The sequence below is a fragment of the Callithrix jacchus genome, chromosome 5, assembly GCF_049354715.1.
Source record: "Callithrix jacchus isolate 240 chromosome 5, calJac240_pri, whole genome shotgun sequence".
Taxonomy (NCBI): Eukaryota; Metazoa; Chordata; class Mammalia; order Primates; family Cebidae; genus Callithrix; species Callithrix jacchus.
The window spans coordinates 156,724,794-156,796,882 of record NC_133506.1 but is presented as its reverse complement, the minus strand read 5'-3'; the positions used below and the strand labels follow the sequence as shown (position 1 = coordinate 156,796,882).

Genomic DNA, 72,089 nt, shown 5'->3' with positions numbered 1-72,089 from the left:
TTGTCATTTTATTTTATTGATCTCTATTCACATGTACGTATGTACACACATATACATATTTGTATACAAAAATTTCACTCATGTCTTTATAATCTGCTTTGATAATAAAGGAGTTATGAAAACATTGTGAGTGGTCTGACTCTATTTTCAATATCTGACCACTAACAGCTTTCAAGCCCCACTCCTCTTCCTTTCTCACCTCACATCTAGACGAGCTGAGAGAAAACGCCACACACATGCCCTTTCTTGATATTGGTGGGAAACTCAAACCACAGAAACCCACATTTATGTGCAAGCCCCTCACACTGACTGAGAACTCTCCTATAAAAGCCTAAGTCAGTCCTTCTCCTTCTGATCTCTCAAGCAACATTGGAACCTGCCTGGGAGCCCGTCCTGCTCTCTACAGAAAGCATTATAAAGACAGTAATCAATCTTTAGACTTTCTTCACAAATGCGTGGCATCATCAGTCTCGATATTCAGTCCAAATCTGAGGAGTGGACTTGATCCTCCCCCTTTACAGAAAAACTACAAATCAAAAGAGAAAATAAAAATAATCACAGAAATTAATTTCCATTCTCCTCATCATTCTCATCATGATGCTGGCCTGAGAAAGCAGCACATAGTAGAAGAAAGTTGCTAAACAGAAATGCATTGATTACCTTTTATCCTTCTGCTCGTAATTGCCATTAAATCTAAGGGTAACAGATTTTATGATTTTATCTCTACTTCATTTTGAATAAAATAAAAATAGCACTTAAGCAAAATAAGTCTTTTCTAAGCCACAGGGAATATATTACTATGGTAACATGATCCCAACAGAAATAGCCACACTGATCTTGACGTAGTCACAGGATTACTTTTCTCTCGATCAGCATATAGATAAGATGTGCAAAGACTTTAAGCAGAAAACCTAAGCTGTAATTTCACACAACCGCGTAATGAGGTTCTGTAAAATTTTATCCTCGAAGTCATCGTGCAGAAGAATCCAAAACTCCTGTTTGGACAGTGCATGGTCAGAAGGGTACAAAGCCACAGCTGCTTTTTCAAGGCACACCAGCAGAACTGAAACTAAGATACTCCATACTTTTAACTTGGTAGCAACTCCGTGTGTCTTCTGGCAGCCAAACACAAACAATCAAACAACAGAAGCAACAACAAAATATTTTGCAACTTTCTAGAGAAAATACTAAAAGGAATTTTTAAAATTCAATTTAAGGCTGGGTATAGTGACTCACACCCATAATCCCAGCACTGTGGGAGGCCAAGGCAGGTGGATCACTTAAGGCCAGGAGTTTGAGATATGGAAAGTTATTGTGTGTCATTCTTACACATATGAATAATATTTCAGATATGTCTTTTTGTTTGTTTGTTTTAATTTATGTAGGTTCCACTTTGAAGGCTTTTTTTTTTTGAGATGGAGTTTCGTTCTTGTTACCCAGGCTGGAGTGCAATGGCATGATCTCGGCTCACCGCAACCTCCGCCTCCTGGGTTCAGGCAATTCTCCTGCCTCAGCCTCCTGAGTAGCTGGGACTACAGGCACACGCCACCATGCCCAGCTAATTTTTTGTATTTTTAGTAGAGACGGGGTTTCACGATGTTGACCAGGATGGTCTCGATCTCTTGACCTCATGATCCACCTGCCTCGGCCTCCCAAAGTGCTGGGATTACAGGCTTGAGCCACCGCGCCTGGCCTGAAGGCTTTTATCTGTTTAGCCTCTTCATATCGCCAAAGCTCTAAATGTACAACCCTCTCAGGAAAATTATTCGGTGAAAACTTTGTCTTTTGGTGACCTGCACTTTCTCCTCTCCAGCAATCTCTATCTCTCATCATCTCCCCACAGTTGATTTTCTGAATAGTTTGAGCAGGTGCCTCTACATGGTTTTCTCCCCACAAAGTTGCCTTAATCCTATAACTTAGTGTTTTCCTTCATCTACCTGCTTTGCAATTTAAACCACAGTTTTGCACACAGCCCACTTTATCTTCAATAAAAAATAACTCTGGATGTTTGTATGGTTATTTTTGGTGCTATCGTATGACAGTTTCTTGCGGTCAATCATTATTCCTATAAGGACAGAAAAGTAGGTATTGCTTAGTGGCTTTTAGGGGTCTAACGACATAAATCAATACAGATTTGGTAATTTTGATAGTAATGCTCACTTCTATCAACTTTGACAAGATATGAGATTTATTTCATTTGGACATTTAACTTAAAATCTCTGTCCTCCTTCAAAAATAAGTCTTAAAACATGTCTGAGGGATTGAAAGGACAGATATTATTAGATGATTGCTCAGCTAAGGAAATTGAGGCAAGGGGTAGTCAAGCTATTTCCCAATGATCTCACAGCTAATGACTGAAAAGTTCAGGGGTCAGCCCATGCCCTTTGACTGCCAAAGTAGCAGCCTCTTTAAAATATACAGCACTAAGCCGGATGCGGTGGCTCACACCTGTAATCCCAGAACTTTGGGAGGCTGAGGCAGGCAGATCACCTGAGGGCAAGAGTTCGATACCAGCCTGGACAATATGGCGAAACCCCATCTTTAAATAAATAAATCAATTAATTAAATAAAATATCCAGCACTGCCTCTCTCTCTCGGCTTCATGTCTTTCATTGTTAGTTTTTTTAAGTCTTTTTACTTTTGCTGAGATCCAAACTTCTCTTTAAATATTAACGGGAATGTGAAAGTATCTGTGAAAGAATGATCAAATAGAAAGGTTATAGAGAAAAATAAGGATAAAATAATCTTTGCTAAGGGAAAGACCCCAAGGTACAAATTTTACAAGTACAAGCTACTTGTAAAGTACCTTATTGTACCTTGTTGTACAAGGTTTGCTCAGGGTTTTTTCTAGCTTTTTCTAGCAGAATCTGATCTCAAGCAGAAAGACCATCAACTCATTTTAACCTTAAAAAATAAGCAGTTCTTAAGAGATTAAAGTTACAACTGCTTTCAGGAAAGGTGTACCCTAACAGATGAATGCTTTTTTAAATGTCTTCCATACAGTGGAATTTCAGCCATCATCAAGTAGTTGGAAGATGTTAGAAGGATGAAGAAGAGTGTCTCTGCTGGTCTCTGAGAACTGACACAGCAGGAATATTTCAACCCAGGCTTTTATGCTTTCTGTGTTGTAGACCTGTTGGCTTGGATGAACACCATTCAGTAGGGTAATCCAAACACTGTCCATCTCACTTTCACGCGTTTCAATTGTGTGAAGTCATAAAACACTACTTGACTCGAAAAACCAATCCTACCAATTATGTAATCTAATTGCTTTATTTTGAATTAACCTTAAAAAACACAGTCTTGACAACCAGTGGTGTAGACAATTCCTATACCAATACATTAGAGTCCAAATTATTAAAAAACATGTTCTTCCCTATGTAAGTATGAAGTCCCTATAATTTTTAAGGTTTAAACGATAGTATACATCCATTAATCCTACAGCATTTGTGATGTCTTTAATTTTACTTTTACATATGTCATCAATTCTAAATATTGTGATTAATAGTGCTTTAATTAATTGTCTTTTAAGCTGTTTAAGAAAAGGAATAAGCAGTATTTTACAAACACCTACAATTTCCATTTCAGCGCTTTCCACTCTTACTGGTAGGTCCAGATTTCCTGTTACAATTTTGCTGAGCCTGAAGAATTTCCTTTAGTCACTAATGATGCATTCTCTCAGTTTTTATTTATTTTTGGTTCATCTAATTTTTAGAAGAATGTTTTCTATACATAGAAAATTCTAGGTTGACTTTTTTTTTCTCTTGTCAGCAGTTATTATAGCTGTTACAAGAGCCACTGACATGTTCACTATGGAATTTATTAGTGATAAATCCTACATAATTAGTTATTTACTCCATCTTTTCATATCAAATTCTCTCTAGTATAGGCTATTTAATTTTTCTGATTTCCAATGGCCTTTTTCAGTTTTCTACATCAGGACACGGACATGGAAAAATTAAATTAGTATACTTGGTGACATGGTTAATTTTTCCAGCACTCAGATTTAAAGTGTGTGCACTAGTTTTGGTTTTCGTAAGGGCAGAGAATGAAGTACCTTACCTTTTTCTCCCCATGGCAATTTAGATCAAAACAAGGTAAACTGGATCTTTATGTCTTTTTGAGTGTGGTTGATATTCAAATTGAAAGACTACTGAGTTCAATTCTTCAAATTGTCTTCACAACTGACTCTGCTTTTTTTTTTTTTTTTTTCTTATTTTTTATTGCATTTTAGGTTTTGGGGTACATGTGCAGAGCATGCAATACAGTTGCATAGGTACACACATGGCAGTGTGTTCTGTTTGCTTTCACCCCTTCACCCACATTTGGCGTTTCTCCCCAGGCTATCCCTCCCCACCTCCCCCTCCCACTGGCCCTCCCCTTTTCCCCCCAATAGACCCCAGTGTTTAGTACTCCCCTCTCTGTGTCCATGTGTTCTCATTTTTCATCACCCGCCTATGAGTGAGAATATGTGGTGTTTCATTTTCTGTTCTTGTGTCAGTTTGCTGAGGATGATGTTCTCCAGATTCATCCATGTCCCTACTAACGACACGAACTCATCATTTCTGATTGCTGCATAATATTCCATGGTGTATATGTGCCACATTTTCCCAATCCAGTCTATCATCAATGGGCATTTGGGTTGATTCCAGGTCTTTGCTATTGTAAACAGTGCTGCAATAAACATTCGTGTGCATGTGTCCTTATAGTAGAATGATTTATAGTCCTTTGGGTATATACCCAGTAATGGGATTGCTGGGTCAAATGGAATTTCTATTTCTAAGGCCTTGAGGAATCGCCACACTGTCTTCCACAATGGTTGAACTAATTTACACTCCCACCAACAGTGTAAAAGTGTTCCTTTTTCTCCACATCCTCTCCAGCATCTGTTGTCTCCAGATTTTTTAATGATCGCCATTCTAATTGGCGCTGACTCTGCTTTTAAATCAACTAAAACTTAAAAAGCAACTTCCGGCCACTTTTGCATGAATACCTATTTCACAGCAAAAAGTCACACCTCTGTAAGTTCCTCGAGCAGCACACACCAGGTCAGGGCCTTGAAAAGCCTGTAAATGCCATTGCAGTATCGCTATTATTTTCTCTGATAAATTACAGAGTACAAACGCCCCACAGTTTAAAGCTAGGGAAATATATTTATAATTTTCATGACATCAATTTATATAATAGTTCCAAGAACGTCCACAAATCCTAATCAAGATAAATACGAAGAGATCCATATCTCAGCACACCATAGACAAATTGCCCAAACCAGAGATACAAAAGAAAAAAAAAATCCGTAGAAAAAAACATACATTGTATCCAAAGGAAAATGACAGGAGAGTCAACTTTTATCAGAAACATTGCAAGCCAGAAAATAAAAGAAATAACTTATAATAACTGCCGAAAAGAAAAAGTCAATCTAGAATTTTCTATAAATAGAAAATATTCTTCTAAAAATTAGATGAAACAAAAATAAGTAAAAGCTGAGATAATGTGTCATTAGAAACTCTCTTTATAAGAAACGCTAAAGGAAATTCTTCAAGCTGAGTAAAATGGTAACAGGAAGTCTGGATTTACTAGAAGGACTGGAAAGCACAGAAACGGTAAGCAGTAGGTGTTCATAAATATTACTTACCCGTTTTCTTAAATAGTTTCAGTGATAAACACTATCAATCAGTATTTTGAGTTCACAGTTGCAAAAAGAAGTTGCAACCACTAGAGGTCAGACATTTAAATCTGCAATATGATGCTTCATATTATTAAACGCTAAAACCATCCAGTTTAGAATTCTGAATCTCAATTTTCAAAGTATTTTCTAAATTTTTTTAAATTACTTAAAGTCCTTTCCTATCTAAGAGCTCAAACCATGCCCTGTCTTGGTGGATATGTTTTACCCTGCGTTTAATTTGAACACAAAATCCCAAAGGAAAATGTAATCCGGGAATACAGAAAGATGAAACACCATTAACACGGTGATTTTCTGATGATTTTCAAAAAGTAAGTTAACTATTTGATGTATATCACTTGGTAGATTTTAAAGTACTTTCACATCCATGATCTGCTTTAACCACAGGCTAGTGGACTCGAAAGCATTTCTAGGTCTACCAGGAGTTTCAGGGTTTGAACACCATTTCCCAGTGGACACAAATATTTTGAGTCTCCTGTCATCAAGTGAGAGTCTATGTGCTCTCTTCTCCTTTTTGGGTTGACATTTGGTGGCTTCAACCATTAGCCTATGTGGCAGTAGATGGCTACGGGCACTCCGACATCAGCTCATAATAGACCATGCATATTCTGCATTGTCTGCTGGATTACTGAGCTGTCATATATCTAACTCCTCTGAGGCCACTGTGTCGGAGAAGCCACATGCAGGTGCTCTGGCTGAGAGTCCCCGTGGGGCTCATCCTTGCCAATTTGGGGACACATGAGTGAATAAGCCATGTTGGCAGTGGATCTTGCACTCCGAGGTGTCCTAGTTGACCATTGCAGTTATTGAAATCACCCCAGCCATTCTGATCTTCCCAGCTGAAGCCACAGACATCATGGAATGGTATGGCTACCTTATAAGTAATTCCCATTCTGCACTATCTGAATCCTTGACCAAGTGATACTGTAAGTGGATTAAGTTGGTTGCTACTTTATGGCACTAAGTGTGGAGTGATGTGCCAGGCAGCAATAGGTGACTGGAACATCCAGGGAAATTAACTGAGCTCCCCCACCTTCTTTTCTGCTTTGTCAAAGCTGAAATGTGTAAAATGTGGGTCAACCTGGGCAAATGAACTACTTATCTCAATTACTCTGGCTATTAATCTTGTAAGAGAAGAGAGAAAAAAACTATAAAAAATTATTGCCACTTGGTAAAAATACATCTTGATAGATGTTTAAATGCAACTGAAAAATTGACCTATCTGCTTCTAAATAGAGGTTCCCCAAATAATCTCTCATGCTGAAGAATCATTAATTCACCACCTTGTGGTTTTATACTGCTTAGATATAAAGTCAGCTTCTCATTTCAGCAGAACTATCAACTCACATCCAAGTTGATGATTTCTCTAGCACACTGCACTTTGTGTATGAATTTCAAACAGTGCAAGTATCCATCTGAGCCATTATGATGAATAGGCTACTGTTGTTATTATTCAACTAACATCTGCATACTTGTATTTGTCTTACTTAAAGTAAAAATAATTTGTGAAACGTAAAAAATGTACAACTCTGGGTTCATGGGTTCCTATAAAACCTAAAAGCAGACTAAAAAAAAATTGAAGATTCTTTTTTCATTTAAAGACCAAAGCATCCATAACAACTCCAGGCCTTTTTTTCTGAATAAGAACCATAGAATTAGTTTCTGTGTTCACTGGAATCCTTTCTTTTCTACCCTTCACCCCAACCTCTACCCTTTAACATGCTCTAGTGGGATCCCTTTTTTTGTTGTTCATTATATACTGAGAAGCTAAGACAGCCAAACCCCTGTTCAGGTCCTACATGGCCTGAAATCCTGTAACTCATGTAATTTCACTTTAACTTATCTAATCCCGCTTTTTCTACAAGTATATGTCCTTAAGAACAATAATAAGGGTATAAAGAGTGTCGCACATTTGTTAGCATCAAAAGAAGAGCAGGTCTTTTCCATTTTTCCCCGCAGTACTAACACAGTATCCCGAGATTGGTTTGTATATAGGACAATATAAGTGAATAAACACCTTCATCAGACGCATGCATCATAGAGAGGAAAGCAGAAAACCTCATGATATATGGGGAGAACAAGAAAAAAATCTGTAATTGCAACAATATTCAATTTCTGCAATTGGAAATTTATCACATAAGATCATTATTCGGTGAAGTGGAGAAACAAAGTTTATTTTAGAAGGAAGTATATATTCAATGCGTTTGAGAATAGCTGAAAGATTATGATTGAAAAATGAGGAATAACTCTACTTTAGTTGGCACCTTTCCTGGGAAGAAATCCGAAAAGCTTTTCAGATGTAGAGAGGAAGCATATATAGACCATGTACTACAAACACTGGAAATAGACGAAGGGATTTTGAGGACAGTGTTGGACATAGACAAATCATCAGGGAAGATATGTCAGCAGAGAAATGGAGGTTTAAGCATCGGACCTGAGAGTATTTCTATTTCAGAGGGAAAGGATCCAAGGAAAGTGATAAACGGTTGATTACAAATTATGGAGTTATCATAATTTAAACCATTCTTTCAAAAGACCAAATGCTCCAGATGGGATGCTGAAATTTCAGTACTATGAAAGATGGATGGCTACAGAGTGCTTTTAATTGCAACAATTATCCATCCCTTCATCTTACAGTCTAATCTGGAAGAATATTAAAAGTTATTTGTGGGCAGGAGACAGATGATGAGTGGGGTCTTAATTATCTCTTAAACAAAATCATCCAGAACCAAATGAGAGAGAGAAGACGCAAGGCGTAATGTCAACAGCATCAGGGGCTGAGAAGTAAGGGCTATACAAATGCAAGAGGGAACCAAAGAATGAAATCACACTGCAGAAGTGATTATTTCCAATCATTTGAAGTACAAAAATTCAGTCATCATTTCTAAGCACATGTCACTATTTTATGTCAGAAACAAAAAACCTCAGAAATTCAGATTTAAAAAATGAAGCTATTCATGTCTCGGCCACATACAGGGAAAAACAGGACTAGATTCTTCAACTTTTATCTAGATTTGGCATCGCTTATTGTGGCCAATATTTATCAGCTTTAAAATATTTTATGTAAGAGTGCTTTATTAATTTTCAGTCGTTTGTCATTTTGAAACACAGGTAAAATGTCTAAGATTTTTATATCAGTTTTATTTTGATTATTAATTTAGTCAAAATATAATAGATGGTATCCGTGCTTCTAGAAACATTGTATACTATACTTTCGCCACTAGATGTCTCCAGAGAAATACAAGTAAATACTGCTAATAAAGATACTGTTAATAAGCACCGAGTTTTAAAATTGCAAAAGTACCCAGTTCCATTATGGTGAAATAGGTTACAGTGACTAATGATTTAATATGAGAGTGGACCTGACACTTGATAGGCTTTTAAAAGATGTGACAGCTTAAAGTTCTACAGAGAAAATGGCATATTACTTGCATTTATTTCAGAAAGCCTTTTGTCTTACTTCTAAATAACTTAACATTAAAGAAACATCACCCCATGTTGGTTCGGGCCGCAGTTAGTCATCTCTTTGTCTGTATACGATTTCATTATTTTAGATATGTTAGGCCGGAGTATGCTTGGAAGATTTATGGAGTATTTAGAGGAAATCCACTGGAAGTATTACATCAAAAGATGTCGTGAGAGAGCCCAGTTCTTGTAGACTAGACAGTGTGTCCGGCCACAAGTATCTGACCCTATGTATTTCTTCTTTGGCTTCTTCACGTAGTTCATTGATATTCAGTTTAATTTGGGCTGTATACATATTTTAAAAAGGAAAAAAATCATGAAATCTAATTTTTGTTTAATTTGAATTCCTACTACTGTAGGCTTAGTTCAGCCTAACCTAGTCTTTTTTTTTTTTTTTTTTTTTTTTTGAGACCGAGTTTCGCTCTTGTTACCCAGGCTGAGTGCAATGTCGTGATCTCGGCTCACCACAACCTCCGCCTCCTGGGTTCAGGCAATTCTCCTGCCTCAGCCTCCTGAGTAACCTAGTCATTTTAAGAAAACAGTTTCACTAGCTCAAAAGAAACAAAGACCACTGGGTCTTTGCCAGAACTTCAATTTATAGGGCTGTTAACCTAGCTGTCAAGGAAGCCTGGGACCCTCACTAGCCAAGATAGTGGGATACCAGAGCCCTACCCCCAAGAAAGTGGGGCACTAACTTCAAGACCTTATTATGTTTTACAAGTAAGTTGTAAACTACATGCAGTTTACAAATAGGACAGAAAAAAAGCAAAGTGATATTAAAGAAACATTTTCACGATCCGTGACCTATATGTTAAAAAGCGGGGGTTTAGAAATAATTTGGCATCATAATAGCTACTCTGGATCGGGCAAAACCAAAGAAATTTTTGCTTAAAAAAAAATCTGCATTTGGCTTGAATATCCAGGTTTGTTGAATCCATAGTCTGTGTCCTGGACAGTACAGGGCAAGTTTAAGGTTAGTTGCATGCTGGTGACAGTAAGCGTGATATTACAATGACTGCATAGTCTCCAGAGGCTACAAGCCTTGTTACAAAGATCCACTAGATAATTTGCAAACTGCCAATAAATTAGCATCCTGATAGCTAGAAACAAATGACCCTATCTTTCAGTCACATTATTTTTCTTCAGTTACATAATAAACCATTTATTTTTCATTAATTACTTATATTTCTGGGTCAAATTTTATAACCCTGAAAGTCAGACTTAATTATCATCATTTCAATTTTCCTCTCATCTCCTAGGAAAATTACATGACCAACCCCAGGGTCAGTGTCTTTTTCTGATGCAGAAGAATAAGGGCCCTGTGTGGAGAAAGACAGAGTAAGGGGTGGGGGGAAAGGAGAGAGAGAAAATTTGACCCTTGATAAATGCTCTGAAAGGGAAGAATTATGTTCTTTCCAAGATTTTCCATATCTTCTCTGAAACTTAAACTACTCTTTCTTCCATTCTTTTTCTTACAACTGTTTCCTTCCCTCATCCTACTCGAAACTTCCTGAGACTTCCTCCCACTATTAGGCACATAATATCACCCTTCTGGTCTCACCTTAGATTTTTAAGTTCCAGTGTTATGATCTTTTTATATTTACTCTAATTTTTCCTTCTCTTGGGATATTCCCCATCCTCTAAATTTCCGGGTAGTTTGCATGCACACCTGGCTCACATTTTCAAGATATTTCTTGATGTCACCACTAATCCTAACCGTAAATGCTGAGGGCTGGTATTTGTTGATTTCCATGGGACTTATACAAGTTCCAGAAATGATGCTCAAAATGGATAGACCTACAATGTCTATTACCTGTGAAAACAAAGATTTAAGATCTCTATTTTAATTGTATGGGCATATATAATGCTTTCCACAAAAATAGCATAAATCTGTCTCACTTGTCAGAAGGGAGCAGTAGTCTTGTGAAATATGACTACATTTCCATCTTCACTACTCATTTCTTGCAATTATTTATCAACTGCAAGAGTCAGGATGAATGGAAGCCATTAATTCTAGTGGATAAAACCGGTTGCAAGGAACGACTAGGTCAAAATTGTTTTTGAAAATAATCAATAAAATTTTAATTCATTCCATGCAATGTTAAGAAAGCAGGCAACATGGCAGGAAATTTTGATTCTTCCTTCACCTCTTATATTCACAATCAGGCCTATCAGTTATCATTCTGGACTGTATTTAAAACTATATATTTTTTACCCTTGATACTTACTACACAAATCTGTACGTAGTTAGTATATATGTACTACCTCATCCTTCACCTCCAGTCAAACCCTGTTGGATTTGAGCAGAGTTCAGTTTCATTACAGAAAGGCTCGTAAGTAGTTACAGCAGTCTAAAGATGAAAAATGTGGCATGAGTAGCAGTGAGCATACCAGTAAAGAGTGAACAGCTTTTTAGGATGGTGACCTTGGAGATGCTGAATACTTTGAGTTTTATTCATTCCTCTGCAATTTCAAAATTCTATTGTTATGTTTTAAAAGGTAAGTAATCTATATTATAAAGTCTAACTAGGCTAGAGTTGAAGACTTTTATATACCTATGTTACCCTGAATGTCCTAACAGCTAATTTAATAATATTAAGTAGAACTCATTTTCATAAAATAGTTTATCCATCCTAATGAATAAGCCATTCCTGATCACATACCATTCACACAACATGAGAGTAATAGAAAGCTACAATATAAAGCAGAAGATGACATCATAAATATGAAGTCAGAATGATTCTATTCAGAGAAATGTAAATGATGGACTAATACTCTTCTTCTGACAAAGGACCAGGGACAGGATATAATTTAACTCTTATGCTAGCTCCTCTCCAGCTCTTCTTTTGAATTGCCTCTTCATTTTCTCTACGTTAATCCCAAGATTTTCATGCTGAAGTGACCTCTCAATTATATTTCAGCATTTGCTGTTTCACCGTGTGGTTTCTTAATAGACTAAGCAGCAAATTGTAGAATATTTTACTATCCCAAGGCAAAGCCTCTTAGTGAGTTTAAGCATAACTTAGGATACTGAGAATCCGCTCCTGCCCAATCCAGTTCCCTTAAAGACCTTTCCATTGGATCAAGAGGGAGAATCCAGACAAAGTTTCCCTATCTCACCACTGGAAAAAGACTACTGATACGACATTACAGAGGGAGCATTTTGTAACAAGATGTATTGAAATTACACTTTACGATGACGCGCAGCTTGTTATTCAAGGAAACTGATTGTGGTTACCATGCCAGTTCATTGTTTACTTCTGACATTCAGATTTCCTTTATCCAACATTTTATATGTGTGTGGAGTGGTAAGAATGCCCATTTTCTTGGCTAGGGATTGCATAGTGTAACATTGAAAGGCTTTAGTTAGTCTTGATAAAATCAGAAGAATCACCTTGGCAATGCCCATTTCCTAATATGTATTCAATTATTCTAGTTATCTTTAGATTCCTAACAATTGCTTCCAATAGTGGCTGCTGCTCACAGTGGTTATTAGTAGATGTGCTGTGTAGAGGTGTTCAACATCACGTGAAGTATGCAATGCAAAACAGTAAAGCACAAACGTTTGTCCTTTCTGCTTTATTTCAAGAGTTAGAGAAATTTTTCAGAGTACGTTTATGTTAACTCTGTATGTTCCTTGATATTTGAAAAAAGAAAGGAAATGAGAGGTAGTACTCTTATTTTTGTAGGATAGCAAGGAAAATGTGGACTCTCCTACATGATTCTTCAGCAAGTTAAATTCTTGTTTCATATCTTACACAAGTTTTAAATCTAACCAGAGTTTGTTTTTAATCAACAGCCTTTATTCCCTTGTGATTGTAAGACTTGCATCTACCTTTGTTTTCTGGTAAAAATAACAAAAATAATCTTTCAGTTCTGATGTGAACTGCATAAGACCTAACAATAATCTTGAGCACACAGACATTATACATTCTATCTGAAAAGGACTGCAGAATCTCTTAAAACTCAACAAAAGAATTTTTCATAAAACCCTCTAAGATACAAAAGAATAAAACTGAGACATAAACATGCAATGAGTCAGATGTTCATATGATTAAAAACAAGTACATTCTTTATAATGAAAAGGAAAAGTAGCTCGATGTGTTTCTTAAATATAACTAACTGAAACAAATCTCAGCTGGCAACTTGAAGTTGCTGATGTTTCTTGGAAAGAGTTCACATTCTCAGGTTGATGCAGTGTTCCCTCCCACAACTCTGACATGTATATAAACTCTGAGCTCTGCAAAGCCCACTGCCAGTTCTCTTCGTGGACTAACTGCAACGGAGAGGCTCAAGATGATTCCCTTCTTACCCACGTTTTCTCTACTATTGCTGTTTGTTGTTAACCCTGCAAACACCAATGGTCATTATGACAAGATCTTGGCTCATAGTCGTATCAGGGGCCGGGATCAAGGGTAAGTCAGTGCTTTGGTTTTATAAACCATTTTTCTTGTTCTTTAGCTTGTTATATGTTCAAGTATACATAAAGTTTCTCATATATGCCTGAGGTTTTTTTTCTCTAATTATTATGAAGTAATGGGAAAGAAAGGAAAGTGTGAGTATTCTGATTTATCTATGCACTTTAAGCTTTAAGGCTTAATTACTGTCTAAATAACTTGAATATAATTGTTTTTTATGAAATACTCTGTAATTTTAATCTAAATAGCAAAATTTAATTTGGTATTTTTTATTATTTAATTTATTTGTGTTTTTATTTTCTTCCATCTGAAATTGGGTTTTCAAAATTAAAAAATCCATTGTTAGGGACTATCATTATGTAAACAGCGTTGAAATATCTCACATGATGTTAGAGAAAATTTATTTAAATTACCTATGAAGGTTAAATACTGGGTAATGTAACTAGTTCTCTGAACTCTTTGAAGAATTTAAGTTACTTTTAAATTCTGAATTCTGTAAAATTTGCAAAAGCAATTTATATTTTATAGAACTAATGCAACTACAACTAAGCATTTTAAAAATTACATGTGATTTTGTAACTTATCCAAACATTTATAATTTTTTAAGTGGATCTTGGCACTTCTTCCTGTGCCTCACAGGGATTTTCATGATGTTCAAAAGCTTCTCTGACTTACAGTGAAATAAGATATTTATCCCTTTAAGAAGGGAAGGAGAACTGTAAAATTGTGACAGAGGGTGTTCTAATCTGTTGTTCCATTCAAAAAGATAAATTCTCCTTTATGCAACCATATTGTTTAAAAGTTAACATTAGCACTCATTTACTTCTGTGATTACTTACCTAGAAAATTACACAGTATAGTGTCTGTGTACATAGTAAATCTTGTCTCGTTTGCTCTCTGATCTCTCATTGTTCCAGAGAGCCCTGAAGTTATGGCCGTCCTCCAAATCAGCACATGTTTGGTTTAAAAAGGGTCACTAGATTAACCACTATTAAAAGCAATAAGGTACATAGAAATACAGTTATATTACTACTGTCTGAATATTCCTATTTGGTTAGCTTTTTGAAACACTTGTATTTTGCTCTCAGAAATGTATAATTTTTTTTCTGTCTCCCCCCCAAACTCCTACAGACTTTACCTTTTTCAATTCAGAAGGATTGGGTCAAAAATTAGATTTGTACAAGGCTGGAATCGTATCTCTGCATATCAAATCCACATCTTCTATCATCTGATCTGTAGATATGAAAAAACAGTCATTATTAGGACATTAACTTTTTTCCTTTCTCTCTATCCTCCAGCCCAAATGTCTGTGCCCTTCAACAGATTTTGGGTACCAAAAAGAAATATTTCAGCACTTGTAGGAACTGGTATCAAGGTGCCATCTGTGGAAAGAAAGCGTAAGTCCTGCTTTTTTTCATACATGTCAGTTCCAAAAACATTATGATGTATATGCCTTCCCTTGGATGTACACTCCATTCTTCTTGAAAATACTGCCCCAAATTGTGGGAGTTATTTAAAGAAAAGAAAGGAATACACACATGAATAAAGAAGTTCTGTCTGCATCTCCACTATTAGCAGGACTCAGATTTCCCCCTGAATCCATGTGATGTGGAAGCCAGAAGGAAGCAGATCACATGGCTATTGATTGGGTATAGAACTGGTGTGAGTAAATGATGATGTTGTTTCTACCCCTGGTTTGGCCCTCTTTTATCTTAGGCAAGTCACTTAACCTCTGTGACTCAGTTTTCTCATTTTATAAAAAGGTGACCCAGAACAAACTGATTTAGAATATCAGGGTTTCTGAGTTAAAAACTTAATGTTTGCTTGCAATCATTTAGAAATTGTCTGAAGTACTCCATTTTTACCTCAAGAGTTTTTCATAAAAGTTTAAAGTTAAAAAATACTTGAGTTTTATCTCTTTATTTAATCCAGTGATTCCCAGCTCAAGATGTTCCATCCCCAGAGGTCCATGAGGTGATAATGGAAGCTCATCGTTATAGATGATATCTCAATAGCCCAAAGGATGATATGTTTTAACACATATTTCACTGATTAGCTTAAAATTAAAAAGCATTATTTATCACTTAATAGATATGCCTTCTGGTTTGTTTTACCAATAAATATTGGGAGGAAAAAAAAGTAATAAACATTCTGGATATATTAAGGTCAAGAACCACTCCTGTGATCTAAAATCTTTATTTTACTCTGAGGCAATGAGTCATAAATAGGGTAAGTAATGTGATCACAAACTTTGAGATGCCATCCCCAGTCACGAACACAATACAAGTGGCTCCTCCCTGCCTCCTATTAATTTGGAGTCCACTCTCAGTGAAGGATGCTTTGAGAATCAAAATATCCAAGGAAGAACCTGATTAATTCATCAGCATTAAAATTCAGTTTCCCTAAGTTTGGGTGGAAGAATTGATTGGAAACTTATTTCTAAGCTAATAATATTGGTAGAAATACTAAATATGGGCCAGGAGTGGTGGCTCTCACCTTTAATCCTAGCATTTTCCGAGGCTGAGGAGGGTGGATCACTTGAGGCCAGGAGTTCAAGACCAGCCTGGGCAACATGGTGAACCTTGTCTCTACTAAAAAAAATACAAAAATTAGCCAGGTATGATGGTGGGTGCCTACTTGGGAGACTGAGGCAGGAGAATCGCTTGAACCTGGGGAAGAGGAAGTTGCAGTGAGTTGAGATGGCACCACTGCACTCCAGACTGGGAAACAGAATGAGGCTCCATCTCAAAAAATGATAACAATGTTAAATATGGAATCCCTCTTGTAGACTTGCCTGTAAAACATGGATTTCATAGCTGTATTATAGAACTTCTGAGAAGATTAAATGAACTGATGAATGTGAAATTACTAAGTAACCATAATGCATAGTATCAGTTGTCCTTAAAATTAAACTATTTTAAAAAATGCGTAGATGTAGCTAGGAAAGGAAGTTGTAACCAGATGCCTATTTGAAATGCACAAACTTATCTTTATTTCTAAGTAAGGACCATGTATACAAGGCATTTAACAAGGCATGTATATACGGCATTTAACCTTAGCTGGGTTACATCTCCATATGGTAACCAAGTCTAGAGGACCTGAGGACTTCATTGACAATCCCCTGCTTATTGGCTTAATAGAGTTCAACTTGATATTATCATTTAACTTCAACATTATTCCTATTAGGGTACAGACTTCTGCCAGACTTGTGAGTCATTCACACAATTATAATGCAATCAGTTGTTACAATGATCTCTGCGGTGCTGCAAGCTAAGCCCCCGGAGGGACTCCAAGGCTCTGAGTTTTCCTCTCTTTATTCTTTATATTCTTGGATACTATGAAGCACATTTGAAATGCACTCTAATTAGATAAGAAAGGACCTTCACCCTGAAACATTAGGGAGAATGTTTATGGCATCCTTCCTAGAAGATTGAGAAGAATGCCATCAATTTACTTTAACCATCTAAATACATGAGTGATGTCAAGACTTGTACAGAGGCTGTGCCAAAATTCTTTCATGTTTTCCATTAAAAAAAAAAAACATGACTTTGAAGCCTGGCTTTTTTTTTTTTTTTAACTAGCAATATAACAGTGTCCCTTTTGTTCAATTATATTAGCTTATTTTTCCAAAGTCGCTTCATTTTCAAAACCTAGTTACATCTGAAGTAAATGTAAATGCCAATTTCAAATAATCAAAGAAATCAATAATATTGACAGGAAGTCTGCTCGGTCTGCAATCTGCTTGCTTCTGCTGCAATTTCTAGAGATATCTTCAAGACTTTTAGATCGGATGACAGAAATGTTTGCCTTCCAGTTGGACAGTTGCTTTGGGGATTTGGGAAAAGTAAACTGAGCCTAATGAAAAACATGAAGCTTCCTAAGGTTAAGATATTGCCCAAAATATATATTGTGCTGGTAATGTAGTATTCTGTAAACCTCCTCTAGAGAATGTCTGTGACATTTTTAGCTGGTGTTTCATGAAATGTTAGATGCTATTCTGAAAACAAAGATAAATTTCTCATGCATAGAGCTGTAGGTAGCAATGATTTTTTTTTTTAACTCTTGTTTCGCCCTACTGACCAAAAACACTGAGTTTTCGGTAGCATAAATGTTCTTCTGAAAAAACTACTTGTTTTTCTTTTCAAAATATCTACTCAGAGATAACCACATTGTTCAATGATCAGCTGATAATACAATGAACTGTTAGAATTTTATCGCATCTAGTGCATTAATTCTCTATGACTGATCCTTGTTATATTAACATATGCTGTATAATTTTTTGTTAAATTTCCTTTTCTATTCACTATTTTACTTCAAGTAAGTATTATCAAACTCGGGACTAAACACATTTCTATCTCATTTTTTAAATTGTTTACAACATATGCTAAAGCTAATACATCAGCAATTCTTGATCTTTTGATATCTAATTATCAGATTTATTTACGTACAGTTCATGCAAATAAAATTATTTAGAGGCTGTATTAGGATTTGCTGTGTTTCCAATACCAGCTATTCTTCCAATTATATTAAAATTAGAGGATAACTTGAAATGGGTATTTCCCATTTAATTTTGTCTACATTTTTATCTATCTATTATTCTTAAGCCAATATTTCATGCCAGAAAATTTTTATTAACAAACAGAGAATGACAACATTATAAACAGGATCACAAATCCTAGATAATTACTTAATGGACCTGGGTTCAGTTTGAAAACATTTATTTACTTTTATTTGACTGTATAAGATCATCTCTTACATCATTAAAATTTTTGCTTCTTGATAATTTGCTCTATCATTTTCATCATACCAAAAAAAGATTTCATTCTTATAGTTGCCAATCTCTCTCCCATGTCTAGATTATTTTATTCATTCATCTTGAATACAATTATGATAACTAGATAAAAGCCCGGAAAAGAAATAGCATCTGAATTAGCTGATTCATGTTTAATTAGTGAATTACAAAATAATTAATCTGTAATTGTCATCATCTGTGTAACATGATATGTATCAATTAAAATTTACAAAACTATGTGCATTTTTTACTTGTAATAATCCTCCTGTTTCTAATTGCTGCTTGATACATGTACCTTTATATTTCTATTGAAAGGACATTTGTAATTATGTAAAATTTTAGTTAAAATAGACTATATTAGATGAAGTTCAGAAAAAATCTATAAAATGGGAAAAAAATAAAAATTAGCATTATATTAATATAATATAATACAATTGTAGTTTTCATTTTATAAGCAATTATATATATAATTTTAAATTACTATTTTCTCTCAAAATATAGTAAATTAGGTAACGTTACTGTGTGTATATTTTGATTTCTTGAATTTTCTGGTCTGTTACCTTAATTATTGTCTATAGAACTTAACACACTTTGTTAACTTTAAACAGGATGCCATTTTCTTTACTACTGAACTCTAATATTAAAATAAACTTAGATTGCTTTTTAAAAACTTTACAGAAATAAAAACATTTTAAAGTTTGTCTATAATATAATAAAATTAATAACTCTACCAATAATTTACACCAAAAATAGCATTATTTTAGTTAGCAATAGATAGAATTTTATCAATTCAAATGAGTTAATGTATTTTCTTATGTTTCCAATGATCTTTTATTAAAGCACATTTCTAGCCATTTTTAATTTGCAAAATGGTTTCAAAAGCATTATTTCATTTGAGGTTCACAATTACTCTGTGAGCAGGTATTATAGCTACTATATTCAGGTTAAATGGTTGGGGAAACAAAGACTCCAGTTTATTAAATAGCTTGCTCAAGTTCACATGTCAACCAAGTAGTAGAAATGGGACCCAAATTGCATTCCTCTGAATCCACATTCTGCAACTTTCCTATAGTACCATGAGACTGCAGCAAGAAATTAAACTCATGTAAACATAGAAAAAATTAAGGGGAAAAAACACCTGATTTTTAGAATCTCAACAAATTATGGCAATACGTGAAATATTTTGTCAAATTTATGTCAAAATGTATCCTTAGTTTCCCATTTTTATATTAATTTTCTTTCAATGTACAGGACTGTGTTATATGAATGTTGCCCTGGTTATATGAGAATGGAAGGAATGAGAGGCTGCCCTGCAGGTAAAATCTCAATTTCTTGAATTGAATAAGGAACATGTTATATGCAAGGAAAGGGCTGAGATGGCTTGTGGAGAAGTCAATTGTATCTGTGTATTTCAGCACCATCCTAAATCCAAGATATGTCCCTCCAATTTTTGTGTTAATCATGAATTTATCACAACGATAAAATATAAGAGCACATTTCTCATGCACTGGATGCTGGGCAATACAAAGAAACTTAGTCATAAATTTAAGTTAGTTCAGCTTCCCATTAAGGAACAAAACTCTTTACAAAATCCCTTTCTTTGAACTTGTCTAAGAACGTGGAACTTCACTACTTGGCAAAACTTTATCTTCTCTAGTTGAATAGTTCTGATTTTATAATGTTCCTTATATTGAAATTTGGTTTCCTATACCTCTGCCAACTAGAGAAAATAATAGTTCATCTATTTCCTCTTTGAAATGGCAGCCGTTCAGATATTTCATGCCAATCATTATGCCTTTCTGCCAGCTACCGTCTCTTCTTGAATAAAATCTTGTTCTCTGGGCTAACCATCCCCAATTCTTCTAAGGTGACATAGACTCTGACCCTCCCCATTATAACACCAACCCATGGAAAGTCTCTAGACAAGCAACCTTTTTTCTGAATATAAACCCAGACTGATATTTAAAGTCCATCCATGTGGGTCTGAGAAGCAGAGACAATACCAAGATGAGTAACTGATTTGGGGAGACCTTGCACTTTGGATAATGTCATTGATAACTATGCTACATCATTAGCTTATATTGAATTTTGAATAAATTAAAATTGATTACAGATTATACATATGTTAAGTCAGGTCTCTAGGATTTGTTTTTCTCAATTTAGGCACAGGAATTATGTGGAACCTTGTGAAATTTAACCTTTTTCATTTTGACTCAGTTTCTCCATTTAAGGGTCTTTTTAAATCCCAGTTTTATACTTTAATAGTTGTTTAACCAAATCTAATGATATTCACAAATTTAATAACCGTTTCTTCTATGCTAATATCAAATTGTACTAATTTTCAAATCAAACAGGTTCAGAAAAAATAAGTTGATGGAACATTCCTCAATAAACCCCTTCAGGTTGACATTCACGCATGAATCTTTCTTCTGACCTTCAGGAGAAACATTCTGGAAGCATTAAATATTTTGAATTATTTGCTCCTAGAAATTGTAATGAAAAAAAGCAGGACTACATATTTTTTTAAGGACTCAAAATCTATAAAATTGATAGATTTGAATAACAGAAAATAGTGAATTGTGATTGAATTATTATTGATGTAGCAGGATTGAGATCTAAATATGTTAAATGTTAAACCAGGATGATAGTTTACAATTTTCTTTTCCTCAACGCAAAGAATATGTAAAATAATATTTTTCAGTAGCATTTATTATTTAGCACTCAAAAATAACTTTTCCATAAAATTGATTATTGATATAATTTTATTGCTAAAATTACTACATGGAACCTTGTGAAATTTAACCTTGTTCATAAAGTTTAAATGATTGTGAATAACATCCTGAGATTATTCTCAGTACTTCTTTATTTCTTGCTTATTTCAGTCATGCCCATTGACCATGTTTATGGCACACTGGGCATCGTGGGAGCCACCACAACACAGCGGTATTCTGACGTCTCAAAACTGAGGGAGGAGATCGAGGGAGAGGGATCCTTCACTTACTTTGCACCGAGTAATGAGGCTTGGGACAACCTGGATTCTGTAATTCATTACTTTTTAAATATATTTATTTTTGCTGATATTGTTGTTTCATTTTAACTGATTTATTAACTTGAATATTAATAGAAATTTTATATCGTTCTATGGTATACATATGAAGATACATAAAGGGATGAGTCATTGAGGGAAGTAAAACATCTTAATAAATCTGCAAATAGAATAACTTCCAGGAGACTTACACATTAATTTTTTTAAGAAGGGGAACCAAGAATCAGCTAAAAGGCCACTTATCCTGTTTTACTTGTTTCCTCTCTCCTTTTTGTTTGTGAGGAAATATATATGTAATTTCACATAACATGTCTAACAGAAAGGTAAGTTAAGAAGCCTACTGAAATTTAAAATTATCATAAGCTGTTATATAGCTGTATTTTATTATATATATTTAATTATATGTAAATATATATGGATATTCAGATTGTCAAATTTGTATACATGTTTGTGGATAGTTACATGAAACATGGAAACACAATTGATTTTCAGACATTTGTGCACAGTCTAATTTACAATACCCTAAATTGTTACTCAGTTTCTGAATCTATAAAACTGGTATAATGTATTTTCATTTTTACTTTCTACTAGATATGGCGCTGAATTGATAATTATAACTAGAGCCAAATATACTTAATAAAGTTCAGGCATACATCTGTAGGCATTATTGGCTACATTAGCTGTGTGGTTAGTTACCTGACTATAGAACTGTCTCTTCTGGTTGTCTTTCAACACATCTCTAACCACCTCCCCTGCCCTTTTTGCTGACTCCTCTTCTTCCTTGCCTTAAAGAATGGAATTCATAAGAATTTCTTCCAGCAAGTTGACCCTGCTCTTTCAATGCACTTATCATTGTTTCGGCTATCACTTTAGGGCATACAAACATGATGTCTATGCTTGTTGTTTGGACTTGTTTCTTCTTGGAACTTCAATAGAATATTTCTATTGTTTATCTTAGTATTCATCCCTGGATATACCATCTGCTTCTTTAAACAAAAGTTATCTAAAACATATGCCATTTTATTTCTCCCCATAAATAATTGGTTTTTTATTTTCTTTTCCCCCCAATTGGCACTACCAGTCTCGATGTTCATATCTGAACCTTTTTTACCCATCCTTATATCCCCTTTCTCCAATTCTTTTTTTTCTTTTACTTTAGGTGTATACTATATCCAGCATTTCTCCCCATGTTATTACTCCCCACCCTCCCCACACCCCCATCTCTCCCCTACCACCCCAACTGCCCCCAGTGTGTGATGCTCCTCTCCCTGAGTCCACATGTTCTCATTGTTCAATATCCACCTATGAGTGAGAATATGTGGTGTTTGGTTTTCTGTTGTTGTGTCAGTTTGCTGAGAATGATGGCTTCCAGATTCATCCAAGTCCCTTAAAGGACACAAACTCATCATTTTTTATGGCTACGGAGTATTCCATGGTGTATATGCACTACGTTTTCTTTGTCCAGTCTATCATTGATGGGCAAGTGGGTTGGTTCCAGGTCTTTGCTATTGTACACAGGGAGGCAAGAACATATGTGTGCATGTGTCTTTATAGTAGAATGATTTATAGTTCTTTGGATATATACCCAGTGATGGAATTGCTCTGTCAAATGGAATTTCTATTTCTAGATCCTTGAGAAATCATCACACTGTCTTCCACAATGGTTGAACTAATTGACACTCCCACCAACTGTGTAGGAGTGCTCCTATTTCTCCACATCCTCTCCAGCATCTGTTATCTCCAGATTTTTTAATGATTGCCATTCTAACTGGCATGAAATTGTATCTCAATGTGGTTTTGATATGCAGTTCTCTAATGACCAGTGATTATGAGTATTTTTTCATATGTCTGTTGGCCTCATATATGTCCTCTTTTGAAAAGTGTCTGTTCATATCCTTTGCCCACTTTTGAATGGGGTTGTTCGTTTTTTTTCTTGTATATCTGTTTTAGTTCTTTGTAGATTCTGGATATTAGCCCTTTGTCAGATGTGTAGATTGCAAAAATTTTTTCCCATTCTGTTGGCTGTTTTTTCCCATTCTGTTGGTCGCTCTAATGATGGTTTCTTTTGCTGTGCAGAAGCTCTGAATTTTAATTAGATCCCATTTGTCTATCTTGGCTTTTGTTGCCATTCCTTTTGGTGTTTTAGTCATGAAATTCTTGCCTGTGCCTATGTCCTGGATGGTTTTGCCTATGTTTTCTTCTAGTGTTTTTATGGTGTTAGGCTTTATGTTTAAATCTTTAATCCATCTGGAGATAATTTTAGTGTAAGGTGACAGGAAGGGGCCCAGTTTCTGCTTTCTGCACATTGCTAGCCAGTTTTCCCAACACCATTTATTAAACATGGAGTCCTTTCCCCATTGCTTATTTTTGTCAGGTTTGTCAAAGATAAGATGGTGGTAGATGTGTGTTGTTGCTTCTGGGGCCTCTGTTCTGTTCCATTGGTTTATGTTTCTGTTCTGGTACCAGTACCGTGCTGTTTTGATTAGTGTAGCCATGTAGTATAGTTTGAAGTCCAGCAGTGTGATGCCTCCAGCTTTGTTTTTTTTGCTTAGGATTGTCTTGACTATGTGGGCTGTCTTGTGATTTCATTTGAAATTTAAAGCAGTTTTTTCCAGTTCTGTGAAGACGGTCATTGGTAGCTTGATGGGGATAGCGTTGAATTTATAGATTACTTTAGGCAGTATGGCCATTTTCACTATATTAATTCTGCCTAACCATGAGCATGGAATGTTTTTCTATCTGTTTGTGTCCTCCTTTTTTTTCACTGAGCAGTGGTTTGTAGTTCTCCTTGAAGAGGTCCTTTATGTGCTTTGTTAGTTGTATAACTGCTGTTAGTCTTATCTCATGTTTCATCTAAAGTGATCAACCTAGTACTCTCATTTCTGCTGTACATTACCACTCAACTTCCCTGAAGCCTGATTCTAATCATTAAATTCCAATGACACAAAATCTTCAGTGGTTCCTCATGGCCACTTTATTTTACTCCTTAGGGCATTAAAGTCATCCACATTATTGTCCAACATGGCCTTCTGAAGTTCTTTCTTAATAGTATCTGAGAAACATAAAAGTGTGTATTAACCAAACTGGACAACTTTTGCCTTCTTGGCATTCACCCTAAGTCAGCACTGGATTTAAAAGACTACCATATTATTTCTATTAATTTAAATCTCATCTCATCTTCCAGATCTATCTCCAAACTACTTCTGAAAAGCTGTTCTTTCTTATTTGAGCCCGGAAAGCATTTTTTCCCTCTGTCCTATATCTTACTGTGTCTACTTTTACTTGCTGCTATATGATAAACACCTTAATGGTTGTGACTTTATGCCTTACTTATTATATTTCCCACAGCATTGAGTAAAGCATAATATCATACATGGTATTGGATCGATAAAAAGGTACAGGATGATTGAATTCTTGAATTTGCTATGAAATAAACATGAAACCCTGTTAAAACTCAAATGTTGCATACAAATATAATGTCATTTTTGTTTTGTTTGCCACTTAAAATAGTTTAAATATCTGTTAATTTCAAATCTCCCTAATTCTTACCATTTTATTGTTTATATCAAGATTGTCTCTTCATCAACATATTCACTTTAAAAATAGTGCTCTAAGCACTCTATCATATTCAAGACCCTTAACTAAGTACCTGAACTTGCAAAATTCCTTAACCAGTTGTAATAATATAATTTCAAGTTATTTATGTGAATTTTGTATGTCCATATGATAATACAATGAGAAAATAGCAAGAGAGTAGACATAGGGCGATCATAAGACTTTTTACTAATGATCCACAATAAATTAAACTTCTATCATTGCAATGTTTCCTAGGATATCCGTAGAGGTTTGGAGAGCAATGTGAATGTTGAATTACTGAACGCTTTACATAGCCACATGGTTGATAAGAGAATGTTGACCAAGGACTTAAAAAATGGCATGATTGTTCCTTCAATGTATAACAATTTGGGACTTTTCATTAACCATTATCCTAATGGGGTAAGTTTTTTCAGTAAAAAAGTACATTTATGAAACATACAGTGATAAAATGCTTCTTTAATTTTGTCTATACCTTTTATATAATGCTCACAAAAATAATAAAATGTTAGAACAAGTAAGTGCTGTATTATGACTTTCCCCCCAAATCTAGGGCATGTAAATTTCCAATCTAGTTATAGTGATTGTAAAGGACAAATGACATGAACAGTTAGTTGACAGTAGAAAGGTATTCTAAAAAAAGAAATTTTATTAGCTGATGTATTTGAAATAATTTATTGTAATAGCAAAAAGAGTAATCAAAGAATGAGTGTTCTCTAGCTACTGAAACTGAAGTTCTTGTGTGTTTGGATCAGTGTTTGCAGGAAACTGCCAAGGGGATCATAGGACTTTTTCCATAGCCAAATTCTCAGTGACAAAAGAGGTCAGCGATGAAGCAATATTTAGAAAGTTCTTGTAATAGAACTAATTATATCTATACAATAATTATTCATTTCTCCCTCTCAAAACTTATTTGAGGACTAATTAGACTTCTTTATGGCATTCAGTGACCCACATTAAAAGGTTTGTGACTATCTGCCTAAAAGAGAGGGACAAAAGCAATAATTGGAATGAAAAAACACCTTTGCCTTATGTTGCTAGATACGTTAAGTGTGTCTAGACTTGGGGTTTGAATTGGTTCCCTTTTCTCTCACAGCCTATTTTTCAGAGATAACAACATGTAATTCTTCATCCCCAGCATTTACATTTAGGATATCATTTCCCTTCTGCTACATTTGCTAGTATAAACGAAAACTGGGAATGGGCTCGCAGTCTCAGTGGTCAACGGATGTCTCTAATTTCAGCACTTTGATTTTTCCAAATAATTATAGGTTGTCACCGTTAATTGTGCTCGAATCATCCATGGGAACCAGATTGCAACAAATGGCGTTGTCCATGTCATTGATCGTGTCCTCACCCAAATTGGTAACTCAATTCAAGACTTCGTTGAAGCAGAAGATGAACTTTCATCTTTTAGAGTAAGTCCAGGAGCACATTGTCTTAGGTCATTGAAATCCCTCCTCTTCTCCTGTCAAAATCTAAAAACAATAAAAATGCTATAAATCTGGCAAAAATGTTACAAATATAGTTCTTGGAATGAATACTATTTTCATTTTAAAGATGAGAAATCATCTCCTCATGTGAAATAATATTTCTAAGAAAATGATAGACTAAGAATGGTTAGTCATGTGACTGGAGGGTATTTTGTGCATTTAGAACGTGTTCATCTGTTATTATATCTACTGCCAGATACTGCTACAGTCCCACAAACATGGGCAGAATTTCCATTCCTGCAAACACAATTTGAAGACAGTTGGAAAAGACATGGTTGTGTCAAAGAGTAAGATTCTGAAGCTCTAACAAGAACAAACCCGTGCAGTGTAGGAATCAACTCCATGTCAGCCCAGGCTAAGCATGTTGTAATTTTCTTTTGGATTTACAATGTGAAAATCCCTAAAAAGCACATTTTTTTTTCAGGCAGCTGCCATCACATCGGACATACTGGAAGCCCTTGGAAGAGAAGGTCACTTCACACTCTTTGCTCCCACCAATGAGGCTTTTGAGAGACTCCCACGAGGTGTCCTAGAAAGGATCATGGGAGACAAAGTGGCTTCTGAAGGTAGTCAAATGTTTTCCCCTCTAAGAAGTCTGCCAGCATTCTAAGAAGGAAATAAAAAAGAGGCTAGTTCTTGCCAGTAATGTTAGATTTAATAAGCAAAGGCAAGGAAAAATTTTTATTCTGAGATGTAATATGAGTCTTTCAAAAGTCCTTGAAAGAGCAGGCAGAGTGTAATTCTTAGATAAGAAGACTACCCTTAAGATCACATTCTTTTATTATTATTATTATTTATTATACTTTAAGTTCTGGGGTACGTGTGAGGAATGTGCATGTTTGTTACATAGGTATACATGTGCATGGTGGTTTGCGGCATCCATCACCCCGCCATCTACATTAGATATTTCTCCTAATGCTTCATACTGCTTTCAAGTAAATAGGTAGTAGATATTCAGAAGGATTAGCAGGTGTTGGAAAGAAATATTAGATCATCAAATTTTAATATTGTAAACACGTTATGCAATGCTTTTAATTCTGTATTTATGCCAAAGGGTATTACTGAGTTGTGAGAATTGCATGGTTCTCTTGGCCCACTAACTACTGATACACAGAAGAACTTGGTGGCTTTCCAAGCTTCCTTTCTATTGTTAGATAGGTTTTACATTGCGCTTGCATACTTCACATACTCAACCTGTCCCGAAATACATTTAACCAATTTAAGATGAGAAATTTTTAGGATGCACAATAGATATAACGTAGTTGAGGCATAGATCCCTCCAGAGGTCCCTCAATAAATCATCTTTTATTTGGCTACTTTCTAGAAGTTGCCTTCATGAAATAATCTGTTTTATCCTCAGCCTCTATCTACCTCATTACACGTTATGTACAAACACGCTGCTATGATCAGTTAATACAAGACACTGCCCTTGGGTATTTTGGAATTTAACAGGCCTTCCTTTTTAAAAAATTTTGGTAGAGAGGGGTCTCGCTGTGTTGCCCATTATGGTCTTGAACCCCTGACCTCAAGCGACCCTCTCACCTAGGCCTCCCAAATTGTTGGGATTATGGGTGTGAGCCATCATGCTAGTCAAAGGTCTTCTGAAAGAACCAATTCTTGCTTTCCCATCACGAGTTACTTTCTGATGATAGCTGGAACTTAATCTGCCACGTTTTCTAATCCTGCACAAATCATTTCCTGAAGCAGATCTTCTCCTCTTATTATTCCGACGAAGCTGAGCTGTTTCTATTTTGTAGTTGATAGGAAAAAACTTCTAGAACATAAATAGGATTTTAAAGCTGTTAGTGAATCCTTAGGTCTTACTACATTCTAAGAAATACTTAGTTCCACAGTGAAACACATCTTTCCAGAGTCAAATGTCATTTCCCCTGATCTGAAAGCTAGCGCTTTTTATTGTCTTCTCCAGCTCTCATGAAGTACCACATCTTAAATACGCTCCAGTGTTCTGAGGCTATTATGGGAGGAGCAGTCTTTGAGACACTGGAAGGAAATACAATTGAGATAGGATGCGACGGTGACAGTATAACAGTAAACGGAATCAAAATGGTGAACAAAAAGGATATTGTGACAAATAACGGTGTGATCCATTTGATTGATCAGGTTCTCATTCCTGATTCTGGTAAGAAACGGTTTTATATATTTTTACAACTTACTGTAATTTACCAGTATTATGCTGTCTCAAAGAGTAAGTTGGTGAAAAATGAATGTACAGTATAAAGAATGGCAGGGAAAGCACTAACTCAATAAATAGTGAGATACTTGAGCTCTTCATAGATAGTGTAGTAATGGGCACTCCATGCATGAATCTTTGGGTTTCTAGGGTTCTGACATCTAATATTTATAAAGGTTTTCACAGTGCCAGAGTTTTCCTTGGAAAGAGAAGGAAAGATCTGACCAAATGGTCCACTTTGGATAAGTGAAAATGCTGTGGAATTCACAGGGTAGAGAGATAGGAGAGATGAACAATAGAGAATCAAAGAAACATGTAGTAGGAAGACAGAAAGATATTTTCCTTCCAAAATTCATTGTAATTATCAGCCCCTTCCAAAAAATTGTAGTGGAACTCTTTTACAAGGGAGGGGCAGGTTGTCTTACCACACTAAAATTGCAGTAAATAGCTTACAATATTAGAAAAGAGACAGGAATTGATTTAGTAGTTTCATGACGGAGATAATAGCAATGACAACATTGTTAGGATGGTGATGGTTTATTTTTCAGCCAAACAAGTTATGGAGCTGGCTGGAAAACAGCAAAGCACTTTCACAGATCTTGTGGCCCAGTTAGGCTTGGCATCCGCTCTGAAGCCAAATGGAGAATACACCTTGCTGGCACCTGTGAATAATGCATTTTCTGGTATGTACTGGACACTGTTGTTCTGATTCTCTGCCTCACACCTTTTTTTCTTTATGATCACTATTTGCAGAAAGAAAGTATACATGTTTTATGAGGTTGAAAGAATACATGTTTTATGATTGTTTGCAGTAAGAAAGAATACATGTTGATTAGTTTCCGCACTGGCTACACATACACTGTGTTAGTACTATGTTGTCTCTGCTAAAATGCTCTTCATTTCAAAACATTTTATTATAATGAATAATGGCCTAAAGGGAGTGAAAGTTTGTAATGAAGAGTATTCACAGGCAGGGTGTGATGGCTCACACCTGTAATCCCAGCACTTTGGGAGCACGAGGTCAGGAGTTCAAGACTAGCCTGGCCAAAATTGTGAATCCCCATCTCTACTAAAAACTACAAAAGTTAGCCAGGTGCAGTGGTGCACACCTGTAATCCCAGCTACCTGAGATGCTGAAGCAGGAGTATCTCTTGAACCCGGGCGGCAGAGGTTGCAGTGAGCCAAGATCGCACCACTGCATTCCATCCTGGGTGACAGAGCAAGACTCCATCTCAAAAAATACATTAATTAATCAATTAAAAATATTTTTAAAAAAAGAATTTTCAGTTTCTCTGTGAATCTAATATTTCCAGCACAATAAGGATGCATTGATAGATATTTTAAAAAATAAAGCTGATTTCTTTATTTGACACAACATAATATTTAGAAATAAATAGGTGTATTTTGCATCTCATAATTTGGATAGTAAGGGTGTCAAATTATAAATAAATAAAATGACAATATTATACACTTCCATATCATGATTTAAAATAGTATACATAAATATTTACCTAGTAAATATTTATAAATATAAATAAAATAGTATTCATAAATATTTCACCTATTCACAGACCATGTTCAGATTCACACAACCTGCCACCTTTCTCAGGACAATGATTTCACAAAGACATATTTAAATTGTTAGGCAAAATATATTAATCAAAAACAGGTAACACAATTTTTAATGGTTTTCCAAATTGAGTATTTTCCAAATACTAAATTGTGATACAGAAAACTATTAATCAAAAGAAAAGTGAATTCCTAGAAAGGCTGCCTTTCTTCTTTGTAATAATCATCCCCATGTATTTTGGCAGCAACCCATATTTAAGAGGTTGTTTGTTTTGATTCTCTTTCCAGTAATCAAGATTAATTTAGAGAGGATTCATCAATAGTTTTTCATGTGACTAATGGACATCTAATTATTCAGAAAAAACCTTGGCCACCATTAAGGTGTAGCATTTGCCAGTGACCACTATAAAAACTATGTAGCCCTTACAGAGATGAAACTCATTGTTTGAACGGGTTGGAACTGTATTATTAATATATTGTATCATTTGATACAATGGATCACCGAGTTTCTACTTAGTGAATTGAATTGTTAGTTTTGAGCATTTAGTTGACTCATATATCATATGAGTGCAAAATCAATGATATTAATAACGTCAGGGATTATCTGTCTACATGATTCCGTCTCACCAGGGGAAACTTTAATGCTTTCTAAATAAAATCATGCTCTTTCTTAATGAATTTATTTACAGATGATACTCTGAGCATGGATCAGCGCCTTCTTAAATTAATTCTGCAGAATCACATTTTGAAAGTAAAAGTTGGCCTTAATGAGCTTTACAATGGACAAAAACTGGAAACCATGGGAGGCAAACATCTCAGAGTCTTTGTATATCGGACAGTAAGTAAATCAGAATAAAATAAAAAGTCTGTCAAATGGCATGCCAAAGAATGCTGTTTCAACGAATATTTCCCAGAATTTTATGAACGTGGTTTTAATAGTAAATATTCATGGAACCATCAAGGAACTGGGTAGCTTCGATGAAGACTGTGAGCAAAGTCCACAAAAAGTGCTAGGTTTTAAAAACTCAGATCGTGGCCGGGCGCGGTAGCTCAGGCCTGTAATCCCAGCAGTTTGGGAGGCCGAGGAGGGCGGATCACAATGTCAAGAGATTGAGACCATCCTGGCCAACATGATGAAACCCTGTCTCTACTAAAAAATACAAAAAAAAAAAAAAAAAAATTAGCTGGGCGTGGTGGCGCACGCCTGTAGTCGCAGCTGGGAGGCTGAGGGAGGAGAATTGCTTGAACTTGGTAGGCGGAGGTTGTAGTGAGCCGAGATTGTGCACTGCACTCCAGCCTGGCTCCTGGCGACAGAGTGAGACTCTGTCTCAAACTCAGATCGGTTGCATGTGCTTCATTATAAATAATTTTGTGTTCTAAAGCATCAATTATTTTCAATTCTAGAAAGCACTAATTTTTTATAAACTTTTTATTTGCAGAGTACATTATAATTTACAAGATAATTTGTACATAGGATCAAATATGCAAGGTGATATTGTACTGTAAAATAACCAGCCAGCACCTGAGTACCTTTTGAATGATTTTCAGGATAAACCTTTATTGACACATAGAGATTTCTGGACTTTATAAAATGGTCTTAATGTATTTTTTTTAGGAGATGTAGTTTCACTGTCATCCAGGCTGGAGTGCAGAGGCACAATCATAGCTCACTGTAACCTTAAACTCCTTGGTTCCGAGGGATCTTCCCACTTCAGTCTTCTGAGTAGCTAGGATTGTAGGTGCACACCACCACACTGGCTAATTTTTTAATTAAATTTTTTTTGAGACAGAGTCTCCTGTATTTCCCAGGTTGGTCTCAAACTTCCAGCCTCCAGTGAACCTCCTACTTGAGCCTCCCAATGTGCTAGGATTACAGGCATGAGCCACTGCACCCAGCCCTATTGTACTTTAGGATGCAGGAAATATTATAGAAATATCGCTTATCAAAATTACAGTGCAACTAATGATATTTTTAGTATCTGTCCAGATAACACATGCAGCTACAGCTAAAATAGTTCACAGGAAGTCAGACATTACCTAGAACTGAATCTGGCACATGGCAGCAGCTCCCTGTGTTCCAAACACACTTTTTAAAGTATGTATTCAATGGGCTGCACTTTAAATTTTGTATATACATATATATGTGTGTATGTGTGTATATATATATATATCACATTTGTTCAAAACGCTATAAATATGTCCGTGATTTGACTTCTAATGATGAATTGGGTCTTACAGTTAAGAAAATAGAGTAAATATTTGTGACGATCCCTAAAAGCACTAAAGTGAGGAATCTTTACAGATGGTGTTGACCAAAAGAGGGTGTGGAGAAATAGTTCAAATCTAGATAGAAATGATAAAAAATGTAGAAGTGGGACTCCATGAAATTTTTGTAATTTGTTGACAAAATTACCTGCCTGATCCATAGGGTAGCTTGACTTATTTAAAAAAAATCTGGCTGGGTAAGAAGTGCCTTGTGAGTTTGTGTGAGCCACTGAAAGATGCTGATGAGTGGCCTCAGACAATAGGCAACCTCTCAGAAGGGCCGATCCAGAAATTTAATTATGTAGTTACATGTATATGCGAAAATTCAAGCAAGGAAAAGGACACTCCATACCTTTCTTTCCTTTCCTAGTCTGTCTGCATTGAAAATTCATGCATGGTGAGAGGAAGTAAGCTAGGGAGAAACGGCGCTATTCACATATTCCGTGAGATCATCAAACCAGCAGAGAAATCTCTCCATGAAAAGTTAAGACAAGATAAGCGCTTTAGGTAAGCCTATCAGTGGCACCTCCACAAAGAATGAGAGCTATTGGCATATTTTTGTTTTATAGGAAGTATCCCAAAGACATTCAGTCTTCCGTATGGTTGAAAATATGATTTAGAATAAAATGTCCATACAAATGCTTTCAAAATTGATATATGTTTTCACTGCTACTTCCTGGTGCACCATAATATGATTTTGTGTGTAAAAACAAATTAACAAAGTAAACTACTTCTGGACATATTTCTTACAAACAGTTTTTAGAAATTGATGGTATATATAGCAAAAACTATTTTGTGGACTATTAAATGACGAAACTGCTTCTTTTTTGTTATATGTGACCATGTCAAGTTTTATAGAATGAAATCAGTTGAAAAAAATTTAAAAATTATATTGTATATTTCAATCATTTTTCATAATAAAACTTTTAACCGGTAAATTATATTTGAAACACTTGAAAATGTATAGGCAGTTTTCTCATGCTTTCCACAATACACGGATTCTGTTCTATTACATGCAGTCTACATGATCATACCTAAATCAAAATCTGACAAAACTAATGTACATCCTTCCTATTCAGCACCTTCCTCAGCCTACTCGAAGCTGCAGACTTGAAAGAGGTCCTGACACAACCTGGAGACTGGACGTTATTTGTGCCAACCAATGATGCTTTTAAGGGAATGACGAGCGAAGAAAAAGAATTTCTGATGCGTGAGTAGAAGTGAATTTCAGATATTTTCCCCTTCATTTCAAGATCTCATTTCTTTCTCAAGCTTTCCTGTCCAGATTTCTGCTTTAAAAATATCCCGTCTTAGGCGGCGTGGTGGCTCAAGCCTGTAATCCCAGCACTTTGGGAGGCCAAGGAGGGTGGATCATGAGGTCAAGAGATCGAGACCATCCAGGTCAACATGGTGAAACCCTGTCTCTACTAAAAATACAAAAAATTAGCTGGGCACGGTGGCGCATGCCTATAATCCCAGCTACTCAGGAGGCTGAGGCAGGAGAATTGCCTGAACCCAGGAGGCGGAGGTTGCGGTGAGCCGAGATTGCGCCATGGCACTCCAGCCTCGGTAACAAGAGCGAAACTCCGTCCCCCCCAAAAAAAAAAAAAAAAAAAAAAAAAAAAAAATCCCCTCTTTGGTATTCATGGCAAGCTTTAGTTTCCTTTAATTTCATCAACTTGGGATGTGTGGAGGGTCACTCAGTAATCTTCTTAAACTGCTTACTGTCATACTGTTGAGCTAGATGTTCACTTATGTGGTTTCTATCAAAGATCATGTAATAAGGGGACAAAGAAGAAAACAGTTATAATTTAGAAAATAATTAAATGTGTTTCTACCCGTAAGTTAAGTTCTATTTTGATGAGGCTAATTGAAGTGACTCTATGTTTTGACATAGCGTTGCTATTATTTGAGAGAATAATGACATTCTGAGAAAGTACAATATGAAAAAAAATAAAGACAAAGAAATGCTTTGTTTCTTAGTCCTTGTCTATCAAAAAGTCATATCATTGAATAAAAAATGTATATTTTTCTCCTAGGGGATAAAAATGCTCTTCAAAACATCATTCTTTATCACCTGACACCAGGAGTTTTCATTGGAAAAGGATTTGAACCTGGTGTTACTAACATTTTAAAGACCACACAAGGAAGCAAAATCTTTCTGAAGGGAGTAAGTTGTCTAGAATGAATTTATAATTGTGTTCATCGATCATTAAGTTATCTAAATATTCATTCTTAATTAAATGTCATCATTGAAATTGCCTCCTATTTTGTTAGGCAAATGATACACTTCTGGTGAATGAATTGAAATCAAAAGAATCTGACATCTTGACAACAAATGGTGTAATTCATGTCGTAGATAAGCTCCTCTACCCAGCAGGTTGGTAATTATTGAACTCACTGATGGGCTAAGTCTTTTTTAATATGAACCTAAATTTTTATTTTATGCTTTCTTACCAACATTCATTTAATATTTCTCTTCACAGACATACCTGTTGGAAATGATCGTCTGCTGGAAATACTTAATAAATTAATCAAACACATCCAAATTAAGGTATTGAAAATTACTTGATTTATTTCTAATATGTGACATCATTTCTTTGTGGTTTTGTTCAACAAATATTTATTTAAAGCTACACAGGACCAAGTATTGTATAAAGTGTTATGCAAATTATGTATTTAAATTGGACATAGTCTTTATTCAAAACGTTTACAGGACAATTTAGACAACTAAGATGGTAAATAACTAAAATCTTTCTATCATTCAATACTTTCACTGCAGAATATAATGGAAAGATCATTCACTTAAAAAAAAAAATGATCTTGGGATGCCGAGGTGGGTGGATCACGAGGTCAAGAGATCGAGACCATACTGGTCAACATGGTGAAACCCCGTCTCCACTAAAGATACAAAAAAAAAAATTATCTGGGCATTGTGGCGCATGCCTGTAGTCCCAGCTACTCTGGAGGCTGAAGCAGAAGAATTGCCTGAACCCAGAAGCCGGAGGTTGTGGTGAGCCGAGATAGCGCCATTGCACTCCAGCCTGGGTAACAAGAAAGAAACTCCTTCTCAAAAAAAAAGTCACTAATCACAGATTAAAAGCAAAGGAATGTTTTTCTTCTTTTTCAATATAGGGTAAAAGTAGCAGAAAACAGTGTTTAACAAATATATTTCACTTTGGATTATTTATTCTATAATTTTAAATCTCTGAGTATTTACAATGATTTTTATGCCTTCTGACCTGATAGCAACTAATTGGAAGATGATTTATATGAGGACTTCACTTCTAATAAGTGTAATAATAGCTTCACTAGTTTTACTTTAGTAAAAATTAAAGTGGTGCCATGGTTTTAACACAACTATCGCATTTCATGTTACTAAATATAAACATTTATTTTCAGTTTGTTCGTGGTAGTACCTTCAAAGAAATCCCCATGACTGTCTATAGTAAGTATATAATAAATATTGGCCACATAGGTGGCAAGGTATGAAAAAAGAAAACAATACATTTCTTTGTATTCACAGAGATTATTGATAATCTGGTATTTAGAATTCCAACTACAGTCAATCTCATTTCACTTGAAACAGGGCTTGAGATCCCAGATAACATTCAGCCCCAACGAACTTCTTCCCTACTCACTGGAAAAAGAGGAATGATACGATATGAGAAATATAGCAAAATAAAATATTATATGATGTGAGAAATATAGCAAAATATAGTATTAGTGTGGCAAAGAGGCAGGAAAAAAAGGCATATAAAGGAAAGAGATGACATAAAGAGCCTCCAGAAATATCTAAAAAATCAGACATGTGGACACAGAAATGACCTTACCAAAGACTTGTTCATGCCACCTTCAAGCCCTGAGCTGTCTAAGGTCAGGCTGAGAAGCATGTGTTAAAAAATAACAATGATTATGAAGTGGCAGTTCAAAAACTCTCCCATTCAAAATTGGACAAACATGTGACAAATCTAAAGTTTCTAAATTCCAGGGTTGTTTGATCTCTGACACTACCAGATTATCAAAATTAAACCTCTACTACTTACCAATGGTAAAGGATACTTCATTCTCACAAGTGTAGCTGGTAGAATGTCTTTTCTATCATGTCATTTTCTGTGTCTTTTTCTTTCTTTCACTGTAACTTTCAAGCAGAAATTCTTTTCATTTTGTTTTGGCTCTCCAATTAAACGCTCAACATGTATCGGTAGCTAAAACATTACTTCAATCCCCGCATTTATTCTGACTAGAAAATCATTTCATTTTATACCATGAGCATCCAGTTTTTAATTAAGAAAATTTCTCTTTAGATTATACTAGATATGGAAAAGGAGTAAAGCTAATGTAAGGAGCAAAACAAAATGTCTGCTGCTCTTGTTGATTTCAATTACGTAATAATAACATGCAATTCCAGGATCAGGCCAGCTCAAAACTGTATTAAAGACTTAATTGGAATAGTTATGATTCATCATGGGAATACAACCTTGTAAAAAATGTGTTTTCAAAAAATTAAAGAATACTTACGGCTCTATTCATCAGACATGTTATGCCATCTTACTTCATCAAAGGTATAAATATATACATACACACATACACACACACACACACACACACACACACACACTTGCACTATATTTCTTTAGCTTTCCTTCTTTACCCATGTTAGTTTCACTACTTTCTATATAAGTGAATGCAACATCTTGACTACAATGAGCAAAAATATTATAATTACTTTCTCCTACTAAACTGCATCCTCACTCACAGAGCATAAGCTACATTTTACGAAATTATTTAAGTTCAATGACCCTTCCCTACCTACCCTGAGGCTTTGAAACAGCTCTGACATTTACATTCCAATGTAAGATGTTTCTTTTACTCCTCTTTACATGGTATGCTGTTATTAAGAAGTATTTTCAAATAGAAGTAAAGATAAATTAAACCAAATTTTATATTTTTATATTTTGCTGTTGACTTGCCCCTAAAATTCCTTTAATTTTTTACTGCATATTATTTTCATCCCCAAAATAACATCCATTTTAAAGTGTATAGTTGAGGGAAAGGATGCTGTTTTGCTATAAGTTGTCAAATACAGAACATTTAACCTGGAGAGGACTAAAATCAATATTTAATCCTCTTGAGAGACCATCACCTATCAAAACTATCTAAGTCTTTAGAAAATCAAGATTAAAATGAAAACTACCAACCAACTAAACCTCCAAAACTTCAAATTTCTTAACATAATGTAAAAAAATTTAATCTAAAAGTAATTAACCAATTTTGATAGTAGCAATAGAGACCCCTATGCATGCGACCATCATGGAAATGTTCTTCTGTAGCAAGACCACCTGTGGAACCAATAATTGAACACAAAGATTTGTTACGTTTTAGAGTTTCACAATTTGAGATCTCAAAATATAAAGCATAAGGCTGAAACGGTCTCTAGGAAGGCTAACATCCCACATTAATTTAAAAAGTTGACACAGCTAACCATCTTATAAGCATAAGGTGAGAACTGCAGAAACTGAAGCTGTGCTATCTCGCCTCTGCTGTGTTCATGTGATCTGAGTGCAGTTAGTTTTAGTGCGGCCCATTATCTAATAGAACCATCTTTCAAGGATTTTCGTTAGCGATTACAAAAAGCCAGCAGCTCTGGCCGTGTGGCTTCAGAGGCACATTTCCAGTTAATCAGTACAACCAAAGTCAACCAAACAGTTGACTGGTATTTTATTTTATTTACTTTTATTATAGATACAGGGGGATACACATGACACATGCATGTTGAGTAATGCTGGGGTTTGGGTTTCTAGTGAACCAATCACCCAAACAGCAAAGGTAGTGCTCAATTTATAGACTACTATCTTTTTCAGGAAGATGGCACACGTTTAAAATATATACCTTTAAATTAAAAAAAAAACATAGTGATAACAAAACTGAAAATTAGAGACATTTTAGGCTATAACTTAAACACTGATCATATCATATTTGTTGAATAGAGCTCAACAAAATGTCTGGCTGGCTGAAATTTCTTCTTACTTTTAAGTATTCTGAACTATTTTTCATTTTTTTCCTTTCTATGTCGCTGTTACCAGATGCATGACAAACATTTTAAAAGGCTTTCCTTTCATTTTTTTCTTTTAATTGAGAAAGAATCCAGCAATGCAATTTAAGATATTATGAATTGCATGACATTAATCATATTTGTCTTCTGTCGCAATGCAGCCAATATTATCCAGAAGTACAAAAGAAGGTAAAGCGTTTTAGTGGTACAATTAAAAATGATAGATTTCTAGATAGAATTTCTCGGTCTGTGAGTATATATTTCACTGGATCAAATTCAAGTCACTGGACTTCAGAGTTCAACACCTGGACATGAGAAGATATTATATTATGTACCACGAATATTTCTTGTATCTGATTGCCTGAATATATTACCACAACCTGTACCTTAGTACTCTACAGAGACAAAGAAAAAAAAACCTTTGTTCAGGTCTTTATGTAAATATCATTCATGTTCCACTTTCTATACTTTCAGCAACTAAAATTATAACCAAAGTTGTGGAACCAAAAATTAAAGTGATTGAAAGTAGTCTTCATCCTATTATCAAAACTGAAGGTAAAAATCAATGTTATACATGGTTCCTTTTATTATAAAAACATCCATAAAAATACCTATTTCTATGAATGTATCTACATTCTTTTAATAACTAACATATTAAATATATCTATACCAACGGCATGCTCAAGTAATTGAAGAATGCGGAGTGCAAATTATGTAGCAAAGTAGATGATGCATTCCTAATACTTTCAGTACATTTGCTTGTACTTGATTTAATTTGAATCTAATTGGCATTGCCTTAACACTAGTACCCAGATATTCGCTGAACAAATATATCATGAGTTTTGTTTTTACTTTAGTCAGACTCCTTCAGACTCTACACGCTTTCTGTTGCTTTGTTTCCAATCTCCCACATGTTCTTTTTTGTAACAATACAAGAAGCTCTTCCAAAAAACTGACAGGCATTTCTCATTCTGTAACCTAAGATAGCATACAAGCTACGTTTCATGAAAGCTTTTAAAATTACAGCCACACATGAGATATTTTTTAATTAGACCACCAGAATTAGAAGAAAAAATAAGTAGTTTATGCAGAGCATCAATTTTTAAAATACTTAATTCCAGTCCTGAACATACTCTTAAATATGCACATATATATTATATATGAAATATATCTATAATACACACACACATACACACTCTCACACACACACATTCCTCTCCTGATGTTTCATCCTAGAACATTAAATAAGCAGTCACTTATCTCTATATTCTTAGTACTTACGTTAGCCAACTTAACATCTTTGATGTTACTCTCATTTCACGTATTTTAATTACATCCAAGGATCACAACTTAAATTTTTAAAAATTTCCATATATAAGCATCTTAATGTGGTAACGTACCCAGAAAACAACTAGTTATCTTCTTTGCGCTATAAGAAGGGTAGAGACAGTCTTCCAAAAAGAGAACAGATTATATCTTTGATTGAATCTTTGGAAAACTATAATTGTAATTATCTTTGATTTTGCTACTTCTTTTAGTGTATTGAGAAGGTAATTTCTTGAATACTTTTATAAAGTAAGCCATTAATTTATATCGATGCATTGAAAACACATCGGTAAAAATGGATTTCCTAGCTAATGAGTTATCATATTAGTATACGTTCTTGAGACTTAAAATTGACTTGTTCCTTGAGATCTGTCCTTGCTTTTTAAAAAATACTATAATTATTTAATTAACTTTATAGAGTAATGAAGAGAATTTAGTATTTTAAGAAGAAATTAATCAGAAACTTTTGTTGAAAACATATTCCTTGATCACTGTAATGAAACATGACACAATGATCTTTGATAATATAATTGATTTTAAAATCAAATCTTGTCCTGTTTTGAAACCATCAGATTCCCTAAAATTTTGCACCATACGTTGTGCACAGCTTCTTTATCTGAAATTATTTAAATGTGCCATTTTCTTATTTTCAAAGATTCTTCTCCTTTGAAGCTTCTTTATTCAACTCATTTATCTCCTCAATCTTTGTCAGTAGGATTCTATCCTCCTAATCTTTCTTCAGTTAAGATCACACTGGACTATCAACTCTACTTGGCTTCTTCTTATAAAGGGAACATGGATGAAAAAATGGAGTTCTGTCATCTACTCATTAACAACTTGAGTTCAAAAATTCAGGAATTACACTCCTGTGTAGCATAATGAAGGAAACAAATTTTTATCTTAGCAGCAATTTACAACTTCCAAGATTGCTACTGGCATTTCCTTCTTACTGTTTGAACAATTACAGATCTATTGGTGACTTATAAATCCTTACTAAATAAATTAAACTCTAGGACACAGTTTTAAGATGCCCCTTATAAAAGATACATAACAACATTTTGGAATTACAAATAAATCAGCTAAAATTCAATTCAACAAATAGTTTTTGAGCAGCTATTGTGCTGGGTACTTTCCTAGGTGTCGGGAGTGAATAAGAAAATAATCTTGAGAAAATCTCTTCTGTCATGGAGCTTAACTATAAAGGACGTTTCCAAAATGTCACTTTGGCTTTTCTGAAGAAATATTGATTTAGATATTTTATTAACTCGTTTTTGGTTCATAAATTCCTTAGGTGTGCTTTCTTTCGAAGTTACCACACCTAAAAAACCTGGCTTTATGTTTTGTGGTCAATATCCCTTGGCCTTATGTATCAAATATTATGACATAAAATATTTATGAGTAAAAAGACTACTCTTATTTTCATTATTTTGGATTGTTCTAGGCTGGTTTAGTTTTGGTAATCATGTACACTGACAATTTCTGAACAAGCCAAAAAAAAAAAAAAAACCGCTCTGAAAGACAAGTGGAAAATGGTTGCATTCCACTATTGAAGGCTATCACAGTATGAGTTAAATGTACTGAACTTATTTTTCTTACTCCTTTGTGAAACAGTCTTAATTAACTAATGTAGTCAGCAGCTTTCTAACCTTCAAAATGATTTTCTGTGTTAGCAAAATCATTTTGCAAGTCAAATGCAACACTAGTTTAACTTTTGCATTTGAAGGACTGTTTAACTATTAATTGGTTAATTTTGTATTGTTCTCATATAGAAGGTAAGTACTCAAATTCTTTTCCTCATAAAACCTAGCACTCCGCATCTGAAAGGTAGGTATCCATTTAATATTTTCTTATATTCACTCCTATGCCCACTAGATCAAAAACGTAAGGTACTGAGTGATTTTTAAATTTAAATGAAAAATTTTAATAAGGAAAAAGTAATAAGATAATATCAGTATGATAAAGTGGGATCCACACCAGTTATGAGAGAAACACAAATGTGTGCATGCTGTATGATTTACAAAGTGTAGCCACATATATTATTTTGTGTAATCATACTTTATAACAACCAACAAATAGACGGACTTATACATCAGTTTAAAAGCTAAAGGAGTTGAAAATCATTTTAGTAATTTTAGACTGTTGTCTAATTTGAAGACAATGGGAAATGTTTAAAACTGATTTCATAGAGCCCAAAACCACTTTGACATTTGAGTTGAGTGACACGGAATGTTGAAATAAATGTCCTGTTCTGGTAAATTTAAAGGACTCCTTTAACATGATAATTTGTCTTCTAAAATAATGTCCCAGGACCCACAAAAACAAAAGTCAAAATTGAAGGTGAACCTGAATTCAGACTGATTAAAGAAGGTGAAACAATAACTGAAGTGGTCCATGGAGGTGCGTTTCGTATATTTCCTGGTGCTGACTAGCTTCGCTGTGATTATTTTGAAATAGTGTTGGTTTAGAAATATTGAACATCTGATATTTTCTCTTTGTTCTTACTTTATATAAATTGTGGGAATTATTTTCTCAGCTATGAGTTCTTATTAGCTGGTCAGAAATAAAATATAGCTAGCTTTTAATGGATCTAATTGGAATTAATTTAACTATTAAGTCACCTAACAAAACTGTCATGATTTTCACATATATAAGTGAGGTTCGTTGCATAAAATTGTAACGCTAATGTCAGTATAAAGGGAAATATTAGACTCAGAAACAGTAGGAAAAATGACTATTGTGTAAGTCTCTAATAAGCCACCCCACTACTAGGATTTATGATAGGACTCCCATTCCGATGATATATAACTCCCTGGACTCTCACTAAATATTCATTCCACAGCCAGAAAACAAGTATGACATGGAGAGTTAGCATGTCAAATGGCCCTCTCACTCAGCCAATATTCAGGATATAGCTATTACGTTATGGATCCCTATTGATCTGAAGTTATTTAAGATATGTTCTAAAAATGTTTACGACTGAATCCTAAATGGTAATATTTTTAGAAATGTAGTTAGTTAATCATTACAATGTCTGGCTTATGGATGCATAGCCACTATATGAGGGTAAATCAAATGTATTTGTATTCCCCTACTTTCAGAGCCAGTTATTAAGAAATACACCAAAATCATTGATGGAGTGCCTGTGGAAATAACTGAAAAAGAGACACGAGAAGAACGAATCATTACAGGTAGCCACTAACTCCCACTAGTTCCATACATGGAACTCTGCCCAGATTAGAAAGATCAAATTATAGTTAATCACCAAATATAAGCATCATTAAAGAAACAAGTCATTTTCATGGTGGTTACTAAAGTCACCTCATATTTTGGCAGAAAGAATATTATTCTAAATATGTAATCTATGTTTTACTCTGAGTTGAAAATTTGTAGACAAATCTAAAAGCATTTATTTTTATTACATGTATGCATCCATGCATGTAATTTGATATACCATTGATACGCTATACCATCTTCACTTCACTGTTTGTTAATGAGTTAGAGGATTCTAGAAGAAAAACCATTTCCTCTTTTGATCTTCCATTAATCTTAAGGTCTGTACATCTATGTGCCAAAATAGAAGCAAGTTTATACAAAGCTATTGATCAATAATTTTAGTAAACCTGTGCATCTGACTTCCAAATTAGCGGTCCAGTTGGCCTAAAGTAGCCTAAAATTAGCCTAAAATTCTTAATTAAGCTATTCTTTAAGTATTTGTTCCAACAATTAGTGAGCAAGTATGGCTGGTGCCACCTATTTCTGGAAATAAAGTTTTATTGGAACACAGTCATGTCCATCCATTTATATATGTCTAAGGCTGCTTTCACACTGAAGTATCAGAGTTGAACAATTCCAACGCAGACTACATGGCCCATAAGTGTAAAATACTTACGCTCTGTCACTCCTCAGAAGAAGTTTGCCTACTTCTGTTTTAGACCTTTCTCATTGTCTTTCTCTTAGGTCCTGAAATAAAATACACTAGGATTTCTACCGGAGGTGGAGAAACAGAAGAAACTCTGAAGAAATTGTTGCAAGAAGGTCAGCATTTCTAGAAAAATAAGATCGTGACTTTACCTAAGCTATCCGTATCCAAGTCCAAAATAATGTGTGAGGCATTCTACATGTTTTCCACTCCATCTCATTCTATTGTTCATTTCCATACCAACAAGAAGAAAAGCACAAAAATAAGGAATTAAGCATAAGTAGCAGCCATATGTTTATACAGTATTTTGTTCAACAACTTTATAAGCAAATTAGTAAGTCAGAAAATGGTACTAAAAATTGTGAAAGACCTGAATTCATGATTGGGCAGATGCCATTATTTATCACGTCAAGTCTGCTGTCTTTATTTTGTCATATAAATCAATTTCTGCTATAAACATGTATCCTCTCAGAGGTCACCAAGGTCACCAAATTCATTGAAGGTGGTGATGATCATTTATTTGAAGATGAAGAAATTAAAAGACTGCTTCAGGGAGGTTAGTAAAAGGACAACGACTAACCCCCTTAACAGGTTCTGGTGACTGAGTTCAACTTTTTAAAGACTGAAGCAGGTTTTTCTTTTAATTAGGTTTAAAAAAGACAGCATCTGCTCTTGTCTTAATAGATGGATTGGTTCAGAGGTAACTTATAGTTATGAAGCAATGATTACTAGTTTAAACAGTCTTTAAAAAGTTCTATGGTATAAAGCTTGGGGAGCAATGAATATTTTTTTTGCTTTGATTCAGATAATTTTAAGGACGTTTTAAGTATGTTAAAGGGGAATAATTGTTAAATTGCTAGTTGTTAAACAAGCCCAAATTTAATGTACTTTTTATATTTAAAAAATTATATTCACTGCCCCCATAACAGCAATCAAGGCATGTCTTTAGATTCTATGCGTAAATATAGCCAAAAACAGTGCATTTAGTAATTTTCTTTTCCAAAACTATATTCTTGGGAATGAGTATCTGTTTCTTCTAACAGATTGAGTGATAATCTATACCTGAAGATATAAATTATTTTGCATATAAAATTAATCTTAATCTTTTATGGAATGTTCTCTGTCTGTGGCATTAAATGGACCTTAAGAACAAAGAAAAAAGAATTCAAAATCTTACACAAACTCTACATAGTAGTTATTCAAAGATGTTATGTTGTGTGTGTGTGTGTATATATATATATATATATATATATATATATATATATATATGATTACTGGCATTGGAATAAATAAATTTGTACTTCATTTTTTAACAAGGACAGTATTAAGCTGAAAAATGATTTTTGTGAAACAAGTATTTAAATTCTTTAGAAAAACCAAATAAGCTCCTTGAAACACACTATTAATTGAAAAGGATAACTGAAGGCCCACGTTTATCCAAAACAGAGTCCAGATGGCTTTTCAGCTTACAATTTAAAAAACTGTATCACTATGTCCAAGAAAATGTAAATTATCTTGGGACCTTCTATGTTTTCAGCAATTATTGTTTCTATATTCCATAGATTAAGAAATGTAAAATCTCTTAAATGGTATTTAGAAATTTATCAGTGATAGTTAAAAATGTTTTTAATTCAACCAATGATTGAACTTTCCCTCAATAGAAATATATTTGTCTGAAAAATACAAGTTTCCTCCCAGAATGCCAAGAGTACATAGCACACCAGAGCCATAAGGGAACCAAAGATTCCCGTAAAATCTAACAAAGAATTCACTATCAACCCTCAAATGCCCAACCTTCTGCTAGGAAAAAAAATGGAAGGATTTGAGGGAAGAGACAAACACATTATGAAGATTAAATTGGATTCTTTTTTTTTTCTTTTAGTCCTTGCCATAGTAAGCAGCTTTGTAGAATAGTAGTGCTTTTTAGGGAATCAATAAATTAGTAGCTGCATCTGTTTATATTGCCTTAATTTATTTAGGCTTAAATTTTAGGTAAGTATGTTTTCTTCTTCTTCGATAAGCCCTGTTATCGAAGCCACTATGAACAATCCAGTTAAATAGTGAAGAACTGTTTCAGCCAAGAAAAGATATAACTGCTACAAGTTAAGAATATGAGATTCAGTTTTTAATTAATGGACTCCTCTCTTAGCTCTTGTCTCCGTTCATTCCAGAGGTTTATTCCTTTAGTCCCCAGTGTCTGATTTCTCTACATATCTGTAAGGCATCAGTTTTCACAATGCCACAGAAATTATTGCGGCATTCTGAAAAAACATAAAAATAACACGTTTTTATCAAACCATTTCCAAGGCTTTGCTTTTTGTAGGAAAGACACTAGATCCAGTAGAGTCACTAGTACCAGCAATAATTGGATATGCTTGTTTTCTTTTTTCTAGCTATCTAAAATCATCAGGTTATTACTAAGTCACAATTTGTAGAAAAAAATTAAAAGATAAGTAGAAAAATGAAGCCACTGTAGAAATCATATTTACTTTTTGATCCTAAATGCCCAAAAACTGAGTGAACATGTGAATTTAGGCCTATCAGGTAGTCTCGTCAATGAACCAAAGGAAAACAGGAGAACAGAGAAATGCGTTACAAATATAACAACACAAAAGAGCACAGTTTGGAAATACTTGCAGTTCTTAAACATAAAAGCTTTCATTAGTTAGTTTTTTAAAAGGCTCTCATAGGATTAACACTGAATCAGGTTGGGGCGTGGAATAAGGGCGATGGCGTATCTTCCTGAATAGCTTATTATAACATTTCTAGAGTCATTACGTCAATGCCATTTTGTTGTCCTCATGTACAATAAAGCAATCACAAAATGATTTTAGTGAGAATTTTACAGGGGCATACATTATAAGTAGGTATGACTGCAAAGATGGGTGACTAACTCTTGGAAGATACTTGTGCTAAACCTTATATGACATTTAATAACCCTTCATCCTAAGGTAATAATTTTTACAAAATGGCTGAAAAAAATCACGTAAGTCATTTACTCTGCAAAAATAGCACATTATTTGGGGCTCCAAAATCCGTAATGAAACAATGTGCTTTACAATTAAGAAGCATTCATTGTGATATATGGAAAACACTGTCCTTTGTCAATGTGAAACTCTCAGGATCCTAAAGTTTACTATTAAAATCTTCTTCATGTTTAAGTGATGTTTATTCAAAACTTTACGCTTTTCTGTTTAACCATGGTCTCCTGCCTGATTTTAGCCATAATTACAAAGTATTTCTAACTATAACATTTTAATCTTAGACACACCTGTGAGGAAGTTACAAGCCAATAAAAGAGTTCAAGGTAAGTGTATTGGCTCTAGTAATGTGTGTATATGGCCTCTTTTGCTATATAAAGAGAAATCAAAGGATAGGAAAATCTTTTAAAGTATTTTATTAAACCTTGTTGTCAATCAGAGAGAAAAGTTAGCCAGTTTCGATGCTAAGTTTTTTGATAACAATCAGAAAATAAATTTCTCATGTTCTATGCTATCAATAGACTCTAATAACAAATATTAAGGGAAAGGCCAATATATTCATGCAAGCTGGTAGCCATATTGGACCCTTGAGATAGACTCAAGTGAATAATCTTCAAATATATATACATATATATAATTTACATATATAGAGTCCAAAATTATATGTATATATAATTTTGTGTGCATGAAGTTAAGTATACATATAATTTTACATACATAAGTGCTAAGATGAAAAGAAATTTTTGACTATCAGAGATAGACAAATGTAGATTGCAGGTGGATCTGAATCCTTAAAAATGTTATTACATGTGATGATGCTACAGTTTGAGACATAAGTAAATAAGAAATGTATACAAACAAAAAACCATCAATTTAGCTATTTACAAAATGTTTATTTAAATGTGTAGATTATATATGCATATTTCACATATGCATTACGTTTATTTTATAATCACTCTATGTGCATTTTCTATCCCTCCACTTAAGATATCTTACATTCTGATACATTGAGAGAGCAATAATTTCCCTTGTGAAACCTAGAGTAAATTACAAGCTTGGAATTACAAGTTTGGAATTTCTGTGATAATTCCACGCTAATAGTCAAAAGAAGATGCAAGGCTTATCAATGCACTATAAGAACATCTTACCTGAAGCCAATCCAATGTGTAGAGCTTTGAAAGTAAAAGATCAACTGCCCAGATGTTTTAACTAAATAATGTATCAGTAAATCTATGTAAATATCCAAATCCACACAAATTTTCTAAGGAATTACAATTATTATGTTTATATACTTTTGATCAAAATATAATATTTGCTTCACTGTAAGCTGAGGATATTAAGAAAACATAATCTAAAGTTTAATACAATAAAAAATAATGACCTCTGATAGATAAACAGAGAATAAAATATTTCTAAATTTTAAAATTTTCTCACGTTTAGTCTCTACATTCTCCTTTCTTTCTAACTAGGATCTAGAAGACGATCAAGGGAAGGTCATTACCAGTGAAAATCCAGCCACCAGACAAAAAAAGCTTATACAACCCTAAGTCAATAACCCGACCTGAGAAGACTGTAAGAGCCATGTTGACTTCAGGAACTGAACCATCAGCGCCAAGAAGCGATCATCCAATAATTCTGAACGCAAATTGATTTCTTTGTTTTCTGAATGAGAAACATGAGGGAAATTGTGGAGTTAGCCTCCTGTGGTGAAGGAACTGAAGGAAATTATATGCTTTTTCATTTTGACATTAAAAGTTCTGGCTAACTTTGGAATCCATCAGAGAAAATCCTTGTAACCAAATTCATTACAACTCAAATAGAAGAGTGGTGAGCTGTTATTAGTTTGAGAAGACAGAGCCTTGTATGTATGCTATGGATACATAAAGGGCATGCAAGCAGTTACCACTCCATGGGAAGCTAAGTCATAAAAATAGGTGCTCAGTATACAACAAAACGTTTTACGTGGAAAGGCTTTGCACATGTCTATAAGAGTGGGTTTACTGGTAAATTATGTTATTTTTTTACAACTAGTTTTGTACTCTCAGAATGTTCGTTGTATGCTTCTTGCAGTGCGCATTTTTTAATCTCAAACATTTTAATGAAACCATTTTCAAGTATAAAGAGAATTACTTCAAATCAGGTAATTCAGAAAAACTCAAGATTTAAGTTAAAAAGTGGTTTGGATTGGGGAACAGAACCTTATACCTCTTTTATTGTAACAAGTACTCATTAAAGGAAATTGAATAAAATTAGTGTTTCTTGAGGTTTTTTAACATTTAAGTTCAGGGGTGTGCAGGCATGTGTAGGACATGCAGGTTTGTTACCTAGGAGAACACGTGTCATGTGGGGTTTTGTAAAGATTATGTTATATAAAAAAATTAGACAATGAAGCGATCGTTAAACATCAGCTGAATACTTAATATAACCCTAGGACTGTGCTGAGTCATGAGGATTCAAAAGATGACTCAGGCACATTTACTGTCCTCAAAATGTAAGAAGATAAGTAACTAAATATCCTCAGTTCACCATGGGCTATAATAATAACATAAATAGCACTACACAACCATTTATGCATCAATTCCTGGGCTAGACACTGGGGAGCCACAGAGACGCTCTTAACTTATTTGAAGTAACAGAGTCCATTGCATGGCAGAGAAGAAGAAGAAAAGATTTGTTTGCTAGGACTAACGCAAGATTGACTTGATCAACTCAAACCTCAGCAAGTGCCATTCTAACTTAAACCGACTGACACCCGAGCCTTCTGGAAACAGAATCTATACTGATGAGAGACTGAGCGGTGAGGGTGAAATAGAATTATACCCTGCGTTAGAAAGAAGTCATTGGGAGACTGTAAAACCTAGGAAAGCCAAACTGAAGACATCAGGTTTAGCCATGAATGCCCACCTGGGATCAGAGAAAATCGGGCTCAGCAGAAAGGACCTAGAAGGGGGCTCGGGTAGCTGAAAAATTCTTGTTTGATTAATGATTAGGGTGAGGAAGAGAGGTATAAAATTCTGGGAGTGTCATTTACTAAAGAAGTGCTGGATAGCTTTGGTTTTTGAGAATGCTTTATCATTTGGGAGAGTAGAGAGATTTATTTCCACCATTTAGAGACCCTACCAGAAAAGAAAATCCCCTACTAACACTGTACCCGTGGAGAGAATCTCAGCTGCAAAGGGTGTCGCTGTGATCTTCCCAAGATGATTCAGAAGAGGTGGTTAAGTAGAAATAGGTGATACTGGTAGAATAGACTAAAATATCATCAGCATTGATGGCTACTCCAAACAGGTACCACATGTTCAGGATGCCAGAGAAGATACCCAGTTAATTGCACAGAAAGGTCAACAAATAGGTCCACTCAGCCACCTTCAAGATTTTCATTTGAAAATAAGCCAAATGCTTTGAAGCTGGTCTTCGAACATGATAATCCAGGACCATAAGACCGATGTTGAGGTCTTTTTAGACTGCTAAGGCAGCAGATCCTTTCTTCACCACAGAAGAAAAAGGGCTCTGCTTTTTACCATAGAAAAAAACTCAGCATTGGCTCGTGCACACACAGAAGTCCAGCCTATCTTTCTGGTGAAAGACAGTCTTTCAAGTGACACATGTAATGTGTTTAAAATAAAATCTAAAGAGAAAAAGTATTATAAAAATAAATAGTAATATAAATCAAAAGAAATGATTGAAAATATAAGAAAGTAAAGAACAATCATTTAAAACCCTAAAATCAGAATTAAAAAATAATCACTAAATATAAATTCTATTCAGACACTTTCTAAAAGTTGAAGAGGCATTGTAGTTTGTGATTTTTCACACAATAATTAATCCTTTAACAATTTTGAAGAGATTGATTATCTCCAGTTTTGTGTGGGGGAAAAAAAGTGAGGATCAACAATTTACATAACTTTTCTTTCTTCTTTTGCCTTGTGCTAAAATCATGACATTGATCAACTTACCGCCAGCCATTACCCAACAAGTACAAACATGAAATAGCAAACAAATTTGTTGCAATGGTTATCACTCTTCTTACCTGATCTTAACTCATTTTTTTTCGCTTTAAGTGGCAGGCTAACTTTTGGTTTGGGCACATTGAACTTAGACTTGTGGGCTTAGCAGAAATCTCTATAAAGCATTGTTTCTCAAGGTTAGGGCTATGCCATTCTGCAGCAGAATCAACTAGGAGAGCTTATTTTATAATAAAGATTTCAGGGTCCATCCAAGACTTAGAAAAGAATCTTTTGGTCAAACTTCCCCTCTTATTTGTTTTTAACTTTTATTTTAGGGTTGGGAGTCCATGTAAAGGTTAGTTATATAGGTAAACTCATGTCATGGAGCTTCGTTGTAGAGATTATTTCATCACCCATATATTAAGCCTAGTACCCAATAGATAGTTTTTCTGTTCCTCTCTCTGCTCCCATCCTTCCATGTCAAATAGACCCCAGTATCTACTCTTCCTTTCTTTATTTTCATGAGTTCTCATCATTTAGCTACCACTTATGAGTATGTGTGGTGTTTGGTTTTCTGTTCTTGTGTTAGTTTGCTAAGGATGATAGCTTCCAGCTCCATTCCGGGTCCCACAAAATATATCCTCTCATTCTTTTTTATGGCCGCATACTATTCCATGGTGTATATGTGCTATATTTTCTTTATCCAATCTATCTTTGATAGATATTTAGGTTGGCTCCATGTATTTGCTATAGTGAAGAGTGCTGCAATGAACATTCACACACAAATGTGTCTTTACAGTAGAATGATTTGTATTCCCTTAGTATATACTCAGTAATTACATTGTTGGGTCAAATGGTAGTTCTCTTTTTTTAATTTTTTATTTATTTATTTTTTTATTGCTTTTTAGGTTTTGGGGTACATGTGCAGAACATGCAAGATAGTTGCATAGGTACATACGTGGCAGTGTGTTTTGCTGCCTTCCTCCTCTTCACCCACATTTGGCATTTCTCCCCATGCTATACCTCCCCAGTTCCCCCACCTGCTGTCCCTCCCCTATTCCCCCCAATAGACGGTAGTTCTCTTTTTAGTTCTTTGAGAAATCACCATACTGCTTTCCACAATGGTTGGACTAATATACAATTCTACCAACAGTGTATCAGCATTCCCTCTTCTCTATAACCTCTCCAATTCTGTTATTTTTTGACTTTTTAGAAATAGCCATTCTGACTGGTGTGAGATGATACCTCACTGTGGTTTTAATGTGTATTTTTCTAATGATCATTGCTATTGAGCTTTTTTTATATTCTTATTAGCTACACGTATGGTTTCTTTTGAAAAGTATCTGTTCAGATACTTTGCCCACTTTTTTATGAGGCTGTTTTTCTTTTGTAAATTTGCTTAAGTTCCTTACAGATGCTAAATGTTAGACCTTTGTCATATGCGTAGCTTGCAAATGTTCTCTCCCATTCTGTAGGTTGTTTGCTTACTCTGTTGATAATTTCTTTTGCTGAGCAGAAGCCCTGAAGTTTAATTAGATGACATATGTGAATTTTTGCTTTCCTTGCAATTGCTTTTGCGTGTCTTTGTCATGAAATCTTTCTTATTCTTATGTCCAGGATGGTATCACCTGGGTTATCTTCCAGGGTTTTTATAGTTTGTAGTTTTACATTTAACTCTTTAATCCATCTTGAGTTGACTTTTGTGTATTTTAGAAGGAAAGTGTTCAGCTTCAGTCTTCTGTTAGCCAGTTATACCAGCACGATTTATTGAAAGGGGTCTTTTCTCCATTGCCTGTTTTTGTCCCACAGCCAACATCATACTGAATGGGCAAAAGCTGGAAGCATTTCCCTTGAGAATCAACACAAGACAAGGATGCCTTCTCTCACCATTCCTATTCAACATAGTATTGGTTGTCCTAGCCAGAGCAATCAGACAAGAAAAATAAATAAAGGACAGCAGAATAGAGAGGAAGCCAAACTATCCCTTTTTGCCAACAACATTTTATATCTAGAAAACCCCATAGTCTCAGTCCAAAAGCTCCTTCAGCTGATAATTTCAGCAAAGTTTCAAGATATGAAATCAACATACAAAAATCAGAAGCATTCCTATACAGCAAAAATAACCAAGCCTTGAGCCAACTCAAGAAGGCAGTCCCATTCATGATTAGCACAAATGAATAAAATACATAGGAATAGAGCTAACCAGAAAGGTGAAAGATCTCTACAATAATAATTATAAAACACTGCTCAAAAAAGTCAGAGATGACATAAACAAATAGAAAAAACATTCCATGCTCATGGATAGGAAGAAACAATATCATTCAAAGGGCCATACTGCCCAAGGCAATTTAAAGATTTAATGCTATTTCTATTAAACTACCAATGGCATGCTTCACTAAACTAGAAAAAAACTGTTTTAAAATTCATCTGGAACCAAAAGACAGCCTTTATAGCCAAGGCAATCCTAAGCGAAAAAAAAAATCATGCTGGGAGAACCACATAACCAACATCAAACTATATTATAGGGCTACAATAACCAAAACAACACGGTACTGATACAGAAACAGGCATGTAGATCAATAAGGAACAGAATAAGGAGCCCAGAAATAAGATCACACACTATGACCATCTGATCTTCAACAAAGCCCCTGTGATTCTTATAAACACTAAAATTTTTGTTTTGTTGTTTGTTTGAATAGTTCTTTTAAAGTATAATTATACTACAATGAACTGAAAATACCTGTGGGCAATTTCATAAGTTTAGGCATACTATACACGTGTGAAACCAACACAACACCAAGGCTTGTAAATATATTCATCATCACCAAAAGTTTGTTTATGACCTTTTTAACTCCTGCCTTCCTACACCTTCATGCCCCAGCCCCAAGCAACCACAGATTTACTTTCTATCACTACAGATAATTACATTTTCCAACCTCTCTACAAATTGAGTCACACAGTATGAATGGCTTCTTTTTTGTCTGATTTTACTTCCTCTTGGGTTAATATGTAATAGTGGAATGGCTGGATTATATAAAACTTATATTGCAAACATTTTTTGGAAACTACCAGGTCATACTCCAAATTAGTTCTACTATTTGCATTCCCACCAGAAATATGTGAGCATTCCAGTTCCTTTTGCTGACACTTAACATGGTCTGTCTTTTGAATTTAAGCATTCTAATAGGTACATAATGGAATCTCATTGTAGTTTTAATTTACATTTCACTAATGCATGTTTTTGATGTGCTTATTTGACATTTGTGTATCTTTTATTTGTATACATTTATGGGGTACATTTGTAATTCTGTGACATGCATAGATTGCATAGGACTCAAGTTAGGGCTTTTAGGGCATCCATCACCCCAATAACACGCATTATACCCAGGAAGTGATTTCTCATCATCCTCTCCCCATCTTCACCCTTCCAAGTGTCCATTATCTATCATTACACTCTCTATGTCCATATGTATACATTATTTAGCTCCCTATTAAATAAGAACACACAATATTTGCCTTTATGCATCTGACTTGTTTCATTCAAGATAATGGCCTTCAGTTTCACCTATGTTGCTGCATTTTTTATGGGATAAATAGTATTCCATTGTGTAGAAGTACTGCCTTTTTTTGTCTAATCATCTGTTGGCAGACACTCAGTTGATTCCATATCTTTGATATTGTTGATAGTGCAACACTAAACATACAAGTGCAGGTACCTTTCTAATATATTTATTTATTTTCCTTTGGGTAGATACACCATAGGGGGATTGCTGGATTGAATGATAACTTATTTTTAGTTCTTTGAGAAATTCCCACATCTTTCTCCAGACGATGTATAAACATTTCCACCAATAGTGTATTGGAGTCTATCTTTAGTGATCTGTTAAAATATTTTGCCAAATATTAATTAGATTCATTTTTTGATTAATATTATTGAGTTTTGAGAGTTTCTTGTGCATTTTGAATATAATTTTTTAATCACATATATAAGGTGAAATGTTTTCTCCAAGCATGTGAATGTTATTTTTATTCTCCTTAACAATATTTTCAAAACACTGAAGACAAATTAATCTCTTCGTTTTTTCATGGGTTGTGTTTTTGGTGTCATCAAAGAAATATTACATTTACTGAAAGTCATAAAAATGTTCTAATACATTTTCTTTCATAAGTGTTATTAGTTTTTTTTACATTAAGTGTAATGTTAAAAAGAAGTGTTCATGTTTAAAGTAATGGTTCTTTTTTTCTATAGGTAGCCAATTACTTCAATTCCATTTTCTGTAAAAGCTACTCTTTCTCTACTGATTTGCCTTTGCATATTTGTAAAAAAGGCCACATATTTGTGGGTCTGCTTCTGCTACTTTCTATTATTTCTTTTTGTTCTATTCATCTATTTGTGTATCTTATTGCAAATATCACACGGACTTGATTCCTACAGGCTTAAAACAAGTCATAAAATTAGAAGAAACTCCAATTTCACTCATCCTTTCCAAGTCATTTTGACTATTTTAATCTCAATAGAATTCTATGGCTATTCAAATTTCCATAGAATTTTTACATCAGCTTGGCAATTTTTATTAAAAAATAAAAAATCTGCTGGGTTAATAATTTGGATTGTGTTGAATCTACCGATCAATTTGAGGGTAGTTGAAATCTTTATAATATTTAGCCTCCAAACCATCAACAAAATATATCTGTTAGTTTACACAGGGTCTTCCTTATTTTCTTACCAATGCTTTATTATTTTATGTTTACAGGTCTTCCATATCTTTTTACAAGTTCTCCTTAAGTACTTAATATTTTTGATAGAATTACAGCTAGTGTTGTTTTTATTTCAATTTCTGACTGTTTGCCTCTTGCATTTTCATCTTATGTTCTGTAACCTGGTCAAATTCACTGATTTACTCTAGTATTTTTAAGATTATATAGTATTGTATACATAGATATTCATACTGTTTGCAAATAAAGATAACATTACCTCTGTCTCTGTGATCGAATAATATCAACTAGAAGTGGTAAAAGTGGACATGTTTAATCTTTGTAATCCTAGAAGAAAGCATTCAGTCTTTCAACTTTAAGTCTGTTGTTTTCTTCCCCAAATATTTGACAGAATTCACCAGTGAAGTTATCTAGGCCTGGAATTCTCTTTGAGGGAAGGTTTCTAACTACAAACTCTCTTTATTTAATCAATAAAGGATTATGCTGACCTGTTATGGTGTATGCTGACCTATTATGGTGTATCTATTTTTTCTTGAGTGAGATTTTATAGTTTGTGTCTTTCAAAGAATGAAACTTGTCTATTTCACACAATTGTCAAATTTGTTGTCACAGTACTGTCAAAACATTCCATTATTATCCTTCAAATATCTTTAGTGATGTTACTGCTCTCATTCTTGAAACTGGTAATTTGTGTCTTCTCTCTCATTTCCCTAACCAATATAGTAGGTCATCTAACAACTTGTTGATTTTGCTCAAAACACAATCTTTTGGTTTCATTAATTTTCTGTGCCATGTTCCTGTTTTCTGTTTTGCTGATTTCCACCATAATCTGGATCATTGGGTCTCTTCTGCTTAATCTGACTTCAATTTGATCTTTGTTTTTTAGTTTCTAAACTGTGTGTGTATTTGTGTCTCATGTCTCTACATATTTTCTGAGCATATGGAATATAATTATAGTAACTGTTTAGTGTCTTACACTAATTCTAACAATTGTGCCAGATCTGGATAAGTTTAGTTGGTTAATTTTTTTCCTTGTTTTGTATCATATTTTCCTGTTTCTTTTCAAGCCCGGTAATCTTTGGTTGCCAAACATTGTAAATTTTGCCTTGCTGAGTGCTGGATATTTTTGTACTTCTATAAATATTTTTGTACTTTGCTCTAAGATGTAGTTTGGTTATGGAAACAGCTTAATTCACTGAGGTCTTGCTTTTAAGATTTATTAAGCAGAGTAAGATCTATGTATAATCTGAAGTTAATTATTCCCTGCCACTTAGGCATGACTCTTCTTAGAACTATTCCCAATGCCCAGTGAATTATGAAGTTTCAAACTCTGGATTGTGAGAATAGGTGTTACTTAAGGCTATATGTGAGAAATTGCTTTCTCTACTTTTTTCAGATGGTTCTTTCTCTGACCTTTACTAGTTTTCTTATATGCATGTGTTTAACAGTATCCTACTGAATACTTAAGTGAACCCTCTGTGGATCTCCAGAGTTCTCTGTCTTTCTGCAGCTCTGTCCTCTCCGGTCCCCCGTCCTATATGCTCTATTTTCTAGATCTCTTCCAATGCTCAGCTCCACCTTGTCTGTCAAGATTCACCTCTATTTTCCCTTCTTGCACTGCAGCCTGGGAAAAGACAGAAAGCTGGGGGCAATCACAGGGCTCGTCTCACATTTCTCTTTATATCCAAAGAATCACTGTGAATCATTGTCTGATGCCCAGCATTTTGAAAACTGTTTATTATTTCTTCCAGGTTCAAGCGATTCTTGAGCCTCAGCCACCTGAGCAGATGGAAATGCAGGTGTGTGCCACCATGCCTGGCTAATTGTTGTATTTTTAGGAGAGATGGGGTTTCACCATGTTGGACAGTCTCAAACCCCTGACCTCAAGTGGTCTGCTCACCCAGCCTCCCAAAGTGCTGGGATTATAGGCATAAGCCACTGCACCTGGCCCTGTTTTTTAAATTTATTTTTATTCTTTTAAAATTGTTTTAGTCAAGAAAGAAAATATGGTCTCTGTTATTCCACTTTTCAAAAGTGCAACATCCTCTGCCATAGCATTTAGTTATATTAACTTCACTTTAAACTGCTCCCTTACATAGGAGCAGCCAACTAGAAAATTCTAAATATAAGAGACACCAGACTGGAAAATGTTGATAAGACACTCACAGATCTATTATAGGTAGCAGAAAAAGAACCCAAGATGAGCTATCTTACAGACAGTATCATTGTTACACAATATGCACACATACTCAAACATATACCAGTTAATTATTTAAACATGGCAGCTGAATTTTATTTATTGAAATTTATTTTTATATTAATTTGAACAGCTATTTATTTTCAGTTCTTGGAAAAATATTCCTTGAAGTTCCAAGTACTTTTTAGTTTAGTTTTGGTCTTGGTTTTGGTTATTATATATATATATATATATTTTTTTTTTTTTTTTTTTTTTTTTTTTTTTACAAATAGGATTATTGCCTTTACTTCTTTAGGGTCTTTGTAAGGTCTTACACAACATCTGATAATACTCAATGATGACATTTCTACAATATGATGGGAAAAGATGGGTAATTTTCTAGCCAACCTAGGTCCTGAAGACACTTGAAAAACTAGGCTGTATGTGAATAAGGCTGCTAGATGACTTTCACTTTTAGCAATAACACAATTAACTAATGCATTTCCTAAACTTTTATGAAGTCTCACAAAAATTTATGAAAACAGAAAAGTCTGAAACATAAAGGGTGTATTAGTCCATTTTCATACTGCTATGAAAAAATACCTGAGACTGGGTAATTTATAGAGAAAAAGAGGTTTAATGGACTCACATGACTAGGAAGACCTCACAATCATCACAGGAGGTGATGGAGGAGCAAAGACGCATCTTACATGGTGGCAGGCAAAAGAACATGTGCGGGGGAATTGCCCTTTATAAAACCATGAGAACTCATGAGAATTATTCACTATTATGAGAACAGTGGGGAAAAACCCACCCCTATGATTCAATTACCTCCCATCAGGTCCCTCCTACGATATGTGGGAATTGTGGGAACTACAAATCATGATGAGATTTGGGTGGGGACACGGCCATACCCCTGGCCCATCCCACATCTCATGTCCCCACATTTCAAAACCAATCATGCCTTTCCAGCAGTCCCCCAAAGTCTTAACTCATTTCAGCATTAACTCAAAAGTCCATAGTTTAAATTCTCATCTGAGGCAAGGCAAGTTCCTTCTGCTTTTGTGCCTGTAAAACCAAAAGCAAGTTAGTTACTTCCTAGATACAATAGGGGTACATGTGTTGGGTAAATACAGCCATTCCAAACAGGAGAAATTGACCAAAATGAAGGGGCTACAGGCCCCCTTCAAGTCCAAAATCCAGCTGGGTAGTCAAATCTTAAAGCTGCAAAGCTCCTTTGACTCCAGGTCTCACATCCAGGTCATCTTGATGCAAGAGGTGGACTCCTACAGCCTTAGACAGCTATGCCCTTGTGGCTTTGCAGGGTACAGCCTCCCTCCTGGCTGCTTTCATAGACTGGCATTGAGTGTCTGTGTTTTTTTTAGGTGCACAGTACAAGCTTCCAGTAGGTCTACCATTCTTAGATCTGGAGAATGGTAGCCCTCTTCTCACAGCTCCACAAGGCACTGTCCCAGTAGGGACTCTGTGTGGAGCCTCCCACACTACATTTCCCTTTGCACTGCCCTAGCAGAGGGTCTCCATGAGGGCTCCACCCCTGCAGCACACCTCTGCCTGGATATCCAGGCATTTCAGTACATCCTCTGAAATCTAGGCAGAGGTTCCCAAAACTCAATTCTTGACTTCTGTGTACTCCCAGGACCAACACCACATAGAAGCTTCCAAATCTTTGGGATTCACACTTTTTGAAGCAATGACCCGAGCTGTATCTTGGCCACATTTAGCCATGGCTGGAGCGTCTGAGACACAGGGAACCAAGTTCCTAGGCTGCACATAAGAGGGGGGCCCTGAAGCAGGCCTACAAAAACACTTTTCCTCCTAGGTCTCTGGGCCTGCAATGGGAGGGGCTGCTGTGAAGGTCTCTCATGTGCCCTGGAGACATATTCCCTATTGTCTTGGGGATTACCATTTGGTTCCTCAGTACTGATGCAAATTTCTGCAGTGGCTTGAATTTCTCTCCGAATAATGGGTTTTTTTTTTTTCTACCATGTTGTCAGGCTGCAAATTTTCCAAATTTATATGCCCTGTTACTTCTTGAACACTTTGCTACTTAGAAATTTCTTCTTTCAGATACCTAAATCATCTCTCTCAAGTTCAAAGTTCCACAGTTCTCCAGGGTGGGAGCAAAATGCAGCACATCTCTTTACATAGCAAGAGTGACTTTTATTCCAACAAATTACTCATCTAATCTGAGACCACCTTAGCCTGGACTTTATTGTCCATATTACTATCAGCATTATGGTGAAAACCATTCAACAAGTCTCCAGGAAGTTCCAAACTTTCCCACATCTTCCTATCTTCTTCTGAGCCCTCCAAATTGTTCCAACCTCTTCCTGTTACCCAGTTCCAATGTTGCTTCCATATTTTCAGGTATCTTAATAGCAGTACCCTACTCTACTGGTACCAATTTCCCGTATTGGTCCATTTTTATACTGCTATGAAGAAATACCCAAGACTTGGTAAATTTTAAAGAAAAAGAGGTTTCATGGACTCATAGTCCCCATGGATAGGGAGGCCTCACAATCATGGCAGAAGGTAAAGGAGGAGCAAAGGTACATCTTGTATGATGGCAAGCAAGAGAGCATGTGCAGGGGAACTGCCCTTTATAAAACCATCAGATCTTGTGAAACCTATTCACTATCACATGAACAACATGGGAAATTCCATGCCTATAATTCAATTACCTCCCATTAGGTTGCTCCCAAAACACATGGAGATTATGGGAACTACAATTCAAGGTAAGACTTGAGTGGGGACACAGCCAAACTACATCAAAGGGTACTTAAGAGACTTCATAAAAGGTAAACAATTTTATATTACATTCTTCAAGTGGTTAGTGGTTGACCATAACAACAATAAACTTGAGATAATAAAAAATGTTCCATATGAATGTTTTTTAAATACAGAAAGAGAAACAGAATCTATAAACAAGATGTAAATTAAGAATCTAGCTCAGTGGAAGAAATTTTAATAAGTGCTTCTTGAAAATAATTTTCCCGAAAAGTGATTTAAACCTAATTTTGTTAACTTCAGAAACTGTTCCTTAGGCCATTTTTATTATTAAAAAAAAAATCAACCCAGAAGTTTTTCTCTTAAAATAGCAGAACAACAATACCTCATTTGATTAAAATATTAAGTCACTAACATTATTCTCTAACAGAGTTAAATTAAATTTTACCTGAAGTTCATTAATATTGCTGATACTTGAGTTTCAAGCATTGAACTATGATTTCTGTTTGCTCCTCTTTTAATACAATAAAGTAATTATCTCTCACATCCTTCATAATGATGACCCACATGTACACTCCTTGCAAAGATGGCAAATAACCTTCCAGAAACATATGTTTCTATGTAATCTCTGCAGACCCAAAGTCGCCTCCTTTATTTATGATCTTAGCTCTTGTTTAAACAGACCTTCAAAAAATTAACATAAAGAGAAAAATAAAATGAATGGCTTTTCTTCCACTATTTCTCTAACTACTTTTCTCTAACCAATTTTCTTGCCAAACATAGGAGCAGCATTAGAACAATTAATTTACAGAGTCTTGAAAGGCTGAGGGAGAAATTAACACAGTTTATGTTACAATATTCATTGAATAAAGAATAATTTTAATTACTACATTTTCAACTGGAACATCTAGGTGGACACATTGGGAGTCATTAAGGAAACAACTTGACTTAAGGAAAATGGAGAAGAGCAAGACAGGATGACCACCACCCGAGAGTATCGTGGAGTCAAGGGAGGTTTCCTCATCGTGGGAGAATGGTGAGCAAGAGTCCCTGCAGACCCATGGACCTTTGTAACCATGAACTCCATGGACCTTTGCAACCCTGCTCAGGAGATCCCTGGTAAGCCTCCAACCAGGGGATCCAGACCAACACAGAGAGCTATGTGGAGTCTGGGCAGAGCTGCTACTCAGGCACATGGAGAGTCCCTGGAGCCCTGAGTCCCTGGACATCCCAACATTAGTGGCTGAAGCTCTGACCATGGAGGAGGTCAGACTCTCTCACATGCCCCCATGAAAGGAGATAAATCCAGGGTACTGGGCAGTGATGAACTGAAAGCCTGACCGCCACTGAATCTCACAGGCTAAGGCACATTTTCCTGGGTCCCCAGCCAGCAACCACCTGGACTCTCAGCAGGTAACAGCTCGGTACTTCCCTGGGATGAAGATCCCAGAAAGAGAGGCCAGCCAGCATATTTTGCTGTCTTGCAGCCCCCACCTCCAACAAATTTAGGCTCAAGTGATTATTAGGGATTAGAGTCTATTACAAAAACACACATAAGTACACAGACCAGTGACACTATAAAACTACCACACAAACCAGTCAACCTAATAACAATACTATGATGGAATCAAATTTGCACATATCAATATTAACCTAGTCTGTAAACAGGCTAAATGCCCCTACTAATTGGCACCGAGTGGCACGCTGGATAAAGAAGCAAAACTCAATGGTATGATATTTCCAGGAGACCAATCTCACATGCAGTGACACCTGTAGCCTCAAAATAAAGGGATGGAAAAAAAACTACCAAGCAAATAGAAAACAAACAAAAAAAAAGTGGGGATTGCTATCCTAATTTCAGACAAAATGGGCTTTAAACCAACAAAGATTTTTAAAAAGATAAAGAAGGGCATTATACTAGGTGAGTGCAAAAGCAATTGCAGTTTTTGCGTTGTTGGAATTTGCCATTTGATATTGGGATACATTCCTAAATAAATGTGGTTATATTATACATCATTTTAATGGGCATTTTTTGCTTTATGTTTCTTTGCTAATGACTTATTACTTCCTGCTTATTTTAGGTTTATTTTAGACTACAGAAATGATGTAAGACTAAAAGCAAATTTGAGTGATTTCCTTATTCAAGTTCAAGATGCGTCATAAAGCAACATCAACAATGCATTTGGCCCAGGGACTGCTAACAAATGTCCCGTGCAATGGTGGCTCAAGAAGTTTTTCAAAGGAGACGGCAGTTGACAAGGACAAATTGAACGCCATTATCAAAGCGGATCCTCTTACAACTACACGAGAAGTTGCCAACAAGCTCAACGTCGACCATCCCATGGTTGTTCAGCATTTGAAGCAAATCGGAAAATGAAAAAGTGAAAAAGCTCCACAGGTCCCTGCTTATTGATGCCTCACTAGCTGAGCAAGAAAACAAACAAACAAAAACAAAACAACAAAACACTTGTTTTAACATATCATCTCATATTCTGCACAACAACAGTGAACCATTTCTCAATTAAATTGTGATATGTGACAAAAAGTGAATTTTATACAATAACCAGCAATGATCAGCTCAGTGGTTGGATGTATAAGAAGCTCCACAGAACTTCCCAAAGCCACGCTTGCACCAGAAAGAGATCATGGTCACTGTTTGGCGGTCTGCTGCCAGTCTGGTCTAGAGCTTTCTGAATCCCAGCGAAACCATTAGATCTGAGAAGTATGCTCAGTAAATCAATGAGATGCGCTGAAACGGTTTCACCTGCAGCCAGCATTGGTCAACAGAAAGGGCCCGGTTCTTCATGACAACATCTGACTGCGTGGTGCCCAACCAACACTTCAAAAGTTGAATGAATTGGGCTACAAAATTTGCCTCATCTGCCATATCCACCTGACCTCTCACCGACTGACTACCACTTCTTCAAGCATCTCAATAACTTTTTGCAGGGAAAATGCTTTCACAACAAGCAGGATGCAGAAAATGCTTTCCAAGAGTTTCTCAAATCCTGAAGCACGGGTTGTTACAGTACAGGAATAAACAAGCTTATTGGCAAAAATGCATTGATTATCATGGTTCCTATTTTGATTAATAAAGATAGGTTTGAGCCTAGTTATAGTTATTAAACCACACAGTCTGAAACCACCATGACTGTTGCATCAATAATGGTAAAGGATTCAGTTCATCAAGAAGACCTCACTATCCTGAATCTGTACACACACAAGAGCACCACCAAGCAAATTCTTAGAAATCTATGAAGAGACTTAGATTCCCACACAATATTGAGAGATTTCAACACCCCACTGGCAGTATTAGACACACAAAGGGAGCAGAAAACTAACAAATATTCGGTACCTGAACTGAACATTTGACCAAATAGACCTAATAGACATCTACAGAACTCTCTACCCCAACAACAACAACAATACATTCTTCTCATGGCCACATGGCACATACTGTAATACAGACCACACAATGAGACATAAAACAATCTTCTGCAAAGGCAAAAGAACCAAAATCACACCAACCATGTTCTTGGACCACAGCAAAATAAAAATAAAAATCAATACTAAGAAAATCACTCAAAACCATTCAATTGTATGGAATTAACCTGCTCTGGAATGATTTTTGATAAATAATAAAATTAAGGTGGAGATCAAGAAATTATTTGAAACTAATGAGAACAAAGATACAATACACCAGAATCTCTGCAACACAGGTAAGACAGTACTCACGGGGTAATTTACAGCACTAAATACCCCCATCAAACAGTTGGACAGATTCCAAATTAACAACCTAACATCACAACTAGAACGATAGAAGCAAGAGCAAACCAACCCCAAAACTAGTAGAAGACAAGAACTAGGCCAGGCGCGGTGGCTCAAGCCTGTAATCCCAGCACTTTGGGAGGCCGAGGCAGGTGGATCACGAGGTCAACAGATCGAGACCATCTTGGTCAACATGGTGAAACCCCGTCTCTACTAAAATTACAAAAAATTAGCTGGGCACAGTAGTGCGTGCCTGTAATCCCAGCTGCTCAGGAGGCTGAGGCAGGAGAATTGCCTGAACCCAGGAGGCGGAGGTTGCAGTGAGCCGAGATCGCGCCATTGCACTCCAGCCTGGGTAACAAGAGCGAAACTCCGTCTCAAAAAAAAAAAGAACTAACCAAAATTAGAGCGGAAGTGAAGGAAAGTGAGATGTGAAAAGCTATCCAAAGGATCAGTTAATTCAGGAATTGGTTCTTTTAAAAAAAAGAATAAGGCTGGGCGCAGTGGCTCAAGCCTGTAATCCCAGCACTTTGGGAGGCCGAGATGGGTAGATAACGAGGTCAAGAGATTGAGACCATCCTGGTCAACATGGTGAAACCCTGTCTCTACTAAAAGTACAAAAATTAGCTGGGCATGGTGGTGCGCGCCTGTAATCCCAGCTACTCAGGAGGCTGAGGCAGGAGAATTGCCTGAACCCAGGAGGCGGAGGTTGCCGTGAGCCGAGATTGCACCATTGCACTCCAGCTTGGGTAACAAGAGCGAAACTCCGTCTCAAAAAAAAAGATATCCAGACTGCTAGCTAGACTAACAAACAAAAATAGCAGATCCAAATAACACAATTAGAAACTAAAAAAGGAACATTATCACCGACCCTACAGAAATTAAAAAAAAATGATCAGAGACTACTATGAACACCTCTATGCAGACACACTAGAAAATCTAGAAGAAATGGATAAATTCCTGGACACATACAACTTTCCAAAGTTGAATCAGGAAGAAATTGAATCCCTGAACAGACCAATTACGAGTTCTGAGGTTGAATCAGTAATACAAAGTTTTCAAATCAAAAAAGCCCAGGACCAGACAGATTCACAGCCAAATTCTACGACATAAAAGAATAACTGGTACCATTCCTACTGAAACTATGCCAAAAATTGAGGTGGTTGAATTCTTTGCCAGCTCATTCTACAAGGCCAGCATCATCTTGAACAAAGGAAATAAAAACTTCAGTCCAATATCCTTGATGAACGTTGATGCATAAATCTTCAACAAAATACTAGCAAACCTAATCTAGCCTCACATCATGATCAGGCCTATCAAATAGGCTTTCATCCTGGGATGCAAGATTGCTTCAACATATGTAGATCATTAAATGTGATTTCTCACATAAACAAAATAAAAGCAAAAGCCACAAAATTATCTCAATAAATGCAGAAAAGACTTTCAATAAAATTCAGTATTTCTTCATGTTAAAAGCCCTCAACAAACTATGCACTGAAGGAACACACTTTAAAATCGTAAGTGCTATCTATGAAAAACTCACAGCCAGTATCAAACTGAATGGGCAAAAGCTGGAAGCATTCCCTTGAAAACTGGCCCAAGACAAGGATGAAAAGTCTAGTGGTATCAGGAACACATGGGCATACACAAGAAGACCTTTGGAGTGTCTTAATGAGGAGCCTGCCTTCTAGTCCTGTCCTCCCGTTGGCTTCATCTCTTTTATTTTTCAGCTTTTCCTGAATCTGGCCTTGGCTCCCATCAGTGTGTTCTGGAGCCTTATGATTTCTTTTCTAGACTATAGCAAGTTTCCCAGTTGGACTTCCTGCTTAGAGTGTCTCTTGGTCTTATTTCATTTGTAAAAATTCAGTTCATTTTTATTTCTAAAGCCCAGCTCTTATAATGTCACTCCATTGCTCAGTGACTTTGAACACTTTTGCTTAACTAGAGAAGAAAGTCAACATTTCTATTCAGACATTTTAAATGTCTGAATTTAAAATTAGTACTAACCTAACCTCACTCTAAGTGACAAGTACCATGTATGCCGATGTAAATTGTATTATTCCCCATTTTCTAGTTGAGCTTGGTATAATTTCTGATGTTTCTTTCCCCTTTATGTTGAAGACTCAGCTCAAGTCCCACATTGTCCCAGGCACTCATGTGGATGTGCCCAGACAAACCACCCCATCCTCTTCTGATCTCACAGAGTGCTTTGGTGAAACCTCTCTTTTGCCACATATTTAAGCCAACCTTGTCTCTCTCCAGAATCAGAAGCAATATTATCTTGTTATCTTTCCTACAAAATTTTAGGCTTTAAATAAAATGCCACATTTTCTTCTCATCCTTGTATCCCCATGGCTCCTAATGTTTCATATGGATTACATTTAATGATTGACTGAAATGAATTTGTTTAAAAATGTTATTAAAGGCCTTTTAAATACTTCTCCTGAATCAGAATTGTAGTGTTTCCAGTTGTGACTCCATCCAATTTCTCTCCATTTGTAATCATCATTCCTAGACAATAAGGCTGTAAACAACAGTTTAGAGGGGGAAAAAGTGGCCTCAGAATCTTTTCAAGCTGCTGTTATCTGTACACATCTGGTGGTGGTTATTAGTCACAGGAAAATGCCTAAGAGTTTACAAGTTGTATTTCATTTCTCCTTCAAAGTCTCTCCACATTAGCCAACCATTTATATAAGTCCCTGACTCTACCAGCCCACTCCATGTACACAGATGTTGCTTCCTTCTTCAGATCTTCCTGCTCATTCTTTATACTGGTAAAGTGAGAAACTATAATCAATCCCAGGCTGAACACACTTCTGAGAACGCCAGAACTGTGTTTTCCCTTCACATGGAAATAGTGCTTTAAATTCACAGCAAATTTTTTTTGTTTTGTTAAGGATTATTTGGCTCTTAATAGTGTGTTGTTAATGAACTATTATTGCATTTGGCAAAATGAAGACCCCATTATGAAATTGATCTCACTAATGTAGATCCAGCTACAAATACAAGTTACTGATAAGTCATAAACTTGTAGAGTTTCACTCTTTAAATGCTGCAATTAATACCTATTCTTAAGCATAACAATAGGTTCTTGTCACATATATGCAGAGTACACCAAAGTGCTTGGACACAGAATTCAGAATGATTTCAAATGTATTGTGATATGTTATTTCTCTCAATTTTATGAGTCGTGACATATAGGAGATAGAAAAATTAATTTAAATGTTTTCACATCATCTAATTGGATATGACACATTACTTTTTTTTAGCCACATTTCCCAGCTTTTATATTAATGTGTTTATTAGGATCCATTAGCTTGCAAACAACAGAAAATCAACCCATAGTAAATTGAGCAAAACAACAAAATTGTTAGTTTATATACAAGTAGATACATTCAAATAGCTGACAGACATCAATAAAGAGCTACCCACTAGGAACTTAGGAATTGGGACTGGGGACTCTATCTCTTTCTAGTTAGATTTTTGTTTTGTTTTGTTTTGTCTCTCTGTGTTCCCAGGGTATGGAACATGGCTACTGATAATCTCAGTCCAAAAAACCTAGATGAAAACAACGTTTTATATGTCAATGCCAGAAAAGGGAAAGCAATCGATCTTCCACCAGTTATGTGTTCACTCTTTGGACCAGTCACTCTGGGCAGGAGAATGTGGTGATAAGAATGCACATAACTTACAAGACCCAGACCTCTCACATAAAACAGCTACCGCAATGCACAACAAACTACAACATGTTGAGGCTTTCTGTGTTAATTTCATCAGAGGCGGGTGCATGATAATATAGGGGAGTAATCAGGAGAGCCCACGTTTCATGGAGATAGTGAGGTTTGGATGAGCAACATGGGAGCTTAATAGCGTGATACTATTTCTACATACATGGTTAGGTAAAACTGAGTTCTTAGGTATCAACTGGGTTAATAATAATTCAGACATTCTCTCAAGAGATGAAATGTAGTTGCCACCTCATCTGTCACTGTAGATGTGTTCCCCTCCTATGCAGCAATAGACTCTTTACCTAATGTCCCTTGTATTTGCCTTCCCTGCTATTTAAAACAGTTTTACTTGATCCAGAGAAAAAAATGTAAGTCTTAAAACTTTTATTCTAATTTCTTGCTCTCTTATCTTTTTTGGGGGTTGGGGAGGTGACAGAGTCTCACTCTATTGCCCAGGCTTAAGTACAGTGGCACAATCTCAGCTCACTGCAACTTTAACCTCCCAGGGTTCAAGTGATTCTCCCACCTCAGCCTCCTGAGTGGCTGGCACTATAGGCACATGTCACTATGGCCAGCTAATTTAAGTATTTTTGTAGAGACAGTTTTCCATGTCACCCAGTCTAATCTTGAACTCCTGGGCTCAAATTATTCTCCTGCCTAGGCCTCTCAAAGTGCTGAGATTACAAGCGTGAGCCACCGCACCCAGTCATATTCTCATATCTTTCAAAGCAAAATGTATATTCTGAAAATACAAGTAGCATATGAAGATATACATCAATTATGAAAAATCATCAAGACCTCGTTTAGCCATTTTTATAGCTGGATATCCTTTATTTATGCCTGGGTGACCTAAAAACTCATTGTTATCAACTTCTTTTATTTTTACAGCTATGAAGTATGTTAATGGAGTACATAATTCAAAGGGGAATTATCTCTCCTAATTTAGAAAGTACTTGGAATTTATTTTTAGCACTAGTCACCCTGAAACATAAGATTTACTTCTTATCCAAAGACAAATTGCTTAAGAACTACTACATCTGTATCAACTCACAAACTGAGGTGTATACAAGCTATTGCCTGCTTAGTAGAATACTATTGTTTCTTGCTATAATCTGAATGTTTGTGTCCTTCTAAAATTTGTTATGTTGAAATCCAATTCCCAATGTAACAGTGTTAAGAGGTGGGACTTTTGGAAGGTGAGTAGGTCATAGGGACGGAGCCCTTGCAAATAGGATTAGTGCCCCATAAACTCTTCAGATCTTTATAAACAATCAAGTGGATATATCAAATAAGTTTATGAACACAAGAATTTACAATTCAAATAAGAAACTAACTAGAACAGCTGTAATCTATTCATGTATTGCCATATTAATATTGTTTGGAATTATAAAATTAATTAAATTAGGAGATAAATTAGAGAGAAGAAAGAAGAGATATGCATGCCCTGAAGAACTTCAGAGCTGGAGATTAGTCAGAAGAGGAACATCTAGGACAAGAGATTGAGACAGGGAAGCAAAAGAGATGGATGAAGAACCAAGATCATAGTTTCAAGGAAAACAAATGTTTCCAGAACAGAGTGATCAAAGGATGGCAGAGGTACATCCACTGAATATTCCAATTTGGTGTCATTATGGGTCTTGGCATGGGAAGTATTGGGAGCAGAATCCAAGAGTGGATTAACAAGTATATGAAGAGCAGACAATTAAGGCAGTGTAAATTGACAACATTTGGAGAAATTTGCCATTAAAGGGAACAGAAAATGGGAAGTACTTGGAGAGGGCTAAGAAATCATGAGAGGTGTTTTCTTAAAGAAAAACATATAACATTTTTATTAAAATCATTCATTAAAAATATAAATTATAAGTATTACATGAAGTAAAATATTCATGTTATAAAGTGTTCAGAAAAACTTTCTGGGTGTTAAGCAGAGTGAAAATATACCTAAAGTATCTTATTAAACTCTTCCACACATCCAGATTAGGCAAATATGGACTCACTCAATATTTTGTTTCCATAATCTTTTCATTAACACTCTCATGATTTTTTTTACCGTAATTTCTCACCTAGATGCTATGGTTTGAATGTGCCTCCTCCAAAATTCAGGTATTACCAATGCGAAAGTATTAGGAAGCAAGGACTATAAGAGTTGATTAGGCCATGAGGGTTCTTTCCTCTGGAATGAGATTACACTTCTTACAAAAGGAAGAGCCTGTCCACAGTGCTCAGCTAGCTGGTTCTTCCACCTTCCACCATGTGAGGACACGGAAGCAGAGAGAAGCTCTCACCAGGCAACTGAATTTGTTGGCACCTTGATCTTGAACTTTGCAGACTCCAACATGGTGAGAAAATAATTTTCTGTCTTTATGAACTACTCACTCTCCGGTATTTTGTTATTGCAGCACAGATTGACTAAGACACTACATTAGTGTCTTACTGCCTCCAGCCTCTTTCTTCTCTGTTATCAATCATTTTTCAAAATCACAAATATGGTGTCTTACTGTTAAAGTTTTCACATTATCTTTTCAGGACAAAGGGTGAACTCCTTCCTCCAGCTCTTTACAATCAGCCTCAATCTCCTAAGTATCTTCTCTCATTTCATTGATCATGGACCATTTTCCCAAACTGCAATAATGCATTTAATGTATCCTGACTCTTTCATTCATATTTTTGCATACTCTTCGAATACACATTTGCTCAAAACGTTCTCTGCAACAACCTTGAAATTCAAACCTACCGGGCATGGTGGCTCACGCCTGTAATCTTAGCACTGGGAGGCGAGTGAATCATGAGGTCAGGAGTTTGAGGCCAGCCTGACCAATATGGTGAAACCCCATCTCTACTAAAAATACAAAAATTGCCTGGGCATGGTGGTGCATTCCTGTAATCCCAGCTACTCAGGAGGTTGAGGCCGGAGAATCACTTGAACCCAGGAGGTGGAGGTTGCAGTGAGCTGAGACCGCACCACTGCACTCCAGCCTGGGTGACAGAGCAAGATTCCACCTCAAAAAAAAACCTCTAACCATACTCCTAAATATATACACCTTCATACCTAAAATCCACTTTTATAACTAGTTAACTTACAGTCGTCTTTCAACCGTCATCTTAGATTTCACTTCCTTTGATAAATTTTCCTTATCCCATAAATTTGCTTTAGAGGCTGTCTTCATAAAGTTCATTTTACCCATAATAGCACTTATCCCACTGTATCATGTCATTTATTTTCTATTCACAATTGAAAAAAACTAGAAGTCTTTAAAGGCAAGTGTGATAGTTCACAGACCTTGTAGCTCCAGAACATACTGCAATGCCTGGCAATTGTGCTCAACATAATATGTGCTTAACGTAAGATATAGCAATCCCTGGAAGAAACTTGGAAAAAGTACTGAAGAGCGAAAGGAAGGACTGACAATTTTTAGAAGTTTCCCAAGTGAACTTCAATTCTAATATGCTCACCTGTTTGAGAACTACAGGTGTGGGTGAACATCCATTCCTGGGAAGCAAAAGGAAAAAAAATACATTATTTTGTTTACAAGCCTTAAATCATACCTAATGAAAATAATGCTTTGTTTTTCTTAACAGTATATACTAAGAATTGCAGATGTCAAATTTTGGCACATCTGCAGTAAACTTACTAACCAGAAATTTAAAATTGATTACTTGAACCAGATAAAAGACTGGAGGAAACTGAAAACTAGCATTAATGATAACCATATTTTCTTCAAAATAAACTGCACAGTTTTTTGAAGAAAAAAATGTTATTCCATATGGTTTGGCTAATCCAGCTGTAATTGTCACTGCAAGTTTTGAAGTGGTATCTTTTTTTGGGTCTTACTGTTAAAACAAACAAAAAACGTCTAAAGGCTTCAGCCATTAAATAATACAGGAAAAAAACTAAACAAATTCTTCTGCACAGTTTTAAATGTACATTTTGAACACTGATTAGGTGTTAAAAATCTGCATTCTATTCATGTCTGCTTAGCAAAGTGTTCTCCTCAAGCCACCTCTCTATATCTTCCTCCTTTCCTTCCAAACTAACAGTAAGCAACAAAACCATCTGCCTGCTATAAATGACTCAGAAGTCATTCCTCAAAGTCAGATGACCACGTAAGGGCAAGGGAAAATAAGGAATATATTTTGCTTCTCATTCTGATTTGTTTAGAGATCATAAATTTACAGAACTTGATAACTTGTCATTTTCAGAATTAT

At 35.4% G+C, this 72,089-nt stretch overlaps 1 protein-coding gene across 9 annotated transcripts; it reads left to right on the top strand.

The window, feature by feature from the left end:
• Positions 1-13,405: 13,405 nt before the first annotated feature.
• Positions 13,406-49,049, top strand: POSTN (periostin). Of its 9 annotated transcripts, XM_003733103.5 has the most exons (23): positions 13,406-13,566; positions 14,868-14,966; positions 19,613-19,677; positions 21,244-21,401; positions 25,239-25,403; positions 26,273-26,419; positions 26,919-27,060; positions 28,422-28,634; positions 29,234-29,368; positions 30,944-31,092; positions 32,890-33,026; positions 33,599-33,729; positions 34,559-34,689; positions 34,797-34,899; positions 35,006-35,073; positions 35,922-35,967; positions 39,049-39,129; positions 42,208-42,297; positions 42,999-43,088; positions 43,858-43,935; positions 44,292-44,375; positions 47,085-47,126; positions 48,270-49,049. In XM_003733103.5, the coding sequence occupies exons 1-23, from the start codon at positions 13,448-13,450 to the stop codon at positions 48,305-48,307; spliced, it is 2,511 nt and encodes an 836-aa protein (XP_003733151.1). In that variant the 5' UTR covers positions 13,406-13,447; the 3' UTR covers positions 48,308-49,049. The 9 variants fall into 9 exon arrangements, with proteins under 9 accessions (XP_003733151.1, XP_002749027.1, XP_008996410.1 ...); XM_002748981.6 differs by lacking the exon at positions 39,049-39,129; XM_008998162.4 differs by lacking the exon at positions 42,208-42,297.
• The last annotated feature ends 23,040 nt before the right edge of the window (positions 49,050-72,089 follow it).

Bases quoted from the DNA above. Each gene is read 5' to 3' on its own strand.
- POSTN (XM_003733103.5), top strand. From the start codon at position 13,448: ATGATTCCCTTCTTACCCACGTTTTCTCTACTATTGCTGTTTGTTGTT. The intron at 33,027-33,598 runs GTAAGCCTATCA...CTTCCTATTCAG, and splicing joins AGACAAGATAAGCGCTTTAG to CACCTTCCTCAGCCTACTCG. The intron at 42,298-42,998 runs GTGCGTTTCGTA...CCCTACTTTCAG, and splicing joins AACTGAAGTGGTCCATGGAG to AGCCAGTTATTAAGAAATAC.